The 70,426-nt window shown below is 50.4% G+C and overlaps 1 protein-coding gene across 1 annotated transcript; it reads left to right on the forward strand.

Annotated features, from left to right (window-relative positions):
* Nucleotides 1–18,417: 18,417 nt before the first annotated feature.
* IGFN1 (immunoglobulin like and fibronectin type III domain containing 1) lies at nt 18,418–54,077 on the forward strand. Its single transcript, XM_017499416.2, has 24 exons — nt 18,418–18,504; nt 20,798–20,851; nt 21,580–21,699; nt 23,184–23,323; nt 24,521–24,620; nt 26,567–26,611; nt 26,839–26,884; nt 27,453–27,627; nt 28,730–28,843; nt 30,578–30,746; nt 31,911–32,183; nt 32,890–38,079; nt 38,623–38,747; nt 39,446–39,587; nt 39,951–40,250; nt 40,795–41,094; nt 41,622–41,795; nt 43,154–43,282; nt 46,292–46,594; nt 47,538–47,626; nt 49,778–49,973; nt 50,668–50,967; nt 52,065–52,391; nt 53,551–54,077. The coding sequence occupies exons 2-24, from the start codon at nt 20,845–20,847 to the stop codon at nt 53,562–53,564; spliced, it is 8,778 nt and encodes a 2,925-aa protein (XP_017354905.1). The 5' UTR covers nt 18,418–18,504; nt 20,798–20,844; the 3' UTR covers nt 53,565–54,077.
* The last annotated feature ends 16,349 nt before the right edge of the window (nt 54,078–70,426 follow it).

The raw sequence follows: 70,426 nt of genomic DNA on the forward strand, positions 1-70,426 counted from the left end.
TCTGCTCTGGGATTTCTTTGAGGCTGATGGAAACTACCTTCCATGACCTGGATTTTAATCTCATCTCCCCCAGGCTCCACTCCATGTGAAACCAGGTTTTAGGATTTGGCCTTTCCCCTAAAGAATTCATGGAGTTGTTTCCTGCTTCCAAATCGTTTTGAATTCCTCTGGTAAAGGTAGTTTCTGTCACTATGCCCCTCAAACGAGGGAACGCAGGAGGTTTCAGGGGTTAAGGAGTGAGTACTCACTGGTGTGGAATTTAGCAGAGGTGAGATCTTCATGGGCACTGTGTACATGATCAGTTTACAACGTGCTGTTAATAGAGGCCATTAATCACAGCCAACTGCAGCTGGCTTAGCCTGGGACAGGGACTGTCCGGCCGTGGTTAGGAGGGGCAGGTGCGGGCAGGAGTAACTAGGGAAGGACCTCCTACAGTTACCCTTGAGGCCTGAAAATTAGTTCCAGGAAAAAGACTGTGGAATAAGTGCTCCCAGCATGAAGATGCTGGTACATATCAATGGTGTCTCACTATCTCCGGTGGAGTCCTTCCAAATGACCCAACCTGCGTAAAATGCCTAACACAGTGTCTGGCACACATTAGGTGCTTAATAAATACTCTGAAATTTGAAAGGCCTTACCCCAAACATCAAGATATCATTTTATTCCCACTTTACAATAAGGAAACAGAGAAATAGAAAGGTTAACTTATTTGACCCAAGTTATACACCAAGGAAGTGTGAGAGCTGGGATTCAAACCCAGACCCTCTGGCTCCAGAATCCATCCTCTGAGCCACCCAGGCCCAGCAGGGATGGGGCTGGGAAGAACCTAACAGTATAGTTGTCAGCCTCAGACTCTATCCACCAAAAATATTCTCCCTCCCTTTAGCCAGGTGTGTAGCTCTCGCCAGAGAAGGGATGATCAAGATGACCTCTGGAGGCCCTTTCGGATTTACAATCCTCCAATCCCCCCCTGGAGAATTCCTCCCTCTCAGACTTCACTTGCTTCTCTTTCTGTACTGTCCAACAGGCCAGTCTGGGCCTCTTGAGTGAGTTCAGCTGTCATTGTGGGACAGAAGAGGAGTGTGCAAACCCTGCAGGATTAGGGGTGCGGATGAGGCAGCCATCAGAAAACGTCATTTGACAGGGTCTCTCTATCTCATGAGTCACGAGGGCTGAGCATGGAGCCCTCTTCCTGCTCTTCCAGGAGCCCTGGCCTCCCGGTGACCTAGCCCTTCTTGTTTCCAGCTGACGCTTCGCTCACAGCTGCCATGATTTCATAAACTTTTGTCATAACCATCCACATCATCCCTCCATCATCTGGTCTCAGCTCACACAGAGGGCTAGGAGATGAAGGAAGCCCACTTCCTGCTTCTCTGCGGGACGACCCCTCCTCCATGCCCAACTGAGAGCTCTTCTTACAAATCTCCATAGAAGGGGATTCTTCATGTTTCTTGTCAATGTTTCTCAGTGTTGACAACTTCCGATGCCAGGGCATTTGGTGAAATGAAATTTCTGGGGGCAGGCTTTCAGGGATTTGTTGGGGCATATATAAGGATTTAAAGTATTCAGATAATATAACTCAGGAGTCTGCAAACTTTTCCTATAAAGGCACAGATAGTGAATATTTTATGCGGTTCATACAAGTTCTGTGCTGACGACTCAGTTCTGCTGTTGGAACACAAAAGTGGCCACAGGTGATAAGCAAATAAATGAGTGTGGCTTTTCCCAATGAAACGTTATTTATAAAAATAGGCTGTGGCTGGGCGCAGTGGCTGACGCCTGTAATCCTAGCACTTTGGGAGGCCGAGGTGGGTGGATCACGAGGTTAGGAATTCAAGACCAGGCTGGCCAACATAGTGAAACCCCGTCTCTACTAAAAATACAAAAATTAGCTGAGTGTAGAGGTGGGTGCCTGTAGGCCCAGCTACTTGGGAGGCTGAGGAAGGAGAATCGCTTGAACCCGGGAGGCTGAAGCAGAGGAGGTGAGCCGAGATTGTGCCACGGCACACCAGCCTAGGCGACATAGCGAAACTCTGTCTCAAAAAAAGAAAGGCTGTGGACCATAGTTTGCTGGCCTCTGATAGAAGTGGTTTAAGATTGGGGCATGGGTGGGCACCCCAGGAGGCAGCAGTGGGCAATTTCTCTGTAATGTCATTGGCTGGCTAAGATGTACCCTGGACCTGCAGATGCATGGGGCACCTCCCTCACCCATCCCACCAGAGGCCATGGGTAGATAGAAGCCACTGGGGAACACTAAGCAAGGGTCAAGACTGCTCTTCTGTAATGGAGCTGTGGGGTGCTGTGTCAAGAGGGAGGAGATCCATAGGTCTTTTTTTTTTTTTTTTTGAGACAGTCTCCTTCTGTTGCCCAGGCTGGAGTGCAGTGGTGTTAGCTCACTGCAATCTCCACCTCCTGGGTTCAAGAGATTTTCCTGCCTCAGCCTTCCAAGTAGCTGGGATTACAGGCATATGCCACCAAGCCCGGCTAATTTTTATATTTTTAGTAGAGACGGGGTTTCGCCACGTTGGCCAGGCTGGTCTCGAACCCGTGACCTCAGGTGATCTGCCCACCTCAGCCTCCCAAAGTGCTAGGATTATAGGCGTGAGCCACCACACCAGGTCCCCACAGGTCTTCTGACCACTGTGTTCAATCCTGACCTGCCCAGACAGCCTTATCCCTAAGGAAGGAGCCCCACACGGATCTCACTGACGAATGCCCTTATTTTCTACTGCTGGACCAGCGGCAGCTGACCAGACCTTTCAGACGCACTTAGGAAGAAGTCCTGAAGCAGATCCTCATTAGCTTGTGTGTGGCTGGTGAGGTGGCTTTTGCTCAGGACAGGGTGCCCAACAGCTCTGGGAGGTCTTTGGTGAGGAGGGGCCTCGAGGAATTATCTCAGATGTAATGGACTTAATTTCGTTTCCTCTGGAGCACCCCCTCTTTCTTCCACCTCTAAGCCTCTGCGTATGCTGTTTTCTCTGTGGCTTCTTCCATCTTCTCCACTTAGCTAGATCCTTCTCATCCAGTCATCTACTCCGGGAAGCCTCCTCAGATTGCTCTCTTCCCCCAGTTTTCAGTTGGTGTTCCTGTATGTGCTCCCATTGAGCTCTGATTGATAGTCCCCCACTAAAGCCTTTGTTATGCTTCTCTGTGATTACTGGTTTCACCTGTATCTTATGCTAGAATATAAGTTAGACTGAAAACTTTGTGAGGACAAGGACCCCAGCACCTTGCACAATATCTGTCTACAGAAGTAGCTCAATAAATATTTATTAAATGAACGAATGAATTTCACTCAGGTCAGTGTCCATCACATTCTCTGTAAAGTTCCCAAGAAGTTTGAGAGAGAGCAAAGATCCTTTCCTGTGGTTATGGTACCAACCTTTCCCCTCCAGCTTCTGTTCTTATTCGTATGTGTACCATATGTTCCAAGAGTTGTTTGAACAGAGGCAGGCATCTTGTTTCAGTGGGCCTTCATTTGGAGAGGAAAGTGATGGGGGGAATATTTTCCTGGACTCCTTCCGGAAGGGAAACTTCCAATCCCACTTTGTTCTTGAGCACCATATTATTTCCCATGACTTAGTTCCCCTTCATGAGGGTGAAGGTGTGCCCAGAGCTCTGGGAGGCCAAGGCAGGAGGATCGCTTGAGCCCAGGAGTTCAGTTTGAGGTTGTAGTGAGTGATGACTCACACTCCAGCCTGGGTGATGAAGTGAGACCTTGTCTCTAAAATAAATAAATAAATAAATACAAAGTATGTACAAAGGTACTGTGTGTGTGTGTGTGTGTGTGTGTGTGCATAAGTGTGTGTGCATGTGGTATGTGTGTGAAGGAAGCCTTGGTGGAGTGAATGTTTACCTTGGGAGTAGTTTGAGGGGTTTTCTTTTGAAAGGGGTGTTCCTGCGTTTATTGTGTTCTTCAGAAAATTCTGACTGTAGCTAGGATTAGGATTTTCACACCACTGCAAATTAACTGCAGGCCACCCCCAGCCCTCCTCTGCCACCAGCTGGGAATATGGGCTGGGCTTGCAACCTAAGGGTTCTGATAATACCTTTTGGACTCAGTAACCTCGTCCCAAGGAGCAGAAAGAACCTTCTCTTGGTCATCATAACAACCTTCCCAATTTCCCCGGAAAGGAGAGGCACCCAGATGTGTGTTGCAGAGTCAGGGAAACTGAAACACAAGTTAAAGAACATCAGGTGGAAGGAGCCGTGAGAATGTGAATCCAAATAGCAGCTCACCCTTCCTTTTGCACCCTGCCTTGCCCCAGCCACACTGCTATGATTCTCAGTGCTCATTGGAGGTGGTAGCTCTGCCACTCCAGGCTGGTCAGAAACCAACTTGTGGGTGGACAGGAGGTGAAGAGAGGAGGAAGGAGAGATGTGTTTCCAGCCTGTTCATGCATCCTTCATTCCCATCTCTCCTTATCTCTTTGGAAAACGTGTTTTGACCTATTTTCACCCTTTTCTTTGGGGTCAGCCATGAATGGCCCCAATCACAGCCCTTGGGTAATGCCAGACCTGTGACTCAGGAGTTGCTGACTCTCTTGATTTCAGGATTTTGTGACTTTGATGGGATGACCTTTGAGGAATTCTTGGGGGGCAACTGGAATGAGCCTGCTTGGAAGCTTAGTAGGTCTTGGTTACAAGCAAAGCATGTTTATGGGACATTAAAAATAGATTGTAAGCAAATATATAAATCTCTTTCTATTCCTGGCCCTTTGTCTCTGGCCTCTCACCTCCTGGGGTGGCCCTCAGTACAGGGGATCAATTTGCCCACGTCCCCTTAGACTGCAGAGGCTCCGCAACTCCCTGCCCTGTAAGACTTGCCCTCCTTCCCCGTAGTTCCAGGTTCTTCTCACCTCCTTTCCTCGCCAGAGTGTCCCTGGCAGAAAAGCTAACAATTAACTGAAGGCAATTAACAGCCTGGGCAGCTCATTCATTGCTAGGGCTGGAGAGGTGCTAAATCATCTCCAGCCAGTCAAGGGCAACCTCCTGTAGGTCATTCAGTAGTAGGGGAGAAGCCTCACCCTAGCACCTGTAGTGCTGAGCTGGCCACTCTCTGACTGTCCCCTCCACCCCTCTCCATTTCTCAGACAGTCATTCGGTAAACATGTGATACCCTTAGTCTGCTCGGGTCTCTGCCCTGAAAGATCCCATCTCCTGGCAAAACACCCAGGACTGAGTAACTGCTGGGCAGAACCCAGGCTGAGGTGCTGTGGGGATAACCAGAGGGAGAAGGAGACACCGTCCTCTCCTTAGGGAGCTCATAGGGACTGTGTATTGAGTGTGTGTGTGTGTGTGTGTGTGTGTAGAGTGTGTGTGTGTGTGAGAGAGAGTGTGTGTGTGAGTGTAAGTGTGTGAGTGAGAGTGTGTGTGTGTGTGTGTGTGTGTGTGTGTAGGGGGATGGATAAGACATGCAGGCCTGGTCTCTGGCAGGCTTCTTTACATTCGTGTGATGCTGAAATGGCAGCAGATGGAGGGGGAGATAGGGAGGAGAGGGCAGGAGGAAACTGAGTCAAGAAGAATTAACCAGGGAAGGTTTCTGGCAGAGACAGCTTCAAGCTTTGAAGAATGGTGCTTGACAAAAAGAGATCCAGATTCAGAGCAGATTAAGTGAATTTAAAATAGGCCCAGAGGCAGCAAAGGGGGCCTTTGATTGGAAGGACTACGATAAGGCTCTTGTAGGTATGTTGGGCTAGAAAAAAAATTCCAGTATCACCAGAATTTTCTCTCTCCACATTAGACCTAGGAGAAGAATGATGAGGCAAGAAAGGCTTCACATTTCAGGGCAGGACTTACAATCTTAAGACTAAATTGCCTGTTGCCTAGATGTGTGTGTGTGTGTGTGTGTGTGTGTGTGTGTGTGGTATGTATGCATGTGTTTGCATACTTACACATGTTAGACAACCAAATATGCGAGGTTATTCTGTGGGTGAGGCAGTGGAGAAAGCAAGGAGTGTGTGCACATATATGTCACAGGTAGCAGGGTGAGCTGTGTATGGGGGTGAGCGTGGGCTGTGGCCACAGCTGTGACAGCCTGTGAACATGTGTGAATCCCTGCTGAAGACAGGGATGGTGTGTGATGGCCTGGTGAGGGAGGATCACTAATTTAAAAAGAAGATGACATGGGTCAGAAGAGGGGCATCCCTGTATCTCTGTGTCCACTTCCTTGTGATCCTCTCTCTTATTCTCCTTCAGACCCCAGTCATGGTCTGCTCCCTGATTGTCCCTGAGGCGCATTCACGCTCTACGTGCACCATTCTCCTTCAGCTTTGCTGTCACATACACATGCTGCTCAGTATGGTTTGAATGCTCCCTCCAAAACACATGTTGAAATGTAATTGCCATTGTGCTGGCATTAGGAGGTGGGGTCTTTAAGAGGTGATCAAGTCATGAGGACCCTGCCCTCATGGGAGAATCAATGCCATTATCTTGGGAATGGGTTAGTTACCATGGGAGTGGGATCCTGATAGAAAGGAAAAGTTTATCCCCCTTTCTCTTTCTGTCTCATGCACTCTTCTGCTTTCTGCCTTCCATCATGAGATGACATTTACCAGATGCTGGTGCCATGCTCTTGGACTTCCCAGCCTCCAGAATCATGAGCCAAATAAACTTTTATCCTTCGTAAATTACCCAGCCTGTGGTGTTCTGTTATAGCAGCATAAAGCAGACTTAGACACCTCTTCAACCCCAATATCTCCACCCACCCACATCCATTTCTACTCGTCCCAGAACCACCAGGCTACAAAAGAGGAGGAAGTCAGATAAGTCAGATGTAGATCTTTGACCATTAGTGCCCAGGGCAGAGCACAAGCTAACAACTCCATGGCTCCCAGTATTTCTGATGTAAAGTCCGTCCCTACCATGCCAGTGAATCAATGTCACTGGTGGACTGATCTCAGAGGAGCACCTATACCAACATTAGCCATAGCAAAGCTTAGGCTCCGTTTCTCTCTTCCTTTGGCCCCAGCCTCCATCCTCCATGTGATTCTCCCATCTCCTCCCTCTCTTTAGCCCTGTGATTATTCAGGCTGCTGGCTGAGTATGTCCTTCTCATCTCCATATTTCCTTCCTCTCCACCTCCATCATGACTTTTTCACCACTCTCCCGCTTTGTCCATGGCTGCAATTCCCCTCTGGCCTCAGCTCCAGCCAACCTGTCACTTTGCTGTGGATTCAGAGGATTGCTGGAGAGGAGTGGAGAGAGTGGGTAAGAGATCGTTGGCTTAGGGGGCACAGCAGACAGAGCTTGTCAAGATGTTCAGGTTTCATTCCTTCATCGAATATTGCTGAACTGAGCTCAACACAAGAAACTCACCAGTGCATAGTCAGTTTAGTAGATTGGACAGTCTTAAGAAATAACTACTCAATTATATAATGATAAACTGACAAGTCAGTAAATCCTTAGACCCTACCTGCAAGTACATCTAGAATCTGACCTGCTCACCATCTCCACTGTGACACCATCCTGCAAGGTGTCATCCTCGCTCACTTTGATTATTGCAGGGGCTGCATATCTGGGTTTCTGACTTTCCACGCGTTTTTCCCTTCAGCCTATTTTCAATCCAGCAGCCAGGCCAGTCTCTTAAAAACATGAGTTACATCTTGTGATTCCTCTGCTCAAAACATTGCAACTGCTTCCCATCTTATTCAGAGTCAAAGCCAAAGTCATTACCGTGGCCTTATGGCCCAATGTGATCAGGGGACCCTTCCAGGAATCTCCCAATGTGATCACTGGACCCTCCTCTCTTCCATCCACTCCAGGCTCATGGCATCCAGGTACTAAAAGAGAAATTTAAACCTGGGTCTGTCTGCTTAAAAAGCCCATACTCCTTCCACTAAGAGTATTGTCATCCCTTCTTACAAACGAGGAAACAGACATTCAGTGAGTTTAAGACTAGGCTGTAGTCACACGACTAGGAAATGTCAGTGTAGCTGTAAATCCTGAGATAGTTTCCATACCAATCCAATTCTTCTAGAGGATCATAAATGTCCCCAGTGTGGACCAGGATATAATATTGTTGACAGTTCAGGTTACCTACACTGTGCCAAATTCCTCGTAATTCTCATTTCTACCATAGCTTGTGGTCTTGGTCCTTTTAGCTTATAGTCAGTTTAAACTGATCTCAGAAAGTCAGCCAGGAAATAAATATTTCTCTTCCTTTAAATTCTCATGTTACCAGAATGTAAGAGCAGTTTTTTTCACCCCCATGAGTTTTAAGAATAAAATAGAGGGTACACCTGAAAAGTCTGCTCCCAGCCTCTTGCAGAGAGAGCACTCAGGCCACTCTAGGAGACTCAGGAGATGCCAGTGAAAGACTTCATTGTATCACCAGTGGAGCCATCATGGGGGGACATCGAAAAGCCCTTTAGACAAGAAAGCCCCAGGAGAGAACCAGCAGGCTCAGGACCCCATTTTCCACTCATGCGGGTCAGATCACACCCATGCAATGAGAAGAAATGGGGAAGAGAGTCCCGGAGAATTTTCTCCAGCATGGAGATGAACACCAGCATTACTATCTTCGGGATGGACACACGACTGAACCAAGAATGGATCTCAGGTCTTCAGGTTCTCAGTTCTGTGAAGCCACCATTCTGGCACACTGTCAAGCAGTTCCTGATCGAGTTCCTCCAGGGACACAAATCAGTCACCAGGCAGCAAAGTCCTTTTCCGCCCTGGGCATTAATGAGATCCAGCCTGCTCAGTCTCCCAGGAGCAAACATCTAACAACCTAGACTGACAGGTGGCCCCTGGGATATTGTCTAAGTTAGCTCAGGGACTGCCTGGGGTACTTTCCAGAATTAACTGCAGGGAGAGTGGGAGGAATGAGAGTTTAGGAAAAGGAAAGCTGGGACAGAAGAGGGAGAAGCACGCTCTGGCTGCCCGAAATCACTGGTTGATGCTGGCTGGGCGTTTGGACAGAGCAGCACCAAAGGACATCACTGAGCTAAACAACCGAAGTGTCTGTCTCATGGCTGGTACTAATGGTATTCCTCTGGTGGAATTCTCCTTTCATTTATTTATTTTTAGTTTGTCTTTCTCTTTCTTCCACATGCTGTCTCTCCTTCTTTCCATCCTCCCTTCACTTTCTTTGTCTCTGTCTTTTCTGGTTCTCTAGGAGGACTTCTTTAGGGGGAACAGAACAGGGCTGCATTCACGCACACCTTTGTTTCTTGTTTTATAAATGGAGGAGGCTAAATTTTGAGAGGCCAAGAGACTTGTGTGCCAGTTTCATTTCCAGCTCTGCCACTGCATTCATCAGGACTCACTCTGTCACCTAAATTTACTTCACCTCTCATGTCCCAAGTTTCCTATGTGTAAAGTAGGCATAGGAATCCCACCTTACAGAGGGGTTGTGGGATTAAAGGTGCCCATACATTTAAGAGCCCAGCATGGCACCTGGCACTAAGCCAGGGCATAAAGTTACTGTCATGGCAAAGGGCTCCATGTCCACCCGACCTCTGCCACTCACTGGACTCTGACAGTGCCACAAATCTTCCGGAATATAAGATTTAATTTTTAGAGAAGAAACCCCAAATTTATTTGTGGCTATGTTTGAGAAATTAAATGAATAGGGATTAATTGTTGTAAAAACATTTGGGAAGTAAAAAAAGATGCAAATTTCAAACGACAAGACCTCATGGGGCAAAGTTTTCCACACTGCATAGAGCCAAATGCCTTGCATATCAACAAACACACCCCAACTCCTGGTTCTAACTTTAAAGTAACTGATGTTACTGCAGCACTCAATGTATTTCATTTTGCTGCTCTTTTGTATTTGTGTTTGGAAATATTTAAATATTTGAGGAAATTTTAACACTTTGCATCTCAAATTCTGATTGAATCCTTGAAGCAACAGTTATGCTTTTCAAACCAAAATCAGTAGAGAGGTGGGTTTGCCTTTCTACTGTGGCGCCCTTTGAGTCTTCAGTTGTTAACCAATTCTCTAACGCTGCTCAGGAACCGGGGGGGTGCACAGATTTGGCCAGCCACTTGGTGACTGTAAAACATTGTGGTAACACAGCACTCGGGGCTGAGGCAAGAGAGGGTTTCTCTATTAATCTACATCATAACCCTACTCTCAGCCCCTAGCTTTAAGGCTAGGACCAGCCATGTCTCTTTCCTTCCCTTCCTTCCTTCCTTCCTTCCTTCCTTCCTTCCTTCCTTCCTTCCTTCCTTCCTTCTTTTCTTTCTTTCCTTCTTTCTTTCTTTCTTTCTCTCTTTCTTTCTCTTTCTTCCTTCCTTTCTTTCTCTTCCTTCCTTCCTTCCTTTCCTTTCCCCTTCCTTCCTTCCCTCCTTCCTTCCTTCCTTCCTTCCTTCCTTCCTTCCTTCCTTCCTCTCTTTCTCTCTTTCTCTCTTTCTTTCTTTCTTTCATTTTTGATGGAGTCTCACTCTGTCACCCAGGCTGGAGTGCAGTGTTGTACAATCTCAGTTCACTGCAACCTCCACCTCCCATGTTTAAGCGGTTCTCCTGCCTCGGCCTCCCAAGTAGCTGAAACTACAGGCACCCGCCACCACGCCTGGCTAATTTTGTATTTTTAGTAGAGATGGGTTTCTCCATGTTGGCCAGGCTGGTCTCGAACTCCTGGCCTCAGGTGATCTGCCTGCCTCGGCCTCCCAAAGTGCTGGATTATAGGCGTGAGCCACGGTGCCTGGCCTAGCCAGGTTTCTAACTTGGCTGTTAAAAGTGTGTAATTCCCAGTGGGTTTCATTCCCACTCAGAATCTTATTGTTCTCTTTTATGTGGAAGCTCTCCCTTCCCTGTCTTCCGGTTTTATCATACAAAGCCTTAATAGACATCTCCTCCCCTCTCATAGTCACAGTTACAGAAGAGTCTCCAAATATCTCTAGACTTAAAATCAAGTTGTGGAGGAAACGAATCTATTCTTCCTCGCCCTCCCCTACTCCCCCTTAAAATTAGAGTCAGGTAAACTATTTGCAGATTCTCTCAGGCCCTGTTCATTTAATAAATAAATGCCCAGCGCTATTATCAAAGTCAGTGAACAAGACAGAATCCCTCTCATGGGGTTTGCAATCGAAGTTGCATTTTACATGGGGAGAAAGCCCGTAAACCAAGCCATGCCCTAAAGATGGATGAGATAATTGCAGTGACAATAAGTGCTACTTTGTGTTCGACAATCAAAGGTCACATTAAACCAATCTGAAAACCAGTCAGCTAGGCAGGGGCTACAGCATGTGCAAACACCTCTCTACAATCCACAGTGGAAATAGCAAAATGAAATGAGATGATTAGAGACAATTGCCCAGTGCCAAGTACCTTGCACGGTCACCCAGTATGATGCATAATACCTGTTAGTTTCAATTTCCACTTGTCATAGATGGGACTGGCTGTCGGAGCCGACCATAGCCATGACAGATACCATATAGTGGTGACCTGACAGTGGAGATCGTGTCTCCTCAATCGGAGGACTTAGATTTTGCCTCTGCCATCCTAGGTGGAAGCCTGAGGCTAAGCCTCCTGTGGGCAGGAACTGTCTCCTCACCAACCCTAGGAGGAGGGTCCTGTCCGTATGTTTCTTAGGCAGGGGCGTTCAGCCACCTTTCCTCCCCATGGCTGGGCTTCCCAAGGACTTGAGGTGCCCAGCAAGCCCCAGCCGCTCCCTGCCCAGCCCTCAGCCTGTCCTGCCTGCCGTGTTCTGCTTTGGTTCAGTGCCCCAGAGCCAAGCCATTGGGCAGGGATGGGGTTTCAGCCTGATCTTTACCACCAGCTGTGTGTGGCTGGGCTGCTGGGAATTTGGGAAGTTGGTGCCAGAAGGAGGACAGATGATGCCAGGGAAGGAGCCACGCTGGAGGTAGGGGGACTGTGACACATAGTTGCATCCCCAGGGTCCCTTTCTGGGCTGGCCAGGGGGAGTGAGGGTTCCTGGAGATAAGTTATGTCTCCATCAGCCTCAATTTCCACCTCAGGTAAATCAGTCCACAGGCATTGAGCTTTCCCTGAGTGTGTGCCCAGGATTGAGCATAGGGGTTGGGAGTCCCTGTCCCTGCCCTTAGGAGTCTCCAGTCTGATGTAGGAGCCCCTACACTTGGGAGAGACAGGTCTTGGCTTCAGAATATTTTCTACTCCAATTCAACCAATGCTCACCACCCACGGGCTCTTTCTAAAACATAAATATGTTATTTCTCTGCCTGAGAACCTCCCATGACTCCTCATCTGCTCCAAAATAAGTGCCAAACTCCATAACAAAGTACAGATGATACTTTACAGCTTTCCTGGGTATGGATGGGCCTGTTGGTAATGGGCTCTTTCCTGTCATGTCAAGAAATTTGATCTGCTTGAAGCACGATTTTGGGAATCTGCTAAACACATGTCTAGCCAAGACTCTCTGTTACTTAAAGGGAACTCTTCCTTGCAGGATGGGGATTGGAAAGGGTTGATACAGCTTCTGAGCATCTCCCAGCTTCAGGCCCAGGAAAAACTGCCCTGTCATAAAGCTTCTGTGATCAGAGTCATGTCCTGGGTCGTGGTGGGATATGGAAAGGTGGAATAGAAGGAGAGGCAATTCTGGCTCTTGGGAAATTCCCAGAACTCAGAAGAAGACAGAGCGTGTCTACAAGACAGACCCGATACCCAAAACCGAGGTGAATTAATGCAATCACATGGAAATGTCACTTAATGTGGTCACAGGAGGAGAGGGAAGTCAGCACTCCAGGCAGGAGGGAGGACGCAGTGGGGACGAGAAGCCAGCCTGCCTGAGTTGGAGGGAACACACTGGGAGGTCAGTGGGGAGGGCATTGGTTAGTGAAATGCTCTGGGTGCTGGGAGGAGCTTGGATTTGTCATAAGCCAGGCTCCATGCATGGGCAGGAGTGTGTCCTCTTCAGCATGGAAGAGCGACTCCATTCCAAATCCGGCCCAACAGAGTCTGTTTCTAATATAAGAGTCTGAGTCAGGCTGGCCGGCTTGGGGCTTCCAGGAAACAGTTCCAGGGCTCGGGTCTCCTGGCCCCCCTGCCCCAGTCTGCCTCAGGGTCCCTTTTAAGGTCTCCCAACTCAAGGTGGCTGGCTCCTCCAAACTGCCTCACTGCTACTTACCCAGCATTCTAGCTCCTTCTGGACTCAGTTTCTGCACCTGAGAAAATGACTTTCAGCCCTGGGTTCCTGGTGGTGACTTAGCTGAGAGCTGGGTGAGGATTCCAGGCGACTGCCCAGGTGGGGTCTGCAGTCCTGCCCTGCGCCATCTCCTGCCAGCATAAAGGCTCTTCCTGCAAGGCCCAAGGCCACCAGGAGAAGCGGCCCCTGGGGGTTATCAGAGGCACATGGCATGGCCGCTCTGAGCTGTGGCGGCAACAGCCCCAGCCTCCTCACGGCTCTCTCGAGAGATGAGTAGGCGGGCACCTTTTTCCCAGGGGCCTGCTGCCTCCTTCCTCTCTGCCAGTCACTAGGCCAGCCTTCTAAGGCCATTGTGAGCTGGAGCCGCCGTGCGGAGAAAGCCAGGGCCTGGAGAAGGGGTGAGGCAGAGCCTCCTCTAACCTCGAAGACCTGCCTCCTTGCTGGGCTCCGGCCCTAGACAGAGCCTGTACGGGGATGGGGAGGGGGTGCTCCTTGAAGTGCCCCAATGTTATATCCAAATGAGTTATCCACATGGCCAGAGAAAAACCACTGATGGACATGAAAGAAGAGAATACCCATTGTATGCCTTTAACCACAAATAGTGTTTGTTCCTGGTAAACACTATTGCCTACTGGGAGGTCATCAGGAATGAACTAAGTTTTAAGTGGTTTAATGTAAATATTTAAAATGTACTACCTATTATTTCCAGTCCCATTTTCTTCTTTTAAAAAAATACCAGAAGTCTCAAAAATTGCAAGTGGCCAGGTCCTTCTCAACTTCTGATAGGCCATGTTAGATCTCTTAAGGATAAGATTGATGATGAAAAGAACACAGCCATGAAAAGTGCAAAGTGTGAGACTATGTCTGTTTTTAAAGAATCCGATACCCAGGGCAGGAGGCAGAATCAGATGGCCTGGTTTACATCTTCACTCAATCACTTACTAGCTGTGTAACAGTGGAAATGTTATTTAGTTGCTCTTAGCTTCTCTTCTCTGTAAAGTGGAAATATCCTTCTACGTCGTAGGGCGTTACATGGGCTAAACGAAACGACCCGGGTAGAAAACCTCACACTGTAGGTCGGAGGCCAGTGAGTGCTGTGATCTGCTTGATTATATAAAAATAGGCAAGTGTCCCTGCAAAATGAAAATGCAACGTTACAAAGCTGAGTGGGTTTGCATCTGTTTAGCTGGAGTGCTTTATTTACCTCCTGACCACCTGGGGGAGACTTGAAGGAAGCGTCTTTCTGGAATGCCTCAGGGTTTGGTGTCTCATTCCCACCAGGAGGCGAATCTGGCTGCAAACCACTTCACTGTGTGCCTTCCAGGAGGAAACCACTTCTCTCCAGGCTCCACTGTCCATTTCTGAAAAGAAGGGGATTGGATTGGATCCACTGGATCCACAGAATAGCCATTAAGAGTGTGGACTTTGTGCTGGATGGCCCTGCTCCACACCCAGGCTCTGCCACGCACCAGCTGTGTGACCTTGGGCAAGCTACATAATCTCTCTGTATCTCGGTTTACCCTCTGTAAAATGGGGTTGGTGATCGATTCTGCCTTTTGGATTTGTTGTGAGGGATTAAATGAGTTAATATAGCTAAAGATTCAGAAAACTATCTGGCATGTAGCAAGAATTCGGTCAGGGTTAATACTGTTGTTGGTATTGCTATAATTTTATTGTTGTTGTTAAATGTCCTCAATGATCCTGTCTAGCTCTGATATTCTCTGAGACTGCCTCAGTAGACCGAAGCCTGTTATGGCTCATCCGTTCCTGGAAAGTGGATTAGGAACTCCTCCCCAGCCTCCCCTTCCTGAGGGTCCAAAGGATCCCCTCCTGTAGCCCCTGGGCCAGCTGAGCCTGCTGGATTAGGCCCTCCCAGATTAGGGATTGGCTCCTGGCTCGAGTCGCTCTGCCACTGAAAGCCAGCTTTGCAAGCATGAAATTGCCCTTAGGGTCTCCAAGGTCTTCTTTCCCATGGGGTCACGTGGGATTCATTACACTGCAGGTGGGATGAGAAAGACATGCACTGGATGGGAGATAGGGAGGAATCCTGGCCAGGCAGGCAGCTGCGGGGCAGAGTGGGTGGTTGAAGGGAGCAGGTGGACTGGAGGGCAGCCTTGACGGTGGTCAAGGAGGAAGGTGGGAAGCACAGGAGGGGTGTCATTTGTCCACTGGTCCTCCCAGCTCCATCTTCCTGGGCGGGGACTGTGGTTGAAATAGAATCTTATGACCTAGCTCCAGGTCTAGAGAAGGCCCCTAGTCTCTGAAGCCGTCTCCACAGGGTAGCTCGTAGTCTGCCTTTCACAAAGACCCACTCTACTGGTGTCGTATGGTGTATGTGTCTATTTGTGTGTGAGCATATTTGGATGTCTTTGTTTAGAACCCTCCTCTGCAAACCCATCTACATGGACCCCGTTGGGTGTGAGAGAGGATACCCTCCATGACCCACTCGGCTGGGACAGAGCCAGTTTTACACCAAAACAGAGGCAATGGCCGCCTGTGAATGAATTTAAACTCTCCTGAGTCACATGGACTGCTTTTCAAGTCCACAGGGCCTTCCCCTTTCAGTCACAGGACTGTAGAAGATTCAAGTTGGCCAGGATCTCAGAGATCATCTCATCTGACCCATGCCATCAAGAGTTAGAGGGTCCCAAGAGAGGCCTTTAAGGGCCCTGAGCCTCTTGGAACCTGCATATGAAGTGTTTTGTTCTTGTGGGGACAGGAGAGCATTAATGAATTGTGACCCTATTCCTACCCAAAGTCACTGAGCCCTTTCCATAAGGCACTGAGGAACAATGAATAATGCACACAAATTCACTGCCCAGAGTTCTTTTGACGTGGATACTCCCCTAATCGAGGAAGTGAAGGTCCTGTCTCTGTCTCCCAAAGAAAAAGTCTATCAGGAGGTATAATAAGATTACACCCCGGGAAGTGGTGGTAAATGGCTGGAGATCCAGACATAGCTAAATATTATTGGACATTACGTTTACTAGAGGATAAAGCGGGAGAGTGGTAAAAACTGTGTAACTCATCTCAGCTCCTTGGAGTCCTGAAATTTCCATTTTATTGCAGTAAGAGGGATCCAAGCATGACACAGTGCAGAAAGGAGTGGGCTCCCTCATGTGGGCTGCTGTCAACACATGGAAAATGGGTGGGTGCAGTGATTGACACCTGCCATCCCGCCACTTTGGAAGGCTGACAGGAGAGAATCACTTGAGCCCAGGAGTTCGAGACCAGCCTGGGTAGCATGGCAAGATCTCGTCTCTGTTTAGAAAGCAACAACAACACGAAACGGAGGCCGGGTAGCAGGCCACACCTTGACTCACGTGTCTGCAGTCTATCCCCAGGCCTCGGGGAAGAGCGCACGAGGTATCTAGGGGGCAACAGAGGGACCTGAAGTGCTGAAGGGCTCTGATTTGAGCATGTTCACAGCCTCCTCCTTCCCTGTCCTGGGATAATGCAGCATTGTGGCTCAGGGCCCCACCATGAGAAAGAATACCCTGGGGTGTTCTCCTGGAACTGCCCTCCTGAGAGGTAAACTCCCGCCTTTCACTTCCTCCTTCCTCCAATCCTTTCCATCTCTGCAGCCAGAATGAGGCTTTTAAAATGCAGATTGGATCCTGTCAGCCCTCCAGTTTAAACAAACCTCAGTTGCCCTTACAATAGAGATCAAAACTCTTCAATGGCCCCCAAAGCCTACCTGTCCAAGCTCAACTCTCACCATCCCTCTTTCCCTTGCTTTCCAAGGTCCAGCTCTTTCCCTTGCTCTACATTGTCTCCTTCAGAGCACCCATGGCAGTTTCCAATTAGATATTTATTTACTTACTTATCTATCTGAGACGGAGTCTTGCTCTGTTACCCAGGTTGGAGTGCAGTGGTGTGATCTCGGCTCACTGCAACCTCTGCCTCCCAGGTTCAAGCGATTCTCCTGCCTCAGGCTCCTGAGTAACTGAGAGTATAGGCGCCCGCCACTGAGCCTGGCTAATTTTCATATTTTTAGTAGAGATGGGGTTTCACCATCTTGGTCAGGCTGGTCTTGAACTGCTGACCTTGTGAGCCACCCGCCTCGGCCTCCCAAAGTGCTGTGATTACAGGTGTGAGCCACCGTGCCTGGCCTCTAATTAGATATTTAACATCTGCCTGCCCCATTAGACTGCAAGCTTCATGATGGGAGGGCCCTGTCATTTGCTTACCTTTGTATTCCCAGGGCTAAACACAGTGCCAGAGCCAGGGCTCAACCCCGAGCAGGTGTTCAACACATGTTTGTTGAACAAATGAAAGATCCGCCCTGACACTCAGAAACACACAGGGAGGGCACACAAATGCATGTGTGTGTGCATGTACACACACACATACACACACTTGAACGTAAGAGGTCACACACCTCCCCTCCCAGAGCACATGCCGAGGTAGCTCCTGTAGAAATCCGCAAGGTGCTGATGAATGCATGTAAACATTCACTGTCCTCCCCGGGAAGCAAACATTCACCCCATTTCCTTTCTATTTCACCCGACCCCTCCTCGATCAAGCCTTGCTTATGAGTGGCAACAAAGCAGTTTTCTTTTCTTAAGGAGAGAGAAGGTGGCTCTTTCAAAGCACATCAGGTGGCCTTATCTCCTGGGCCTCACCTGCCCTCCAGTCTCCTTAAGAAAATCAGTTACCAGCTGTTGTATTTCTAATTTCCACTTGCCATCCATCTGCCCAGCCAAAAACCCAACCATCTGTCCTGCCAACTTTGGCCCCCAACCCTGCTGGTCAGGTCACCCCTTCTATTCCTTGAAAAGCTCCTCGGCAAGCTCACCTTCTCCAGCAGGCCTCCTGACTGCACAATTCCCAGGGGCTCCTGCTTCCTGGGCACCTTCCTGGCCCCTCTCAGAGGACTCTGTGCCCGTGACTCCATTAGTGGCTGCCTTCCCTCCCACTCCCAAAGTTTGCTGCCTCTTTGGTGCCACTTTGAGGTGTGATTCCCAAGAGGCTGGTGACTTTATGTATCTGTGTGAGTTATGATGTCAAAGATCACAAGGGACCAGCTTAGCTGAAAAGTTAAGGGTTTGGGTGATGAAAATGTCCTTGCTTAAAAGGGTCAGATAAACGAGGCATCATGGAGCAAATTTACACTAAGCCAGTCTGGTTAAGAGGTTAAAGCTCTGCAAAGCGGGGAGTTGGATGGACTGATGTCACAGGACCCTTCCATCTCTGACCTCCCCTGAGCTAGAGCGTTAGCCCTGAGGGGCCTTGCCCTGCCAAGCCTGGACTGGAGGATGAGGAGGCGGGGTGAGTGGGAGGGGCAGAGGGAGCAGAGGCGCCTGCAGCAACCAACACCTGCTCCAGCCCTCCCTGTCCACCAGCAGTCGATCCAGAGCCTCCAGCAAGCAGCAGCTGCACACAGTGAAGAGGGAGCAGACAGGAAGCAGGAGGCCAGCTGCACGCCCAGGTAAGTGGGCACTCACACCTGGCTGCCTACCCAGGTCAGGGTAGGGCCAGGATGGAGACACTAGCCTGCTGTCCAGCTTTCCTGTGCAGGAAGGGGCAAGGAGTGGGCAGGACATCTGCTTGGGGAGCATTGCCTGGCTGGGCAATCACACGCTGGGGTGCATCTGTATCCCCTCTCGGTGACTCGTTATCTGGAGAAGAGAATTTCAGTGAGTCTGTCTGGGTGGTTCTGTCCTGGCTCTAATTTTCTGGACACAGCTTGACTTTGGGTGTGATAAAATGACCAGATTAAAAGTACCACTAGCAGTGCAGAATAAGGACCTTGGGCTGAGACTTGTTATATTTTGGTTAATAACATGGTCGAAGAAGTGGAGAGAAACCCGTTTGGCTCTTCCTGCCACAGTTTCTACCAGTTGAGAAGTAGGTAGCAGGGGCCACCTGGAGGTAGCAGGGACCACCTGGAGGTAGCAGGGGCCACCTGGAGGTAGCAGGGACCACCTGGAGGTAGCAGGGGCCTGGATCTGCAAGATGGATCTGGGGAGGGTGGGGTGCCATGGGTCCTGGAGAGGGGCCAGGGAGACACTGCCCCGGGGTTCCAGTGCTGAGAGTGTTGTTGGGACAGCTGAAGTGAGGACACAAGCTGCTATTTGCTTCTGGAAAGAACTGGAATTCTTCTTGAATGTGGGAATGGATTACGGAGGAGAGAGTTCATTTCCTTTCTCATCCCTTCCAGCCGAGACCACATCCCTCTAGTCTCCCACCCAATAGCTCTCTTCCCCTATGTCACTGAAAACCAAATCTGGCTTATTCTAGAAGAGAGCGGAGCTCCAGAAGTGGATGGTTTAACGTCGCACCCCTGAGTCCCCCCAAGGGCTCTGCTCCTCTTGCCCTCCTCCGCTGGGAGCTGTTGGCCAAAGGCTGGAGGGAGAAGAGTGGTATTATTGTCATTTCTTCGTGTGTGACCAATAGCTGAGTAATGGACTGATAGCTGCTGGTGGTGATGATGTGCATGGCGATGGGGATGATGACTCAGATAGCTGTGTGGAACTCCTACTACTCCAGTGTGGGGTTACCGACTGTGCCAGTGCACTTGCATCTACTGGGAGGCTGCACTGAGGGGTGGCTGGGACAGAGGCCATGGTCAGCTGGGTCCCCGTCCGTTGGTGGCTGCCCCCCATCCGCTGGTGGCTGCCTTCCCTCCCGCCCTTCCTCGTGACTCCCTTCGGTGCAGTGCCTGCGGCACCTGTGACCGCTCCAGAACGCAGTTGGCGTACCATGGCATTCCAGCACACTAGGGTGCAGCGTCTGGGCTGGTGAGGGGCCGCCAGGGGCCAGAAATGCCAGTGGGTGGGCAGTTGCGAAATGGAACAATCTCCATGGGAGAGAGCAATCTGCTCTGTCATGTGTGATTCTATATTAACTGCAGGACTCTTTGGGCAGAAAATGGAGTCCCCAAAATGGAACCGCTTGGCCATGGGCCAATCGCACAAAGAGTGGGACTGCTGGAGAATTCTTTCAAGTCGTCCCCCCAACCCCCATTTATGGCACTCATCCCATCCCAGAGCCAACCCCCTTCCTCTCCTGTGTGGGACTCCCCATTGGTCACAACAGATGGATGCAATTAAGAGGAAATCGGGAGAGATGGCGGTGGTGAGAGAATGGAAAATACTCCTGTTCACCTGACACTATAATTCACTGGCTTCAGAGAGGGGCCGATGGATTTATGGGGATCCTACTGTCCTGGGCCAAGAAGAGCTTAAGAGCAGCAAAGTTGAGGACTCTCCCCTACAGACCTTATGACCGGAAGGATTCCAGATTGGTGGAGCGTGGGAGGTAGAGGGCTTCAGGGTCCCGCCAGAAAAATCTCAGAGCTGGGGAAGGAGCCAGGAGACCCAAAGAATGTCCTTGGAGAATTCTTATGCCAAAGTCAATGGGGCAAGCTGTTACACAGCTGGAAAGATCCTGAATGAGTCTGATTTCCTCTGGTTTGGGCTGGCTGTGTCTCACCCTCTGAGCAGGACCATCACAGTGTACAGGCTCAGCCCATGGTTCCCTTTACCTGGGAATGTTACCAACTGGGTAGCATCCTACCTCCTCCCTGACCTCTGAGAAATTTGTTTTGCTGGGGACAGGGAATTGCAGGAAACTTCAGTGGCCTCCGTGGGTTAGAAAAGCTCTCGGGGCAGCCGCTTTTCTAAGCTCCCATCCCACACATTGGCTGATGCACTGATGGTGTTGGGGGTGGAGTGAGACCAGCCTGAATCTCTCAAAAGCAATTCCACTTCTGTTCTCAGGAAAATAGAACTTCTGCCCTCAGAGGAGTCAAAGAGGAAGCAGAACTATGGCAGGTGAGAGAAGAACAAACCTCCCCTCCCCAGCCCTTCCTGGAGATCCTTACCAGGACAGAGAAGAGAGAAGTGGTAGGGATCAGAGATTTCTGGGAACTCACCCATCTCGTTTTGCTTGTTTGTTTGCTTGTTTTGAGACAGAGTCTCACTCTTGTTGCCCAGGCTGGAGTGCAGTGGTGCGATCTCAGCTCACTGCAACCTCTGCTTCTTGGGTTCAAGTGATTCTCCTGCCTTAGCCTCCCTAGTAGCTGGGATTACAGGCTCATGCCACCACACCCGGCTAATTTTTGTATTTTTAGTAGAGACCGAGTTTCGCCATGTTGTCCAGGCTGGTCTCGAACTCCTGACCTCAGGTGATCCACCCGCCTCAGCCTCCCAAAGTGTTGGGATTACAGATGTGAGCCACGATGGTAGGTTTTTTTTTTTTTTTTTTTTTTAGAGTCTTGGCTTTGGGTTTTGATTTGTTTTCCTGAATAAGGGGTAAAGAGCCCCCACATGAGCTCCTGCTTCCTGAGAAGGAACCCTTTCCCATTCTCTTTTCCCATCTTTTCCCCAGAGGCACATGCAGGGTCTTCCCCAGGTGCCCTACCCACTCATAGAGGCTCCATTCACACCGCTAGAGGGGGCTTCTTGCTCCTTGGGTGAGTGGGTGAATGCCCATTCTGTGGAAGGGCCACCCAATAGGGAGGAGGCGGAAGGCCCATCTCCCTCTCTCCTGCGTTCTCCAGGAAAGCTCCGGAAGTCCCACATCCCTGGGGTGAGCATCTGGCAGCTGGTGGAGGAGATCCCCGAAGGCTACAGCACGCCGGACTTTGAGCAGAAGCCGGTCACCTTGGCTCTGCCAGAGGGTGAGAGCCCAGAGGGGAGGATAGAGGGGAGATTCCTGCTCCCCTACCTCCCTGGGCACCCAGGCCTTAATCCATCACCAGGCCGTAGCCCGTCTCCCTCCTATCCTTGAGGGGGCATGCGCTTGCCTGGAACCCTAGAAGTGACAAGGGGTCTGGGGAAAAGAGTGGATAAAGAGAACGAAGAGACACGATGCTATTCTGATGTGAGAAATATCTGGGAGGCAAGGATGGAAAATGCTAAACTGGGGAGCAAGGAGAGGCTGTGGGGTTCCCTGGTGCCTCCTTTCTTGCTTCAAAGCCACTGCTGCAGAGAGGCACTGTTAAAACAGGTAATCTGACTCCTCCCAACCCTCGCCTCCCGCAGCAGCTCCCACAGTGGCTCACAGGCTGGGCTCAGGAAGGCCCTTTGAGAAGGCCACATAAGGAAGTGTCTGGGAAAGCGGTGGGAACAAAGGCTTGTTGGGGGAAAAGTGGGAATTGGTGTTCTTTCCCCAACATAAACCTGTGCAATAAATTTTAATTCATAACACTCTGGAAATAAGAAAAAGAATGGTATTTTATTTTTCTAACTCTGGAACAAGGCAATGAGAAATTGGGAAGGGCCCTTGGACCTTTGGTCTATATTGCATGTTCCTGGTGGGAGGCCGAGGGATTCCTTGAGGGTGAGCAGCTCCCAGGCCTCCATGCCGGGCATGGAGCTTGAAGTCTTTTCTGAGGCTGGAACCTGTGTCTCAGGACCAGGTCCTTTGGGCACCAAATAGCCATTCCTCCTTCCCCTAGAGAGCAGGAAGGGAACCCACAAAATATCTCTCTCTCTCTCTCTCTCTTTTTGAGATGGAGTCTCGCTCTGTTGCCCAGGCTGCAGTGCAGTGGCACGATCTCTGCTCACCACAACCTCTGCCTCCTGGGTTCAAGCGATTCTCCTGTCTCAACCTCCTGAGAAACTGGTACTACAGGCACATGCTACCACTCCTGGCTAATTTTTTAATTTTTAGTAGAGACAGGGTTTCACTGTGTTGGCCAGACTGGTCTCGAACTCCTGACCTAAGGTGATCCACCCACCTCAGCCTCCCAAAGTGCTAGCTCCTGGGCTCGGCTGGAACTCACAAAAGTTCATTCCTTTTCCAGTCTTGGCGGAGCCTTCAGATTCCTTGCTCATTCACTCTCAAAGAAAAGTCCCTCTCCCCCAAAGCCCTGCTGGCCTTTCCTTCCACCAGGGCCAGTCCAGCTGCCTCTTTCCCTCAAGCAGCCTGAGCTTCCGCAATGCAGAAAGAGGAAAGATGCCCTCTGGATGCCTGGAATCTGCTGCTTTCCACCTGCGTGTTCTGAGTCCTGAGTCAAGGGGACCAAGGCCTGGCACCCTTTTTGGAAGGGGTAGCTGAAATACCTAGAAGAGGAAGATGATATAAATTAGAATTTAAATAAAGAACACAGTCACCTTCTCCCAACTTGTCAGCCTCCCTGTCCGTCTCCTCCTGCTGCAGGGAAGAATGCTGTCTTTCGGGCTCTGGTCTGCGGGGAGCCAAGGCCCGAGGTGCGCTGGCAGAACTCCAAAGGGGACCTCAGTAACTCCAGCAAGTACAAGATCTCCTCCAGCCCGGGCAGCAACGAGCATGTGCTGCAGGTGAGAACCACAGCTCTTCCCCCCACCAGGGTCTACTCATCTCTTCCCATCCCCTTGGAGGTCTCTTCGGCAGCCTCCAATCCCTGCAGGGGTAAGACACACTCCTCATTGGAGTCGAATCCATTCAACTTCATCTTGTGACTCAAAGTTGCCTGAGCCAAGAATGGATCTGGCAGACTCGCAGATGTCTCTGCTGATCACCTGGGAGGTGGCGTAGACAGGCGCGTAGCAGCTCAAGCTCCGAAGTCAGACTGCCTGGGTTACAGTCCCAGGCCCACCACCTTGGCTTTGGAAAGTCACTTTCCTCTTTCTACCTCTGTCTCCTCATTTGTAAAAATGGGGCAATAATAGTGCCTACTTTAAGGAGCTGTTATAAGCTGTAGTTCAGACAGATCTCGCTCTGTCACCCAGGCTGGAGTGCAGTGGCACAATCTTGGCTCAATGCAACCTCCACCTTCCAGGTTCAAGTGATTCTCCTGCCTTGGCCTGCTGAGTAGCTAGATTTATAGGCATGCACCATCACGCCAGGCTAAGTTTTGTATTTTCAGTAGAGACGGGGTTTCACCATGTTGGGCAGGCTGGTCTTGAACTCCTAACCGCAGGTGATCCATCTGCCTCGGCCTCCTAAAGTGCTGGGATTACCGACGTGAGCCACTGTGCCTGGCCGGGAGTTGTTACGAGGATGAAAGTTTTATGACAAGTGTTCGCCATCAATCTTGGCCAATCTTAGCAATGTTATAAACACTAACCGTGGGATACCTACTGTATGCCAGGCCCGGGGCTAGACATTCGACATAGGTTATATATTTAATTCTAATCATTCACCACTTTTTTGAGGTATGATATTCCCATCTTATAAATGAAGAAACTAAAATTTAGAGAAGTTAGGTAACTTTCCCAAAGTCCCACAGCTAGTCATACAGGACAGAGACTATTTTCTATCCCAGATCCATCTGACCCAGAAAACACACTCTTTCTACTCGCTACACTGCCTCTGATGGCAAAGAGTTGGTACATCCACCCGCTGTCCCGAACCTGGCCTTTGTTCTGGGGTCTCTCTTTCCTGATAAAGATTGTGAGCTCCCTGAGGATAAGGACCATGTCTTACTCACTTTATACCTCAACACATAGCCGTGTCTAGTAAACAGAGGAAGGGTACATGGTAGCCCCGTCCCTCTGCCCTTGGCCTCTCTGCAGATCAACAAGCTGACGGGCGAGGACACAGATCTGTACCGCTGCACAGCAGTGAATGTGTACGGAGAGGCTGCGTGCTCAGCAAGACTCACCGTCATCGAAGGTGGGCTTTTCCCTGGGCTCGTCTCATCAGTGCATGGGGCAGAGGGCCTGCAGAAGAACCAGAGGCCCCGTGGCTGGTGAGGGAGTGGAGGGGAGGGCAGGGGAGGCCCACGGAGGCTGCTGCGGCTGCCGCCGCCCCATTTTGTGCTGGGCTCCCGGCTTTATCCACGTGCACACCGAGTCTGCTTGTGTTTTAAAAGCCGCACCTTGGCTGATTCTCTGAAGGACATTCTCTTGGCCCAGTCAATAGGCAGGACCTGAAAGCTGCTTCTAGTCCAGAGCTTCTGCTGACTCATTCAATGGGCTTTGTTTTCCTCTCGGGGTCTTGGTTTCTCCCCTGTGCAAAGGATCTTTCGGACAGACCATGCCAGAGGTGACAAACAGGTCACACAAAGGCCAAACTCTCTCTCAGGCATGGTTTTTTTTTGGCATGCATCATGTTTGAAATATTTTAAATTGTCAGCCTGCAGTAATTAAAAGATAGGTATCTCTTGAGGAAGCAGGTCTAGTCTCACCGTTGGTTATGCTTACAATTGATCTGCCTACAAGTAGCAGAAAATCCTATTCGGAGTAGCCTAAGAAATAAAGATATTTCATCTCTCACGTAGTAAGAAGTTCTGAGAGTGGCATCCAGGGCTCACAGCACAGCTCAGGGCTGCCATGGGAGAGCTGATTCTTTCCTTAACAGGCTGGCTCATCACCTCATCACCGTAAGAGGGCTGTGGTAGATCCAACTTGATCCATGTTCAAGGTACGACGGTGGCAGAGGTGGCCCAGGTCCACTTGCCTCCCTTAATTTTTTTTTTTTTTTTCGAGATGGAGTCTCACTCCATCACACAGGCAGGAGTGCAGTGGCATGATCTCTGCTCACTGCAACCTGCGCCTCCCAGGTGTAAGGGATTCTCCTCCCTCAGCCTCCTGAGTAGCTGGGATTACAGGTATGCACAACCACGCCTGGCTAATTTTCATATTTTTAGTCGAGACAGGGTTTCACCATGTTGGCCAGGCTGGTCTCGAACTCCTGACCTCAGGTGATCCACCCTCCTAAGCCTCCCAAAGTGCTGGGATTACAGGCGTGAGCCACTGTGCCCAGCCTTTTATTTTTTATTTTTTGAGACCTGTTGCCCAGGCTGGAGTGCAGTGGCGTGATTACAGCTCACTGCAGCCTTGAGGTTCAAGTGATCCTTCCACCTCAGCCTCCCAAGTAGCTGGGACCAAATGCATGCGTCATCACACCCAGCTAATTATTTTTTATTTTTTTTGTAGAGGCCAGGTCTCCCTTTGTTGCCCAGGCTGGTCTGGAACTCCTGGGCTCAAGCTATCCTCCCACCTTGGCCTCCCAAAGCGCTGGGATTACAGGTGTGAGCCACCACGACCAGCCCATCCACCCTTTTTATAGAGGAAGCAAAAGCTGTCTTAGAAATTCCTGGAGTTCATTGGTCAGAACGATGTCACGTGAGCACTGCTAGTTGCGAGGGAAGTTTTTTCCGCCTTTGTAGTGGAAGCAGATGATGACGATTACGAATGGCTGCAGGATCAGCCAAACACCAGTGTCTGACCTATACCCTGAAATGGCAGCTCCCAGGTGGAATGAAAGAGCAGCTGCCCTTTCAGATACTCTTGAGTTTCTTGTGGTTGCCAGTGTCTGCTTCACGCGTTTATGCCACCTCCCTGGCCCCTGTAGACACATGACTGGTCCTCCCCAGCATGAAATGATGCTCAGGTTAGTCCCCTTGGTCATGGTAATGCTCTGGGGTCAAAAAGCTTCTGATGGACAGGCCCTCTACCCTGCTCCATCCCTCTTGCTGGGATCGTTCATGCCTTAGAGGACCATGGGGAGAGCAGGGCTCTGGGATCCGTCAGTTCCTCAGGAAGACCATCAACGTGTCTCTCTTCTCTCCCTGCTTGTCCACATCAACTCCTTCCTCTCCGCCCTGGATGATCCAGTTGGCTTTAGGAAGAATCGGAAGAGGCAAAAGGAACCGCAGGAAGGTAGGTAGACTTGTCAGAAACCTCCTTGGGGCCTGTGGGGGAGGCTACTCCTTTCCTGGTGTTCCCTGCCTGGTCAAGCCACCATGCACACCTTGTGGGTCACTGCCAGTCTTCAGGGGAGCCCCTTCCAAAGGCTCGGGTGGCAGCATGGACCACACAGAAAAGCCCTGAATTGACCCCCAGGCATCACACCTGGGACTGGGGTCTCATTCCTGCTCCTTTTCCAGACCTCAGGAAGGAGCTGATGGACTTCCGGAAGTTGCTGAAAAAGAGGTGGGTTTGGGCCTGTCCATGAGGGACTTTGGAGCCTCCCGTAGCATTCACTCTCTGCTATTCCATAAGCAAGCTGGCTCAGGCCCCACCTCCAGCTGAGACAGCAGGGAGCTGGACTGCCGGTAGCAGATGGGAGGATGGGAAGGATGCTGAACTGGGCATTCTGGCTCCAGCTCTCCCGCTTCAGAGCTCCGCATCCTTGAGTTAATCATCTCTCCTCTGATTCCTCCTTTGCAAAATGTGGTGGTCCGCTGGAACACTGATGTCACTTTTTAAAAAAAGCAATGGAACAATGCAACACCCACTTTCCCGCAGACATCTTACATAGAAATCTACAAGTTGTTAGCAGCAGTTTCTCCTGAAGGCTGAAGCTGTGGGGTGAGGCTCACCCCGCCCATCTCTGAATCCTTCTGGCCCCCACAGTGGTCAGTCCCAGAGATTCCAGGCTCTGTGCTTCCTCAAGTGCAGATAGAGCAGCTTCCCAGGACTGCTTGGGGCGCCAGAGCCAGGTGGCCCACAGGGGAACCGGGGTTCCTCTGACCTCTGACCTGCCGGCCTTGCTCTCCAGGGCCCCACCAGCCCCTGAGAAGAAGATCGACCTTGGGCAGGTGTGGCAGCTGCTGATGACGGCAGACAGGAAGGACTACGAGCAGATCTGCATGAAGTATGGCATCGTCGACTACCGGGGCATGCTGCGCAGGCTGCAAGAGATGAAGAAGGAGCAGGAGGACAAGATGGCACAGGTGCCTTGCCCCATGCCCACCCCTCACTGCATGCCCACCCCACACACCTGGACCACAGTGCCGCACCCACGACCACCCCTCACCACATGCCCAGACCACACACCTGGACCTCAGTGCCTCACCCCACACCCACCTCTCACCACATGCCCACGCAACACAGCTGGACCACAGGTGCCTCACATCTGGAGGTGGGCTTGGAGGCAGACCTTAGAAAACCAGGTATGGTCGAGGGGCCTGTCTCCATCTAGCCGCAGTGGGGTATCTGGCTAAGGCCCTGGGATCCCAGGTTGGTGTCCTGCCTTTGCAACCTGGTTCTGATACTTACGAAACTCTGGAGCTTTGGAAGAGTTAGGGCCTCTGTTTCTTGGTTTCGCCATCTGAAAATGGAAATTATAGTCATGCCTACCTCATAGGGTTATTGGGAGGATAAATGAGAGAATGTACTTAAAGTACTTAGCCTAGTGCCTGATACGTGGTAAGGGGTTGATGTTTGATGTCATTATCATCGTCGCCAGAGCAGGGGGTACCTGGTTTATTTCTAAAGGCTTCTATGGAAGGGAATTTCACAGTTCCCATTAGCACTCTGATCCCAGAATCTTATCAACTGTACCAGGAAGTTCTTCCTGTGTCTAACTTAACTATAGCGTAAGTCTAATTTTTCTTCTGAAAATGGAAAACAACTAGTTTTTATTATCCTGAAAATAGTACCTTATCCCCTTGAAGGGTAAGTTTCCTTAAACCTAACACCCAGAGTCTCAGCTTTCTCTCCTCCAAGGTTTCTCATTGGCTTTAACACACGACCCAGCACAGAGCTTTGTACACAGTAGGTGTTCAACTAATGTTTGTTAGAAGAACAGATGAATAGAAAAGCCCTACTGTGTTCTGGCACCTGGACACCTGGGGTCTTTTCTTGGTTGTCCTCGTGATCTGATCTCTCAACTTCCTTCCTTGAGGGGCTTGCTTCTCCCCACTTGTGAAAGGGGCCAGTGCATGCTCACCTGGGATGCTGTGGGCCTAGGGTGGTACCAGGGCCTATGAGTGTTTGGAGTACCCCAAAGAGAGGACTCCAGGAAATCTCCTGGGGGGTTTGTCTGCTCTGCAGTACATCAATACCATCACCAACTTGAGACACGTCAGGGTCACCAAGGAGGGAATTGCAAAGTTTGACCTGGAGCTGGATCTCAAGGATTCTCAGAGCAAGATTTACCTGTATAAGGTGAGGCTGGAGGGGCTATGGGTGGGGAGATCTGGCAGGGCTGCTGTAGGTCTAGTGAGGCGGGAATGATGGGTACCCTGGATTCCCCCATGGGAACAACGGGAGCACACAAGTGGTGAGCCCCTCAGCTCATGGAGTTCCTGGTTGGAGTTGGGCCAAACCCTGGTGTAGACTGTCCATCCACAGGGACTTCACATCTCACACTGAGCAACCAGGCTCTCCAGCTGGGCCGGTGACTCTGTATATTGTGGCTAACGCCAGAGCACAGGGGCGAAAAGAGGGTTCTGAGAAAGTGCACCCCTTTCCGTCTGAGCTTTCTTTCCGGAGACTTAACACATCCCTACCTGGGCTCTGGGAGTAATTACCTGCCAACCAGATGGGGGCAGAAGCAGGTGGGGAGCAGTTGGTAAAATTTGGCTAGTTCCGTAGCCAAACTCATCCAGCTCCATCACTTACAAGCTGTGTGACTTCGGACAAGATACTTATCTCCCCATGCCTCGGTTTCCTCACTTGTGAACTGGGGGTCATAGAGGACCTGCCTCACGGTGTAGTGCAGTGCTAAATGACATCATGTGTGACTTGTCCCTCCCCCATCTCTCTGCTCATTCCAGCTTCTCTTTCCCTTGTCCCTTTGTTCCTGCCCCACTGGCCTCATCCCTGTTCCTTTGCCCCGCTATTCCCTCTGCTTAGCATGCTCATCCCCAATATCGACAGGACGAATTTCTTCATGGCAGAGAGACTTCCCACAGCCACTCCGTGTGATTCCACTATACCCCTCCAGCCCCATCCTCACACTCCGGAGCCCTGGACCCATATCTACCTTTTGGTTCCCTAGTTCTATTTCTTTCTAACATAACATATTTACTGACTTATGACATTTATTATTTATATTTCCCCCCCTAGGATTTTAGCTAGTGAGAGCAGGAATCTCTGTGGGCTTCTTGTTTGTTGTTTTTGTTTTGAGACAGAGTCTTGCTCTGTCACCAGGCTGGAGTGCAGTGGGGCAATCTCGGCTCACTGCAACCTCCGCTTCCCGGGTTCAAGCGATTCTCTTGCCTCAGCCTCCCGGGTAGCTGGGTACAGGCACACGTCACCACGCCCAGCTAATTTTTGTATTTTTAGTAGAGATGGGGTTTCACTATGTTGGCCAGGATGGTCTCGATCTCTTGACCTTGTGATCTGCCCATCTTTGTTTTATTCATTGATGTGTCCTAAGTACCTAAAACAGTGCCTGGCACACAGTGGGCCCCTCATAAGTATTAGCCATTGTTAATATTCAGCGAGTAGCAAACCTATCTAGGGCTTAGTTGAAGTAGGTATGCATATAGATTACTGGGTTTTGTAGAGCCTTACAGGTATCTGATGTTATTCTCTGAAAGTTCCTGTTGGTGAGTAAGTTGAACTGGGGTACCTGGGCCATTGCTGTTGTGTCCTGCCTCTCTGCTATCCTCGCAGGGCCACTGAGCAGTAACTTCAGGTGCCCCTTTGCACAGCACGTGAAGAGTTTTTACTCCATGGACATTCCTAGAGCATGTATTCCCATCCAGCTCTCAATCCCTGTTCCCATGTCCTCCAGGCCCTGCTGTCTGCCCCACCCCAGCTCCTCTATGACTTCAGGAATCTTTTGTCTGGTGACTGGGCCAGGGGGAGAAAACTGCCAGTTATAACCAGAATGGGACTGGGGCAGGAAGCACTGGGGACCCACTGAGGACCCTCTTCCTTTTCTGGCCTTAGGATGGTGAGATGATCCCCTATGGCTTCAACGACCAGACCAAGCACAGTCTGCGCCGGCTGGGGAAGCGCTACCAATTCCAGATCCAGGACCTGCAGCCCGAGGACTCTGGCATCTACCAGGTGAAGGTGGAGGATGCTGTGGTCTTCTCCACAGAGCTGGAGGCCAGTGGTGAGTGGTCTATACTGCTGAAGTTGGAGTCGGGGAGATCTGTTAGAAGTGGAGCCCATGTTGGTGCAATGTGTGTGCTGGGGGGCAAATGTGACGTGGCACCTACTGCAAAGTGGGATGCATACCCAGATGGCTAAATTATGATGCTGTCTGTTTTCCAAAAGCCTCAGTGGACGTTCTTTCTTCTCCTGGTGCTGAGCTGGGCCCTACTGAATTACCAGCAAAGACATAGAGCATATGTGTCATGCCTCTGCCCAGACCTTCTGCAGCCACCAAGTATTTTCAGATCAGATCCAGACGACTTGCAGAGGCTCTAGAATGCCTTTCTGTTGCGTGTCTCATCTCCACAATGCCCCAGCAAGAATCTCTGCTAAGGCATCCTCGTGCTCCATACAGACCTTTCCTTTCCTGCTTCCTGTATTCCTTCCCCTTCCAGGAACTGCCACCCCTCCCTCATCAAACTCAGTCCCATCCCCACGAGCACCTGTGTCCACATCACTCTCAGAGCACCTACCAGCTCAAGGGAGTTCTTGGAAGGACAAGGAGAGCCCCAGGGAAGCAGGCTTTGGGTAGATATGTTAATAAGAACATGGCTGAATCGAGGTTCGGGGAGAGAGAAAGGGGTGTTGTGTCCCAGCAGCGGGGAGGTGCCCAGAGGGGACTTTGGAAAGCCTGACAACTGTGCAGGTTGGGAAAAGGAGTATACCCTTGGGAGTCAACCAGACCTGGATGTGAATCTTGGTTTCCCTTAGCTGCATGAGACTGGGGCAAGTTATTTAACTTTTTAAGCCTCAGTTTTCTCACCTGTAAAAATAAATTAATAATACTCACCTTGGAGATGGTCACAAGGATTAATAAGATCAAGTACTGGCTCTTAGCTTAGTGGTTTCCTTCATGCACCCACCTTGTCCCCAGATATAACTTTTGGGTTTAGAAGTATAGAATCCCAGAGCTGAAAATAGCCCCATTGCTCATAATGATAACCCCTCACTTTACGTGGGGGGGATTGACACCTGAGGTATGGAGGTGACCTGTCCAAGGTAGCACAGGGAGTTTGTGGCTGAGCTGGTCGAAGCCTGGATTTCCGAACTGCCAGCCTTGCTGCCTCAGGTCACACTGTGTCATAGCATCAAGCTGACACCCCCATTCCTGCTTCCCCGGCAGCAATCCCCCCCAGAGTGGTGGTCCCGCTGACCGAGACCCGCTGTGAGGAACAGGGTGATGCAGTCTTCGAGTGCACCCTCTCCAGCCCCTGCCCTAGTGCAGCCTGGCATTTCCGGCACCGGCTACTCCACCCCAGTGACAAATATGAAGTGCTTGTGTCCCCCGATGGGCTGACCCACCAGCTGGTGGTGAGGGGGGCCCGTTTTTCAGACATGGGCCCCTACTCACTGGGCACTGGGCTCCACACTTCCAGCGCCTGGCTGGTGGTTGAAGGTGAGTGCTTCACATCAGGGAAGACCTTGGAGCTGGGGAGGCATGAGGGAGGCGAGGCAGTGGGATTGCCTTTGGTCAGCTCCCTTGCACAGAGAGAATAAGGAAGCCTCCTTAGATTACTCTCCACCCACTGCAGTGCAGACCGTCATGGCCACATGTGCCTGCTCCACTGGGTCTCTTGGAATTACTCTGGGGCACAGATGGCTGTACGGTCCTAGGCAGCCTGGGGACAGTGGCCTAGGTTCGGTGTGGATGAGAACCCCCTGCACCAGACCAGAGAATACTCTGAAACCTCCCTGGGGATTGAAATTTGGGTTCAAGTTGTTCCCAGAAAAGTGTAAATTGGACATAAGTAAGGCAGGTAGTAGAGCAAGTAGATATTTTAAAAACCATGCACCTGCTGCGGCAGTTTGATTACAAATGACTTCTGGCTTATGCATTTTCTCCAAAATCCTCGTGAACCCTGTAGCAGGTGGTCTGTGGGTATAGGAAGCGGGGAGGTGGTGATGGGATTCACCCATTCATCCCTGGAACAGTCTGGCTGCCTCCCCAGATGGTCGGCTTTCTTCTCTACTGGGGAAGCCAAGGTCAGGTGGGCAGCTGGGCTCAGGCAGGTGCTTTGGCCAGATTTAACTGGAGTTTTGGTATTTTCTCTTGCCTCTCTATGTGGGCACTGACCTTCCACGTGAATAACCCCTCACTGAAGCTGGGAAGAATAAAGACCTTCAGTCCACAAGTGCTGACCACCAACTGCAGAAGCAAGGAGCCCAGGCCTCAGGAGTAGAAGACTCCGGGAGCACCAGCAGCCAGGGAGAGAAATTCAGAGAGCAGGGCCCTAGGGGGAGCTCCCTTGATGGGGCTGGGCTGGCTTCCGGGCACCAGCACATAGCCAGCCCAGACAGGGACGGCCTTGGCAGGCATGGCTACTCCTTGATGGGGGACAAAGGGGCAGCCAACTCATCCTGGGGCCCTGGACAGGAGGGTGAGGGCTTTCTAGAAGCAGAGACAAGCAGAGTCACTCTTCCTAGGGAAAATCAGCCCCGCAGAGAGGGAGGCTGGGCTGGAAACCTTGCAGGGGGGGTCCATCTACAGGTAGAGAGCTCAGAATCAGGGTTGGGCCTCCCAGAAAAACGACAGCAAGATGGTGGCAGAGATAGCAAGGGTGATGGATGCTGGAGGACAGCAGGAGGCTGGGAGGCTGGGTCCCGTCCGCTTCAGGCTGGAGGACTGGGGAGCAGCAGGGAAGGAAAGGAGCACGGAGGGGACAGTGGAGGACAACTGGACAGGCACTGCCAGGAGCAACTGTGGGATGCTCGACTGGGACCTGGGAGAGGAAAGAGGGACCTGCAGGGATGCCAGTCTGATCCTGTAGGGCCCTGGCCAAGAGGAAAGCAGGTGGAGAAGATTTCGCAGTATGATAGCCTGGCTGAGACGGAGGGAGGGGATGCTTCGAGTAGGGAAGCCAGGAGAGGAGTCGTAGTGTGGGGTAGTGGGACTGGCCTGGGGGAAGCTGGAGGCAGCAATGGGGCAGGAGGTCCTGGCACCCTGGAGTTTACTGGAGGGAGAGGTTCTGGCTCCAAGGCAGGCATGGGCCCTGAATCCTGGGGTTCCCGAGGAGGTACACTTACTGACTATGGGGATGCCAGGGGCTACTGGGGATCAGGAGAGTTTCTAGGACAGACACCTGGAGGCAAGGACTTCCAGGAACCATCAGTATCAGGTGGTACAAAATTCCTTCTGGGAGATGGGAGTCCTGAGGCCAAAGCTGAAGACTCTCTGCAGGAGGCAGATGGTCTATACCAGGGGGAGTCCATCGTTGGAGGAAGTGTCTACAAAACTGGCCCTGGAGGCCCAGGAGACCCCAGGGGCTGTGAAAGTGGCCTCCGGGGGCTCAGAGGAAGGGATGGCCAGGAAATAGCTTGGGCCTCAGGCGAGGTAGGAGATGAGCCCAGAAGCTTCCAGTCTTCCCAGGGCTGGACAGCAGGTCACAAAGCAGAAGGTGGTGCTGGCACAATAGACTCTAAGGGCACAAGTCCTTGGGATGACACGCCATCTAGCCTCGGAAAAACTGGGGTCCAAGGGCAAGAGGGTATGGGTGGTGTCTGGGTGGCTGGACTGACAGAGTCTGGTCAGGGGGTGGAGGCCAGAAGCCATGGGCTAAGTCGGTCTCCAGGCCTGGGTGCTCAGGGATCTGGGGGAACACTAGGAGATACAGAAGGATTCAGAGGTCCTGGGTCAATAGGGTCTGAACCAGATTTCTGGAATGGGTCAGGGGGCGCTGGAGTAAAAGGACCCAGAGGTGAGACAGGTTATAAGGATGGCTTGGAAGGTCCTGGGAGGATGGAATCTAGGTATGAGAGTGGCTTAGGATATTCTAGGGGAATAGGTTCTGAAAGCGGGGCTGGTTATAGCTATGGCTCAGGGGTGCCAGGAGAAATGGGATCCAGCCGTGGTGCTGGTTGTAGAGTGTCCCCTGGGGCACCTGTGGGAATGGAGTCTGAGGAAGGGGGTGCTTACAAGCATAGCTCCACAGTGCCCAGGGAAGTGTGGTCTGGAAACAAAGAAGATTCTGGCCCTGCAGGAGGAGGGCCTGGGAGAGTTGCCAGTCTTAAGAATGGCTCAGGTGGCCCTGATGGAGCACCCATGGGTGGAGCCAAGAATTGGGCCTCTGCATGCCAGGGTGGCATGGGCCCTGGGGGAGGGCACCATTCAGATGGCCCCCTAGGGAGTCCTGGGATGGTGGGGTCTGTGGGTAGAGGTGGTTTCAAGGCCCCTGGAGCACTGGAGACTGTTGGGACTCGAAGTGTGGAAGCAGACCCAGGGAGCTCCGGAAGAATAAGGCCTTGGGGTCAGACTGGTAATTATGGGGGCTTCAGGGCCTCAGAGGACCTGGGGGCCTTTGGAGAAGGGGGCTATGAAGATGGCTCTGGGGGTCCAGGAGCCATGGAGCCGGGGTCTCTGAGGGCAGGGAGCAAAGTGGGTGAGAGGGATGGGACAAGATACCCTGGTGCCAGGGCCTCTGGAGCTGGAGCTACTTATAGGGACGATACCAGGGACCGTGAGGCACTCACGCCTCACATCGGGGCTGCTTCTGAGAGCCAGTGGGCTTATGGGGCTGGCAGTGTGCGGGGTGATGAGGATGGATCAGAACATCCAGGGGCTCAGGGAACTGGGGTCAGAGCAGCATATGGAGGAGGGTCAAGGGGCCTGGGGCCTAGAAGTACAGGGCCAGGGGCTGAGGCAGGCTTTAGAGATGGTTCAGGGGGCGTCCAAGGAATGGGATCAGCAGGTGGGCCAGGTTGTAGGAAAGGTATTGGGAGTTCTGGGGAAATGGGGTCAGTGGATAAGGAAGGTTATAGGAAAGATTTGGGGGCTCCTGAGAATATGGGTTCGGGGAGCAAGGCTGCTTATAGGGATGGTGTAGGGGGTTCTGGGGAAATGGGGTCAATGGATGAAGCAGATTATAGGAAATATTTAGGGGCTCCTGAGGGAATGGGTTCAGGGAGCAAGGCAGATTATAGGGGTGGTTTAAAGGGTTCCAGGGAAATGGGATCAGTGGCTGAAGCAGATCATAGGAAAGATTTGGGGGTTCCTGAGGGAATGGGCACAGGTTATAGGGGTGGTTTAAGGGGTTCTGGGGAGATGGGGTCAGGCTATAGGGAGGATCTGGGGGCTCCTGAGGGAATGGGCACAGGGAGCAAGACAGGTTACAGGGGGGGTTTAAGGGGTTCTGGGGAACTGAGGTCAATTGATGAGGCAGGCTATAGGAAGGATTTGGGTTTTTCTGAGGGAGTGGGTTCAGGGAGCAAGGCAGGTTATAGGGGTGGCTTAAGGGGTTCTGGGGAAATGGAGTCAGTGAATGAGGAAGGTTATAGGAAGGATCTGGGGGCTCCTGAGGGAATGGGCTCAGGGAGTAAGGCAGGTTTTAGGGATGGTTTAGGGGGCTCTGGGGAGATGGAGTCAGTGGATGAGGCACGTTATAGGAAGGATTTGGGGGCTCCTGAGGGAATGGGTTCAGGAAGTTACACAGATTATAAGAATGGTGTAAGTGGTTCTGGAAAAATCAGTTCAGGAGGGGAAGCAGGTTATAGGAATGTTTTAGGGGGTTCTGGGAGGATTCCGTCAGGAAGTGAGGCAGGTTCTAGGCGAGGCTTTGGGGGAACTGATGGCATGGCATCAGGGGGTGAGGTCAGTTATAGGGGAGGCTCAGGAGGATCTGGGGAAATGGGGCCAGGGGGTGAGATGGGTTGTGGAGATGGCTCAGGGAGTCTTGGAGTGCCAGGCTCACTGGCAGGAACAGGACGTCAGGCTAGACCCAGAGGTCACGAAGCCATGGGGCACAGGTCAGGATATTGGGTAACATCAGAGGGTGGCACAAGCTCCAAGGATGGTCCAGAGATAGCCAGAGGAACAGGGCTTGTGGATGGGGCAGGACCTGGGGTGGAGTCTATGGCTGGAATGGCGGGCGCGGCAAGTGGCACAGCACACAGAGACAGGGGCCTGGGGGTGCTGGGTTCTCAGGGAGGGCCACAGGCTCTTTCAGATGGGCGAGGCTCCACCAAGGGTCTTGGGGGCTACAGAACCTCAAGGATCCCTGAGGCTGAGAAGGCTGCTGATACCAAGGGAAAATCAGATGTCAAAGAGTGGCAAGATAGTTCTGGGACTCCAGCGTCTTCTAGGGACAAAGGGGCTCCCAAGGCGAAGGATAGATCTCTAGACCACACAGGGATTATAGGGGCTTCTGGGTTTCTTGATGGCAACGGGGCAGTGGAAGGTGAGACTTGGGCAGGAATGGCTGCTCTGGGGTCTGGATATGAACAGGACATCTGGAAAGCAGGCCCAGGAATGACAGACAGGGGTAGAGTTGCTGGCTGGGGGGGATCAGCATCTCAGGGAGATGGGGACTCACTTTTGGGAGGCAGAAGGATGGGAGCAGGCTCACAGAGCTCAGCAGGGACAGGCCAGGATCTGGACAGCAGCTCTATGCCTGGGGAAAGGGGCAAGATGACATCAGGGCCTGCTGACAGCCAACGGATGAGCAATGCCTGGGCTCCCGATTGGGAAGACCAGGCGTTGGGCCGAGGAAGCACAGGTGCTGGGAAGCAGCCAACAGGCTCCAGGGCTTCCAGTTCTCTGCAGGAGAAAGACATTGCTTTTGGTAGGACCCAGGAAGGGCCAGGGGGCTTTAAGGGCAGGGAGGGTGCACCAGGCCAAGAGGTGGCTGGTGGATGCCAAAGCCCATGGTCCCCGGATAGCAAAAGTTCAAGTCCTGGAAGGGGCAGGTCTGGTGGCACAGAGGACTCAGGTATCCTGGGCAAAGGGAATTCTACTGAGTTGGGGAATGTCTTCACCCCAAAACCTGGGGAGTCAGGTCCTCAGGGAGCCTGGCATGGCTTAGATGGTCCCTTTGGCAGAAAAGCCTCTGGAGATGGGTCAGGAGGGACCCAGGGTCTGAGCTCTCAGCTAGACAAGGGACAGAGAGGAGGAAAGAGGGGGCCCTTGGGGTCCCTGAAGGCTGAGAATGGTGAGGCCCAGGGTCCTGGGGCCCTAAAGGAGGATGAGAGGCAGGGAGCAGAAGAGGCTGGGAGGTCAGGCAGGAGGCCTGGCTCACTCAGGGGCAGGTCTCAGGCACAGTCAGGGGCTGAGGTTGGAGGAACAAAGAGAAGGGGAGCAGACAGGGTCGGAAGCAGGGGGCAGCCACCAGTTGGGGAGACCTGGGGCTGCCAAGATGAGATGCTGAATGAAGACCAGAGCTGGGAGTCCCCCGGTCACCTTGGTAGCAAGGGAGGTGGCAAAGACGGCAGGTTGGACGTCTGTGGAGAGAAGAGAGATGCTACCCAGAGTTCCACATCCAGATGCAAGCCTGGCACTGGCAGGCTCTCCAAGGAGGCCCGAAGTAGGTGTTTCTCCACTGAGCCGGCTCCAGTGGGCTAGAGACAGGGGGAGCTCCCTGACCACTAGGATGCTTGGGTCTGTCCCAATTCTGCCTCCGGCCCCAGGAGTCTGTTCCACTCTCAGGAACGTTTTGCAAATTTAGGAAACAACCTTTTCCTCTTTGTGCAGATGGGATCCAGCCTGTGAGAGGCTCAGAGGTCTCCTAGGTTTCTACTCATGATACCTGATGTCCACAGCACCAGGGTTATGGACCCAACTCTCTGTGGGTTACCAGACTTCTCCCCTCTGTGACCTGGTGGACAGTGGGGGGGCTTCATATACCTTACTCCCCAGGTGTCCTGGACCAGCCTAGGTCCTGCTGAGAAAAGCAGCAATGCTTGGTCTCCTGTCTGGGAAGACCAAGGCGTTGGCGCCAAGGCAGCATAGGAACCACCCTGCTGACACCAGCTGATCCCATTGGCAGGACCACGGTGGCCCTGCAGGGCAGAGTGCAGGCCATGGCCTGGGAGGCTCGGCCCTGAGGACTCCCTCTGTGTCCCTCCAGGCCCCATGGGCCACTTCTCCCAGGGCCTGGCTGACATGGAGGTGCAGCAGGGAGAGGCTACCACACTCTCCTGTACCCTCACCAGCGACCTGGGACCCGGCACCTGGTTTAAGGATGGAGTCAAGGTACTGCCTCCCTCACACCTTCTCTTTACAAGCGGGAGGGACAGAGGTAAAGCAGGGAAGAGGAGGCGGGTAGAGGCTTTGAAAGAAAGATTCTTTTCCTTCGTTTTACTAATGTATCCACCCTGAGAGACATTTCAATAGCTACTAACTTGGTGTGTTTAAAATAAAATTGGATTTTTAAATGATGTGTATCCTACGCCCCTCAGCGCACCCCTTGTTCTTCCACCATGCCAAACGCCTCTTCTATGCCTGCAGAGTCCTACCCATCCTTCAAGGCCTTGTGCAAATGCCACCTTCTCATCCCAACCAGAGGGGAGCCCTCATCTCCCTGTACAACCCCTCTGTCCTGCATTACAGCTGACACCCCAAGAGAGACATTGCAGCGACTCAGGGCAGGGGCCTCAGTATCAGCTAGGTCTGGCTTCAGATCCCAGCTTTGCCACTACCAGTTATGGGACCTCAAGCAAGCAGCCAACATTCTGGCTCCCTCATCTATAAAGTGGGGCTAATAATAGTACTTCTTCATCAGGTTGTTATGACAATTAGATGAGGTGCTGAGCACAGAGGGCATTGGCATGCGGTAAACATTCCATTCACACAGCTGTTGTCAGGATCCCAGCATGAGTAAAGGGCTCTGCTCAGCTGGCGGAGCTGCAGTGGGGGTGGGGTGACCTTCTCCTGCTCTGGCCTGTCTCCAGCTCACCACCCAGGATGGAGTCATCTTTGAGCAAGACGGTCTTGTGCGCCGACTCTTCATCGCACATGCACAAGGGACCCAAGCCGGGAGGTACACCTTTGTAGCCGGCGACCAGCAGAGCGAGGCCACCCTGACTGTCCAGGGTAAGGCCCAGCCCTGCCCTGCCCTGCCCCACAGTCTTTGTACCAGGTGCTGTGCCTTGCTTTAAAACACCTGAACACGTGACTAGTCTGCAGCAAGTATCTAATCTCATCCCCAGAGAAGATGATGGGAAAAGCCGACTCATACCCTGCCTGTTCCAGCATCTGAGCTCTTTCCTTGCCAGGAAGTCCTCGGTGAGGTCTCAGCCTGGTCTCTCCTGCTGCAGATGAAGCCCGTTCCCTTGTTAGTCCTCATGTGGCAGGGTACAGGGTTCCTTACTCTTAGTCCAAACTTCCTTCTCTGGGTCCTCCTTTCTGCATTCCCCAGGGCCCTGGTCTTCTTTGACTCTCTTGTTTTATTTCTAGATGCCCCCACTATTGCTCCAGAGGTGACAGAGAAACTGAGAGAGCCACTGGTGGTCAAGGCTGGGAAGCTGGTGACAGTGAAGATCCCCTTCCAGAGCCACCTCCCCATTCAGGCTGCCTGGTGGAAGGACGGGGCCGAGGTGGTGGGCAGTGGTGAGAGGGAGGCCCAGGTGGACCTGGGGGATGGCTACTCACGGCTGTGCCTCCCCAGCGCAGGCAGGAAGGACTGTGGCCAGTACAGTGTGACGCTGAGGAGCAAGGGAGGCTCCGTGCAGGCTGAGTTCACCCTGCAAGTCATAGGTACCAGCCCCGTCTTTCCCCAGCCAAGACCTGAGTCCCCTCCCCGTCAGCAAGCACAGGCCTGGGGTGTGATCTCTGCTGGCTCCGATCCTCACCTGCATCCAGACCTACCCCTAACTCTGCTCACACTGCTTAGGAAAAAGCAGTTGAGATCAACAATGTGCTGGGCTCCTGCTAGGGGCTGGAGCCGGTTGTGCCTCTCTGAGCCCAATACATGGGCCCTCAGGAAGTTGCTGGGTGGGATGATGGTCCCCAGCCCTGAGTGGCGCCAGCAGGGTAGGAATGCTGTGAGCCAAGCAGGTGCCCATACCAGCCACTGGATGGTGGGCCTGGCACATTCCATGGCACATCCCTGGGTGCACGTGTGTGTTCCGGTGGAGACGAATGTCAAGCATGCGTGGCCCTCCGGGTAATGCCCAAGCCTCTCTGGACAGTCTGCCCCATTGCTGGCTTATCCACTGATGGCGTGGGGAGGGAACCAGCGCTGCTCCCCTCCAGCTTCTCTGACCCTCCCTTCTTCCTGCTCCTCTCTGTGGGTCCCCAGATAAGCCTGATCTCCCACAAGGCCCCCTGGAGGTTCAGGATTGCCACAAGGCTGGTGTCTGCCTTCGCTGGCTGCCCCCAAAGGATGATGGGGGCCGGCCTGTAGAGCGCTACGTGGTGGAGAGACAGCAGGCAGGCAGGAGCACTTGGCTGCAGGTGGGCCAGGCCCCCGCTGACAGCACCACCTTCACGGATGCCCACGTGGAGCCGGGCAGGAAGTACACCTTCCGAGTGCGGGCTGTGACCTCGGAGGGCGCTGGCGAGGCCCTGGAGTCCGAGGAGACATTGGTGGCTCCTGAGGGTGAGAGAAAAGGCTGGGGCTGGGGTTGGGGGACACTCCTGGGCTCCCCGCGATGCTGAGGTGGGCAGACTGTCCCAGAGGCTTAGTGACACCAGCCTGTGATGGGGCTTCAGAGGCCCTTCTGGAGCACTCTAGAGACTCCTTCCCTCAGCTGCATTTGGGATCTGGCACTCAGATCAGGAAGTGTTTTACAGTCTCCGGGAGCGAGGGTATGGGCCAGCAAAGCCCACTGTCTCTGGCTCAGGGAGAGAGGAGCATCCGCCTCCAACATCCTATCAGGGGACTGGAGGCTGAGGGGCCTCAGGGCCGGCTCCAGGCTCCGAGGCTACAGTGCCTTCTCTGTCCCTTCATTCCTTCCTCTGAACAGCCAGAACACTGACCCAGGGCAGGCTGGCTCAGCCCCCACACTCCCCAGGACAGAGTGGAGCGTGGCCTGCCCCAGGTGCCCGTGCCTCCTACCCCAGGGGCTCCCCAGCAGCCGGCACCTTTCCCAGCCTCTGGCTGACGGGACCCCTTCCTGCCCCCAGCTCTCCCCAAGGCTCCTTCCGCACCAGCCATCCTGTCAGCCTCCAGCCAGGGCATTACACTAACATGGACGGCACCTCGGGGCCCTGGCAGCGCCCACATCCTGGGCTACCTGATTGAGAGGCGTAAGAAGGGCAGCAATACCTGGACAGCAGTGAACGACCAGCCTGTGCCTGGTGAGCATGGTCCTGGCTTCCAGAGCTTCCTTAGACCCCTCCTGGCTCCAGGATCCCAGGGAGTTGTCAGTTCCGATTGGTTTAATACAGTGGTTCTCGTCTAGGGTAGTTTGGCAATGTCTGGAGACACTTTTCATTGTCACAACTGGGTGGAGAGTAGACGTCACTGGCCTCTAGTGCGAAGAGGTCGGGGACGCTGTTAAACACCCTACAGCGCCCAGGACGGAGCCCACGCCCGCCTCTCAAAACACCCAAAGAAGGATCTGGCAAAAAAAAAAAAAATGTCTATTGTGCTGAGGTCAAGAAGTCCTGATTCAGAAATCCTGGCTGGGAGTCAGAGATGAAGCTGTTAGCCCTGGCCCCTCTACTTCTGGCCTTGACCTTGGACAGTTCACTTCCTCTCTAGATTTTTTTTTGAGACAGAGTCTCACTCTGTCACCCAGGCTGGAGTGCAGTGGTGTGATCTTGGCTCACTGCAGCCTCCACCTCCTGGGTTCAATTGATTCTCCTGCCTCAGCCTCCCGAGTAGCTGGGACTACAGGCCCGTGCCACCACACCCAGCTGATTTTTGTTCTTTGAGTAGAGATGAGGTTTCACCATGTTGGCCAGGCTGGTCTTGAACTCCTGACCTAAAGTGATCTACCCATCTTGGCCTCCCAAAGTGCTGGGATTGTAGGCGTGAGCCACCATGCTGGGCCTAGATCTTAATTTCCACATCCATAAACTGGAGAGAAGGCCCCCTCTCCCCTCCCCACTAAGTAGTTTCCTGAGAAACAAACTGCATTCTGAGATCAGAAAGAACTTGGAAAAGCCAAAGGGCTGGGCAGATGCTGAGGGGTCTTCTGACAACCCTTAGCGAAATTTCTTTGCCCTGCATGCGTGCTGGGGAAGTCCAGGTTTGAGGAGGAAAGAACGGGCTCAGAACAGCTTCCCAGGAGACCTGGGTTCAGGTCATGGCTCTGCTACTTAGAAGCTAAGGCCTGTCAGGACTTCAGTTTCCTTATCTCTGGAAAGAGAGAGATGAACTAAAGGCATCCTTCCAATTTCACTATTTAGTGATTCTGCTTTATTTAAATATGACAGCAACTCTATAAGGCAGAGACAACCAGGGACATTAAGGCACTTGCCCAAGAACGCCCAGCAAGTCAGTGGTGGAACCAGATAGGGCTCCGGGGCCCCTGACACTATGAGCAGTGCCCTTTCCACCTTGGAGAGAACTGAGTCGCAGCAGGTAGCGGGATGCAGGGAGGGATGTGTTAGAACCCAGGCTTGGTCTCCTTCAGAACTCGGAGGCACCCAAGCTTTCTCCCATGTCCAGCCCCATCAGGGTGGGACTCACATGGGTGGGCTGTTCACAGAGAGGAAGTGGACGGTGGTGGACGTGCAGCAGGGCTGTCAGTACGAGTTCCGGGTCACAGCTGTGGCTCCCTCCGGCCCCGGAGAGCCTGGGCCCCCATCAGATGCCGTCTTTGCTCGGGACCCCATGAGTAAGTAGAGCACCAACCCAGGATGGGGGTGGGGGTGAGCACGGGATAGCCCCAAAGCCAGGTGGGACACGACAGGAGGTCACAGGTCAGGGGCAGTCCTGAAGGAGATGGGCAGGAGGGCTGGGTATAAAAATCAAAAGGCTTCTCGGGTGAAGCATGTCTTAGGGGCCCTACATCAAGATCAAATAGGCCCAGGAGCCAGGCAGTGGGATGAGAAGATTCCTTCCCTGCCAGGTGTAATGGTTCACACCAGTAATCCTAGCTGGTTGGGAGGCAGAGGCAGGAGGATTGCTTGAGCCTGGGAGTTTGAGTCTGTAGTGAACTATGATTGCACCACTGCACTCCAGTCTGCACGACAGAGGGACAATCTTTCTCAAAAAAAAGAAAAGAAAAAAAAGGAGAACCCTTTTCAAGATTGCTTCACTCACTCTTTGGCCTCTACGCAGGCCAGCCCCCAAGCTGGCCCACATGCCCCAGTCCAATAAGCATCCACTCACCACAGTGTGCCCCTCATGCAGGGAAGGGGGCAGGTAACAGGGGAAGCTCAGCATCAATTCTCTAGCCAATGAATATTTGCCCATCACCTACTAAATGGCCAGCATTGTGCCAGGAAGTAGGGGAATCAGTCCTGATCTCTGCCCTTGAGAAACATAGAGTCTGAGATAGCATTTCGTTTCTGAGACCTGTGGTCTCAGGAACATCGAGTGTATCAAGAGATGCCAACTCTGAGAATGACAGGAACAGCAAAAATATCTGTGATCAAAGATGTGTATGATGTAAGCCTATGTATTTACAAGTCCTGCCAGGGGAAAAAGCTGTCTAACCTTGATCCAAATCTAGCTTTTTCACAAAATACCTATGAAAAGCGTCACTCCAGGGCACACGGCTTAGAAAATGCTGTTCTGTATTTCTCCTCCCCTAATGAGCTTGCCTGCGTCAAGTCCTCTGGGGAGCAGCACATTTCTGGCACTTGCTGGATGGGGCAGGTGGTAACACCTGGAGAGCACTCTGTGCCCCACAGGGCCTAGCCCATTGCAGGTGTTCAGGCTGTTTGAATGAACCCAACAAGACCGGAACATCCTGTAAGTGTCATTGTTCAAGTGGTATCTGAGTTTCAGTCCTAGGAAGGGCAGGGTGTGGAATGGAGGGATGGGGGAAGAAAGTCGGCCCATGCAACTTACTCCTTGCAAATGGACCAAGCCTGTCATATCTTTTCTTTTCCCTCCCTCCCTTCCTCCCTCCCTCCTTCTCTCTCTCTTTCCTTTCCTTCTTTCTCCCTTCCTTCCTTTCTTTCTGTCTTTCTCCTTCCTTCCTTCTTTTCTTCCTTTCCTTTCCTCTCCCTTTCTTTCTTCTTTCTTTCTTTCTTTCCTTCTTTCTTTCTTTCTTTCTCTCCCTCCTTCTTTCCTTTTTGCCTTTCATTCCTTTCTCTTCTTTCTTTCCTTTCATTCCTTTCTTTTCTTTTCTTTCTTGGCAGGGTCTCACTCTTTCACCCAGGCTGGAGTGCAGTGATGCAATCTTGGTTCACTCCAGCCTCCAACTCCTGGGCTCAAGCAATCCTCCTGCCTCAGCCTCCTGAGCAGCTGGAACTATAAGCTTATGTCACCATGACCTGCTGAGTTGTTTTTGTAGAGACAGGGTCTCACTATATTGCCTAGGCTGGTCTTGAACTCCTGCTTTCAAGCTATCCTCCTGCCTCAGCCTCCTAAAGTGCTGGGATTACAGGCATGAGCCACAGGCCTGCAGCCTGTTAACCTCTCTGATCAGTGGTGGGGAGTGAAGACAATACATAGGATAAGCAGTGTCTCACATATGCCACAGCAGTCACTCCATTTTCTGGATTCTTGCTGCTGAGATTGCTTGTCCACGATCCAGTAACATCACCTTATTAGAACTTATGAGAAATGCTGAATCGCAGGCGTCACCCCAGACCTCCTGAATCAGGGTCTGTATTTTGACCAAAACGCCCAGGTAACTTCTATACTAATTAAAGTTGGAGAAGTACTGCCCTAGCCCAATGGTTTTCAAACTTCACTGCATATTTAGAAACACCTGGAAAGCTCTTAAAAATGTGGATGCCTAGACTGCACCCCAGAGTAATTACGTCAGAATCTCTGGGGTGGCATCTGGGTGCCAGTATGTTTAAGCTCGCCAGGTGATTCCAACGTGCAGCCAGGCTTGAGGGCCGGAACCCTAGACTGCTGGGCAATTTCCATGCCCTTTCACACTCATTGTGCTTTTTGCTTGTTCTAAAACCTCTGTGGGCGGGTGGAGCTCTTATCATTGTGCTCACGCAGCAAGTGGAGAACAGGAAGCCTGCACTGGCATACCCAAAAGGCACAGTCTTGACTCTGAGAGCTTAGAGTCCAGAATCCAAACACATAGAAGTCTAGTCTTGCGGGATAATAGAACCCAAGAGGTCATCTACTAAAATATCGGTTTTCAGGAATTACAGGAGGATATTTAGGACAAGGCATTCGGCAGGTTGGTGAAGGAATGAGGGGAATGGGTCGAGGAAGGCTTCCTGGGGGAGGTGGCCTGGGATCTGTGTGCATAGCAAAGTACTGGTTAGAGTAAGAATTTGGATCAAGGCTCACACCTGTAATCCCAGCACTTTGAGTGGCCGAGGCAGGTAGATCACAAGGTCAGGGTTTCGAGACCAGCCTAGTGAAACCCCATCTCTACTAAAAATACAAAAATTAGCCAGGCGAGGTGGTGTTCACTTGTAATCCAAGCTACTCAGGAGGCTGAGGCGGGAGAATCACTTGAATCCAGAAGGTGGAGGTTGCAGCGAGCTGAGATCAGGCCACTGCACTCTAGCCTGGTAGGCAGAGAGAGACTCCATCTTAAAAAAAGAAAAAAAAAAAAGAATTTGGATCAAGGAAGACTCTAAAGGCAGAATTGCTAAGTGAAAAAAATTCCCAGCCTCCCACAAGAAAAGCTAATCAATATCCGTGCTGAGTGGCCTCCCTCAGGAGATGCCATTCCTGACGCTCCCATTCGGCCCCGCAGGACCTCCTGGGCCAGTACGGAATCTCCAAGTCACAGACACATCAAACACCAGCGTCACCCTGAGCTGGGCCGGGCCAGACACCCAGGACGGGGATGAAGCCCAGGGATACGTGGTGGAGCTGTGCGGCTCAGACAGCCTCCAATGGCTCCCGTGCCATGCGGGCACCGTGCCAGCCACCACCTACACAGCCAAGGGGCTTCGGCCCAGAGAGGGCTACTTCGTGCGGGTGACAGCAGTTAATGAAGGAGGCCAGAGCCAGCCCACTGCCCTGGACACACTGGTGCAAACCATGCCCATTACTGGTGAGTGCTGCCTCCTCCTCCGACCCCTGAGCCCTGCAGGCCCCTCCTGAGAGGGGGACCGCCGTTCACTTGCTGAGCCAGGATCCCCACCCTCAGTTTCAGCAAGCAACATTTATTGAGCACCTACTATGTGCTGGGCGCTGAGCTAGGCAGTTCCTTCTTAGAAATGTTTTCTCATTTCAACTCTGCTACAAGGTTAATGTTTTTATTCCTAAGTTACAGAAAAGAAAGCTGAGGTTCAAGGTACTTTGCCCAAATTGTCACCCATGGTATGTGGTAGAGCCAGGATTTAAACATGGAGACTCCAAAGTTGATGTTGTCCGGGAGAGAGGGCTGCTGCTTCCTGGGCATGGCCTTAGAAGGCCTACGTGCGGCTCGGCTCCCCCGGTTCATGTTCAGAGTGGGGCATGCCCAGCTCCCCGTTATTATTGAAAAGAGGATTGTCTTTGCCTCCACCTACGAGCCCCTGAGCTGTCTCTGACCCAAGCTGACACTGACCCTAGCCGTCACTGTGACAGTAGGGAGACGCATACACAGCACACAGAGTCCAGACTCCCAGAAGTCTGTCCTGGCTCCCTCCCGAACAGGGTGTGACCTCAGGAAGTCACTGCCTGTCTTAGATTGGTGGTTATCTCATCTGCAAAACATAAGCGCCCCGTCACAAATCAGCATCTTCCTCTGTTCCAGCCTAGCCCACCCCTCTCCGTGCAGCGTCCCTTTCTCAGCTCCTGTCCCTCCCCTGCGAGCATCTCCCCACCAGCCCCTGGGGTCCCCCTGAACAGTCTGCCACCAGCTGCACTCCAGTCCCTCGGAGACCCCAGTGTGTTGGGATCCCAGCATCAATCCAGCAGGCCCAGTCGTCCCCTCCAGCCCTGCCTTGCTGGGGACCAGGAGTCCCACTGCGAGGGAGGAGGGAGGTAACCAGTCCCCTTGTGTGTTTCAGTCTGTCCCAAGTTCCTCATGGACGCCAGTACCAAGGACTTGCTGACGGTCAAGGTTGGGGACACTGTCCGTGTGCCTCTCTCCTTTGAAGTGAGTGTACCTACAGGGGTGTGGGGAGGGAAGCCCAGAGAGGCCAAGGGACCAGACTCAGCCCTGTGGCTCTTTTCTTCGCTGTTCCTTTTTGGCCCCTAGTCAGTTCCCCGGGCTTGTGGAAATCAGGCGAGACCTGATGAAGGAAGGATTCAGGTCCTCCTCGAAGGCACCGCCCTCACTTGGCCACTAGGTGGCCATTCTGCTCCAGGCCCGCAAATCCCTCTAGCGGTGGCTCCTGGTACTGCACCTCCAAACTAGGGCTCTTCCTGTTCTCCACCTCTCCTAGTGTGGGAATTCAGGGAGCCTGCCGTGCAAATAATCCGCTTTGACTTCACAATGTGTTTTTGTGCAAGCATACGACCTGCATTTAACTCAGAGTGACCTCAAGCAACACCAGCACCACCTGACTTTATAACAGTAGGGTGGTGGCTAAAAGTACAAACTGCCTGTGTTCAAATTCTGTCATCACTCACAGCTGTTTGACTTTGGACAAATATATATATATGGTTTTTGTTTTTTTTTTTTTTTTTTTGAGATGGAGTCTAGCTCTGTCTCCCAGTCTGGAGTGCAGTGGTGCGATCTTGGCTCACCGCCACCCCCACCTCCTGCGTTCAAGCAATTCTCCTGCCTCAGCCTCCCAAGTAGCTGGGATTACAGGCAGGTGCCACCACACCCGGCTCATTTTTGTATTTTTAGTAGAGACGGGGTCTCACCATGGTGGCTAGGCTGGTCTCAAACTCCGGACCTCAGGTGATCCACCCGCTTCAGTCTCCCAAAGTGCTGGGATTACAGGCGTGAGCCACCTCTCCCCGCCTGCACAAATATCTTAACGTCTCTGTGATTCACCTTCCTCACCTGTCAAAACGGTATAATAACAGTAACCTATCTCCAAGGGTTGTTCTGAGGGTTCAAGGAATTACTATCTTGAAAGTGCATAAGTAGGGCCAGGCGTATGGCAGCTCCCAATATGTTTGAATATTGTTATTGTTCTTATTGGTTAAAATCATCAGCATCTGTGGAGGAAGCTCATAACATGCAGAGCAAGATTCAAACCATCTATCTTACTCAAAGGACTTGTTCTTAACCATAATAAGACAATGATAATGACAAGAATATTTAACACACACTGAGTGTTTACCATGTCCTAGGCCTTGCTCTCTCTGCTTTCCACCTATTATTATTATTATTATTATTGGTATTTTGAGATGGAGTTTCACTCTTGTTGCCCAGGCTGGAGTGCGATGGTGTGAGCTCGGCTCACCACAATCTCTGCCTCCCAGGTTCAAGCGATTCTCCTGACTCAGTCTCCCAAGTAGCTGGGATTGCAGGCATGCACCACCACGCCCAGCTAATTTTGTATTTTGAGTAGAGACAGGGTTTCTCCATGTTGGTCAGGCTGGTCTGGAATTCCCAACCTGAGCTGATCCACCCTCCTTGGCCTCCCAAAGTGCTGGGATTACGGGCGTGAGCCGCGGTGCCCAGCCTCTATGTATTAATGCCTTAAATTCTCAGAACAATCCCATGGGGTTAGTTAGTTACTATCAGCATCTTCATTTGACTCTGATGCCCAACGTGCCCTGTACTGAGGGCCCTGTAGGGAGTTGATGGCATGGTCACCAGGCAGCTGGGGTGGCCTCCCCACCCTGCTCAGGGTCACCACAGTTCAAGGCCAGGACACCACAATTCTCCTCCTGGACTATTGCTGGGATTCCCAAATTATCTCCGACGTCGTCTTGGGTGCCAAGGTGGTTAATGCTCCCCTCCCCACAAGTCCTTTCTCATTCCCATCCCACCCCTGCCATGTGAATCCAGAGCTCATTATGCTTTCCCGCTCAGAATCTGACAAGAGCAGCTCCTGGCTTGCAGGGTAACATCAGACGTCTGTACAGGTGTGACGTGGAAGGCACGTTGGATTTTTGCTGAACCTCCCGTCCAACTTCCTTTCCTGCTCCACCAACCCACTACCATCCCCACCTGCCAACCTCACACTTTATCACCACCCTTCTTTCCCCCCTGTGTTTTCTTGTCGACTTTCTCCCTGTAGAAGGCTCTTCTCACCGCTTCTGCCTTCGGCCTAGATTAAATGCCATCACTTCCGTGAAACTGCCAGCTGCCCCTTCGCAACTTTTCCTTCCTCTCCTTTCTCAGGCTGTGCCCATGCCTGAGGTGACCTGGCTGAAGGATGGCTTGCCCTTGCCCAAAAGAAGTGTGACCATCACCAAGGATGGCCTCACCCAGCTTCTGATCCCTGTAGCAAGCCTCTCGGACAGCGGTCTCTACACTGTGGTGCTGAGGACCCCACAGGGGAAGGAGGTTGCCCACAGCTTCCGCATCAGGGTGGCAGGTGAGGCAGGCCTGGCTCTGGGCTCGGGATGCTGGCTCGGCCACTCACCAGGGCAAGGAGGTATCCACTGCTCTGGTCATAGGTCTCAGCCACTCTACCAGGGCTGGGTATGCAGGGATGCAAGGTGACTCCATTCTCCACCTCTCCTCCCTGCTTGGTGATAGAAAGTAGAAAAGACCCAGGAAGATTTCCTGGGGACTTCCATTGTTCTGCCTCAGGAGCCTAGAGACGGTCATGTCGTGTCTCCTCTCCAGACTGTTACCGCCCTTACTTCACTCCCAAGACCCAGGGGGCAGAATTGCCGGCAACCCTTGCGTAGGATAAAGGCTTTCCTCCCTAGCCATGGCTCCACACAGCCCCTGCCCTGGAGGTATCCAGAAACGAGCAGACAGAGTAACAGTGGGGCTCTGTAATGCAGCCTCAGGAGAGCCCTGCCTCTGTCCAAAAACGCACGCCTTGTCCTGGATCATTTTACTCAAAAACTGAAGTGAATTAAAATTACTCTTTTGGGGAAATATTCTACCCTCTAGAGATAGCTTTGGACCTCTGGCTAAGCTCACTCTGGCTCCAGTTACCTGCGTGGTGACAAGACTGCGTTCCCCAGGAATCTCAGAAGACCTGGGACCTGGAGGGGGCTGGCAGCAGCCCTGCTGGGTCCCCTCCATGTGACCTCCCTCTGCCGTCTCTCTTGAAGCATGCCCGCAGGCGCCTGGGCCCATCCACCTGCAGGAGAACGTGCTTGGGACGGTCACTGCCGAGTGGGAGCCCTCTCCAGACGAGGCCCAGGGTGTCCCTCTGTACTACGCGGTACTCACGCGCTCCTCTGCGCACGGCCCCTGGCGCGAGGTGGCCGACCGTGTCCACACAAACCGCTTCACCCTCCTGGGCGTCGTCCCCGGCCATGAGTACTACTTCAGGGTGGTGGCCAAGAATGAGCTGGGGACCAGCAAACCCTCGGAGACCAGCCAGCCCTGGTGCATCCCCCGGCAGCGCAGTAAGCAGCCCCTGGGAGCGGGGAGCAGGCAGGGTGGGGGCTGCGCTCAGCTTTGCAGCGGGGTGCACCCAAGTACGGCAGGCTTGCAGGATAGGCGCTGTGGCGGAGCTGGCCCGGAGTACGCCAAATCACAGCCAGCAGCCCTGAGCTGCTGCTCCTCCCACTCCTGCCTCACACACATACCTGTACTGACATCCTCTGCACCCCTGACCTCTGTGGGGAGAACGAGATGGGTGTGGGTGTTTGGGTGTCTGAGATGCCTTTGGGAGAACTTCAAAAGTAGCCTTAGAAAATAAGGTGAATAGAGGTTAATGTTTCTCTGAAAAACAAAATGGGGTGTGTGTGTGTGTGTGTGTGTGTGTGTGTATGTGTGTGTGTGTGTTTTGAGACGGAGTCTCGCTCTGTCTCCCAGGCTGGCGTGAAGTGGTGTGATCTAAGTTCACTGCAACTCTGCCTCCCTGGTTCAAGTGATTCTGCTGCCTCAGCCTCCTGAGTAGCTGGGACTACAGGTGCACGCCACCACACCCAGCTAATTTTTTAGTAGAGACGGGGTTTCACCGTGATAGCCAGGATGGTCCCAATCTCCTGACCTCATGATCTGCCTGCCTCAGCCTCCCAAAATGCTGGGATTACAGGCATGAGCCACCGCGCCCATCCAACAAAATGTATTTTGCAACCAAGTAGATGTGGACCTTAAGATCAGTTACTGGAAAAGTAGGCTATAAAATCAGATGATGGTTTCATTTTCATAAAATACAAACAGATCAGGAAAGCTCTCCACCAAAACGTCAGCTGTGGTCATCTACAGGTAGTGAGTTATGGCTGGTTTTTATTCTTTCTCCTTTGATTCTCTGTGTATTCTAAGTTGTCCACAGTGCATGTGTGTTAGCATGTAGTAAAAGAAAAATCCATAAAGAATTTCAGGAAAAGGGTAGAATGTGTCAAGCCTTGGGGTCCAAATCTGCAGGCCAGATGAGGCAGGCAGCCCCAGGTAAGGCCCACATGGCAGCATCACGAGCTCTTGACCAGACTTGGGCCTCAGCCAGGCCTCCCTCACTTTCCCACCCTCCTCCCTCTGACCCCGGTTTTCACCACAGACAGGTTCACAGTGAAGGCTCCGAGCTACCAGGAGCCCGATCTGAGCCAGAAGCCCCGGTTCCTGGTGGGTCTGCGGTCCCACCTGCTGCCCCAGGGCTGTGAGTGCTGCATGAGCTGCGCGGTGCAGGGCTCGCCCCGGCCCCATGTCACCTGGTTCAAGAACGACCGAAGCCTGGAAGGAAGCCCCGGGGTGTACAGCACCGACCTGCTCGGCGTGTGCTCCCTCACCATCCCCAGCGTGTCCCCGAAGGACAGCGGCGAGTACAAGGCTGTGGCCGAGAACACGCTGGGCCAGGCGGTCAGCACGGCCACCCTCATTGTCATAGGTAATGGTGGCTGCCCTGGCAGTGGGACAGGAAGGAGAGCCAGGAGAGCAGCCACCTGCCTGCCTTCAGAGAACCTCCGGGGGTGGGGGCTAGAAGGATTCAGCCTGGGGTCAGGAGACGGGGACTCTCTGCCTGACTCTGAACTGTCACTTATTTAACCGACCAGCACTGGCCCACCTGGGGTCTTGATTTGCCCACTTTTTAATTAATTAATTTACTTATTGAGATGGAGTATTGCTCTTGTTGCCCAGGCTGGAGTGCAATGGTGCCATCTCGGCTCACTGCAACCTCCACCTCTTGGGTTCAAGCAATTCTCCTGCCTCAACCTCCTGAGTACCTGGGATTACAGATGCCTGCCAGCACACCCAGCTAATTTTTTGTATTTTTAGGAGAAGCAGCGTTTCACCGTGTTGGCCAGGCTGGTCTCAAACTCCTGACCTCAGGTGATCCACCCGCCTCGGCCCACCAAAGTGCTGGGATTACAGGTATGAGCCACCATGCCTGGCTGATTTGTCCACTGTTAAAATGAGGTATTTGAACTTGGTGAACAACCATTGATTGCAGGGCTGTGTACTGTCCACGTAAGCTTCCCAGTGGGGCACGTGACACATGGCAGGCTGAGAGATGAACAGGTGTCTGTTTTGCTCTTTCTTAAATATGTCCAGATATGGACACTTAGTGCCCAGAAAGCCGTGCTGGTTCGCTCATTGGTAGTCTCCTTTTCGGTAGCACAAATAACATATGCAAATAAAATTTTTTCCTTCAATAGTACTTAAAACACCTTATATTTTGAATAGCAATAGAAGGCAACCCTCAATTGACCTTTGTGCAGAAACGGCTCCTCTGCACCGGAGCAGAGCATTTCTCCTCCCTGCAGCGCCTGTGATTAGGCATTTGGGAAGCCACTCGCGAAGCACCCCAGCTTGTGTGTACCACATAGTCCTGGAAAGAAGCTGCTATTGGGGGTGGTTATAGTTCCCCATGGGGCCAGCAAAGGGCTTTACCCAAGCTCGGAGAGCACTGGTGGCTCTGGATTTGAACCCACACCCCCTGACAGCAGAGCCCGTAGCCTGAACCCCATGCTGTTTTCTTCACCGCTAAGCAGGTGTGGGGTGGGGTGGGTGCCCCACCGGACCAGTGGGAATACCCTGTCTTGCAGAATCCAGCTCCTAGCTCCACCTCACCCTGGGATGGTCCTGGACCCTCCGAGCTTCACTTCTGCCACCTGCCCTGGCCCAGGAAGCCAGTCCCAAAGTTTGGAGGCCATGTCCAGAGCCCCAGGAAGACGGAAGTGAGAAGACTCCTGGTGAGGTTTTGGCCAGGAGGACATGAAGTCCTTGGGGAAGAAAAACAAGGCGGGAGGGCATTCCGCCTCCTGGCTCCAAGCTGTCACTCAACAATGACAGCAGACCTCCTGGACCCTCACCATATGGGTTTCTTTCTTCTTCGCTTCAGGAGATCCAGAGGGCACCTCCCTGCAGGATGGGCCAGCTCCTTATTTTCTGGGCTGAGCACCTTGGAGGGAGGGTGGGCACAGATGGGCCTGCTGTGACCCCAAGGAAGAAAGAGGAGAGGAGGTTAGAGGACCTGGGTGAGGACTAGGGCACCGAGGGCATGTGTGTGGGTGGGCACAGGGGTGTGGCATGTTCTCTCTGTACTTTTCGTCATTAAAACATTAGGCTAATATGAGCAGATCATTTGCAGATTTACTGGGGTGGGTGTGTTGGTGGAAAGATTCCCAAAGCAGAGCCTTTATTCCGGGCTCCAGTTGGGAGGATGCGTGGGTTCTGGATGGAGGGAAGAATGGGCTCAGAACTGGATTCTCCTGCAGCCCTGACCTGCACAGCTGTGGCAAGCGGGGGAAAGCCAAGAAGGGTTAGTGGGTGATGGAGACGCCTCTGTTCCTCCTGGCCTGCCTCCTGCACTTCTGGCTGGCAGGAATCCTGTGAGCAGCAGGGCTGGAGGCCTCCCCAAGTGTTACGTGTGAGGACCACAGGGCTGGGGTTGCCCGGGGCTGTTGTGTGTCTGTCACTCTCCAAGATGAGAAAGAGCCTGAGCTGGGGAGAATCCTGCTCCAGGATCTGAGCCCTGTCAGAAGGGATGAAAGAGACCAACCATTGCCTGAGGGTGTGACTCTCGCTCAGGCTCCACGAGGCCTCCTGAGCTTCTCCACAGCCCCCACTGCCCCATGTCACAGGCGGGTCACCCCCCACTGCCCCCAGAACCCCTGCACCCCCTCACACTCCCTTATTCTCAAGCCACGGCCCCGGAACTCTCAGGCTGCCAGGAAATACTCCAGTTTCCAGGAGACAAAAGGAAGGCGGGAGCCCTGAGGAAGGCGGAGCCCCACTCTCTCCCAGGGCATCAGGTGTGAGGCCAGCAGGTGACCCGATGTGCTAGAACACTGCCTGCCTTTCACTCGCTCTGCTCAGACCCTGGCTTCTGCTCCCCACAGCCCCGCCTTTGCCACTAACTGCCGGTCAGCTGCAGGAAGGAAGGAGCGTGAATCACAGGAGGAGGGATTGATGTCAAAACCTGTTTCTGAAGAGTGAGAATATGTGACCAAGGGAGGGCTCCTTGAATCGGAGAGAGAACTGTTCACCCAAAATAGACCAAGAGTGTCCCCCAGAGGCAGGGGCATGGACCAGATGACCTTTTATAGTGCGTTCCTGCCCCCACCAAAGAAACCTGCATGAGCTGTTTTCCTTGGAATTTCTCTCTTATCTCTACTTGCTATCATAGCAGGGCCATAGGGAAAAAGGGAGTTCTCAGAAACTGAGAGGCAGTTGCTTGACACCTCAGCCTCTGTGGGGCTGTTCTCATGAGTGCTTTCCCTGCTGTGTGGTCCTGGAGTTGAAGGAGGGCAAAGCCTCAGGCCAATAGTCTGTGATTTCAGAAATGCAGAGAAGAGGTCATTTGCACAGAGTGGGTGACCTAGTGCCCGTGGCATGCCTAGCTCTGAGCAGACACTCATATTAAGGATGAGAAGAGAGACCTTAAGGGTGGGGTACTGGGGACTGATCTTTTGAGTCAATATAAGGACAAAAGACTGTAACCCAGGATGGCTTTCATGAGATATCTTCATTTCTTTGATGAGCCTGGATCAGGCGCTGTGGAGGCAGAGATGAAGATGACTCAGACCTGAGTCCTATCGCCAAGGGACCCATGGCAGGGAGGCAAGACTTGTATACCAAATCCACAATCCAAGGTAGCCTGTGATGCATACTCTAAGAAAGGCAGCAATAAAGTCCAGAGGAGTGCAGAGGGGGAGAGACGCTGCCGGCTGAGAACCTCGAGGACGGCTTCCTGAAGTGGAAACATCCTTGAGGGAGAAGTAGCAACTAGACGGGCAAAAACGGGCAAGGGCGCATCGGGGCGGAGAACACCATGAGCAAAGTCAAGGAGGGAGGGAAGCACAGGCTGGGTTCAAGCGCTGGCAGGGATTCAGTGTGGACAACTCAAGGTGACCTACATAGCTACCCCAGCCCTTTGGTCTAATGCAAAGGGAAACATCTCTGGACCAAATTTACGGGCGGATGTGTGCTCTGCGTGCCAACCACGATGGAAGCAGAGCTCCTGCCCTCAGAGGCCTGGGACAGTGGAAAGCGGTGGTCTCTTTTGGCAGTGGACAGCAGAGTGCCAGTATCCCAGGGCAGGCCAGGTTAGGTGTCCCTGGGAGGAGCTAGCATACTTCTGTAACTGGGGTGGGATATGAAGACAAAAAAGACAAAAGGAACAGGCATGGCATTTTCATTCATTTCCACGCAAAGCCAAAAAAAAGTCCTTGCCAGCCAAGTGTAGAATCTGAGCATAAGATTAAGGGTTTAAAGACTAGTTCTGCTACTAACTAGTTGTGCAAGATCTTTAACCTATCTGTGCCTCGTTCTTCATTTGTAAATTAAGAATAAGAGTTGCCGAATCCAAGGCCACAAAGATTTTTCTCCTGTTTTCTTCTAGAGGTGTTATGGTTTTACTTCTTACATATCATTCTGTGCATTTTGTGTTAATTTTGGTATGTAGTGTAAGAGTCAGGGTGGGGGCCAGGCACAGTGGCCCACGCCTCTAATCCCAGCACTTAGGGAGGCCGAGGCAGGTGGATCACCTGAGGTCAGGAATTTGAGACCAACCTGGTCAACATGGTGAAACCCTGTCTCTACTAAAAATATATTTCAAAATCTTAGCCGGATATGGTGGCATGAGCCTGTAATCCCAGTTACTCAGGAGGCTGAGGCAGAAGAATTGCTTGAATCCAGGAGGCAGGGGTTGCAGTGAGCTGAGGTCGTGCCATCATACTCCAGCCTGGGCGACAAGAGTGAGACTGTCAAAAAAATAAATAAATAAATAAAAAGGTAATGGTAGGGTTTTTCTTGGATTTTCTTTTTCTCCATTGAATTACCTTGGAATGCTTGTTAAAAGTCAATTGACCATATATGTGTGGGTCCACTTTTAGACTTTTTATTACTCATTCCTTAAATGTTTGGTAGAATTTACCAATGAAACTAGTGGACCTGGAGTTTTGTTTGTGAAAAGGATTAGATCTCAAACTCAATTTTTTCAGTAAATATATAGGGCTATCCAAGCTACCAGTATCTTGCTGAATGAGCTTTGATAAGTTGCGACACTTAAAGAATTTGTCAGTTTCATCTACGTTGTTGAATTTGTTGGTACAAAGTTGTTTATAATATTCCCTTAGAATCATTTCATCTGTAGGCTCCCTGGTGATATCCTCTTTCATTCATCATAGCAGAAACATGTGCTGTCTCCCTTTTATTCTTAATCTGTTACCTCATCATCTTTTCTCAGTTCATTATCTTTTGACTTGCAATTTTTGTTGAAAAGTCTACTATCATTCTTATCTCTATTCTTAGGTAAAAGAACATTTTTCTCTGCTTTTAATATTTTCTCCTTATCAGCAATTTATTTAAAATATGCCTTGCTGGAATTTTCTTTATGATTATTTACCTTGGGGGGTTGTTGAAAGTCAATTGACCACATATCTGAGGGTCAACTTACAGACTCTCTATTACTTACTCCTCTTCTATTTTCTGGAAAAGTTTGTATAGAGTTGATGTTATATTATCCTTAAATGTTTGGTAGAATTTACCGATAAAACCACTGAGCTGGGAGTTTTCTCTGTGTGAAGGATTTGTAGGTTGTCATTTTCATCAAATTTAGAGATGTTGGCTATTATTTATTCAAATATTTTTCTGTACCTTCACTTTTGTGGTTCCAATTTCACTTATGTTAGATTGATTGACATTTGAACACAGCTCATTAGGGCTCTGGGTATTTTTGGTGTTTTTTTTTTTTTCCATTCTTTTTTTTCTCTGTGCTTCAATAGCTATGTATTGAAGTTCATTAAATTTTTTTCTTCTGCAGTCTCTAAACTGCTGGTGACCTCATTCGGTATATTTCTCATTTCAGATATGGCATTTTTTAAATCTCTAGAAGTTCCATGGAAGGACGTATGGATCTTTTGTTTCTCTTGTCTACTCGTGTTTTCTACCTTCTTGAGGTTATGGAGCACATCGGTAATAGTGGTTTTAACATCCTTGCCTACTAATTCCACCATCGCTGTCATTTCTGGACATGTTTATCTTGATGGATTTTCTCCTGGTAATGGGACATGTATTTATCATTGACATACCTGGTAATGTTTCATGTGACACCAGGCATTGTAAATTTACACTGTTGTATCTTTGATTTTGTTGCATTCCTTTAAATAGTGTTGGTCTTTGTTCTGGCACGCAGCTAAGTTTCTTGGAATCAGTTTGATCCTTGTAAGACTTATTTCACCAAAGGTCCTGTTTCCTGCCCCTCTACCGCCTTCATTAAAATCGATAAACTCGAAAGGTGTTGATGATGGCACAACACTCACTTACACTCAGGATTTGTGCTCCAGCTTATTTTTGGCCTCTAAGGATTTTCCTTTCTTTCTTGCAGTCTCAGCTATGCATTTAAAATTATGTTTAAAACAATTTTATCGGCATTTTTTAGGTGTTTCGCAGCACTGGGCTTTCAGGATATTTTCCCCATTACATTGCTAGAAATGGAAGGCTCCCTAACCTATCATGTTTGTTGACTTAACCTATGGTGCTTTTTAGTAAACAAAAATCACGAATTCGCATGTAGCAAAATCCATTATTCTTTTCTTTATTGTGTGTGTGTGTGTGTGTGTGTGTGTGTGTGTGTGTGTGTGTGTGTTTCAGGGGAGTTTTGTTTAAGAAATCGTTCCAGACCCAAAGTCACAAAGATATCCTACTACATTTCCTTTGGTTAGCTGTATCACTTTCACATTTAGGTCCGTAAATCCTTGGTAGTTCACCTTCATAAATGGATGGAAGTAGAAGCTGTCTTTATTTCTCTCCATTTCATGATCAAGTTTTCTAATGCTATTCAATAATCTCTTCTACCACCTGGGAAAGTTCTCGTATGCAATTTGGTATGTTTCTGGTCTCTGTATTCTGTTACTTGGTCCATTTCCTATTTCCACACCTGTAGTATAGTGGTGTAATTTTAAGTATGACTTCATAGGTGGTGGGTTAAGCCCCTCTTTTGGATTTTCTTTTACAAAGTTGACATGGCTATTTGTAGAACTTTACTTTTCAATATAGAGTTTGGTATAAGTTTGGGTTTTAAAAAATACTGCTAGAATTTTAATTGAGATTACATTGATTTAATGTAATCAGAGGAGATAATGGACAAATTTACAATATTTAGTTATTCTACTGATGAGAAAGATTTAACTTCTTCACTTATTCAAATCTTTAAATGTCTTGACTTTATTCAATGTCTTTTATTAAATGCCCTTTCTTAAATTTTATATTTTCTCTAAGAATGTGATGTACATCCTTTGTTAGAGTAATTCCTAGCTACTTTGTAGCCTTTATAACTATGAATGGCATTCTATTGTCTACTCTATTTTTTAGTTGGTTACCGATGGTGTAAAACACTGATACTGATTTTTTAAAAGTTAATATTGTATTCAGCCTTTCAGTGTCTAAGTATTTTATCCTGTCATCTGCAAACAATGATTTCACTTCTTCTCTTCCTCTTCCTGTTTTTTGCACCCTAATTTTCCTCACCCACTGCATTGACTACTGCTTCCAACACTGTAACTGTAGCATAAATAACAGGCATCCCTGCATCATTTGCTATGTTAAAGGAATGCATCTACCAATTCATCATTTGTCTTTCTGCATCTTTGTCTGTCTCTCCAGCTAGAACATTAGCTGCAGGAGGGTAGGTGCTGGATTTTATTTGTCATTGGCTTCTCAACTTTTTGCTCAGTCCCTGATATATAGTGACCTCAGATACTTTTTATTTCTTCTCAAGATGTGAGTATCCCTCCTAATCTCTCAAAGGCCCACATGCAGAGACAGCACTGCTCACATATCTTAGCTCTAATTTATAAAAAGGAGAGAAGGTTTAAAGAGAGACTATGAGACAAATGTACAGAAAGTGAAATAAATGTTTGATGTAAGTACAATTTTTAGTCATATTTGGCTGAGGAAATCTTCCAAATGCCATATGGATGGAAAGAAAGACTCTATTCAAACAAATAAAAAATAAAATACTTGGTGTAAAGGTAAAATAAAGATGGCTTTTTGAGTAAGGAGAGAAATGGTACTTAGATAATTGATCAACTATTTGGGAAGCACTTAATTGGATGCTTACTTCATACCATACTTCGTAATACATTTCAGCTGGATTGAAGAGACAGTTATAAAACATGCATGTATGAAAGTAAAAGAAAAAATGTAAGTTAATATATATTTTATCTTGGGGTTGGAAAAGGGCTTTCTGAGTCCTTTCCATCAAAGACAAAAACTTTTTAAAGAGCTGACTACATAACAAAATAAACTTTGAATTTTAAAATGACCATAAACAAAATTAAAAGGCAAATGGAAAATTGGTTTAAATTTTTTACAACATATATGGCAGTCAAATTTTGATAATAAAGAGTTTTTATAAGTCAATAAAAAAAGAAAATTGTCTATTACAACACTGTAATAGACATTTGTACAAAAAGGAATCATGTAGTTTATAAAAATTATGAAGCAATATATTGCAATTATGTGCCACTTGTCACCCCTCAGTTTAGCAAGAGTTAAAGAATTATAATAACTAGGCTTTCAGTGTATCAAAAATACAAATTTTACATACTACTGTTCTATAATTTGATAGAATATCTCTGCAAGAAAGTTAGTTAATATATGCCAAAAGCCTTAACATGTATAGATCTCTTGGTGATAGAATAATTTAACTTCTCTGAATATATTGTCATGAGGGCAAAACAGAGACTTTTTCAGAAAAACAGAGCTGAGAGAATTTACCAATAAACTGAATAATTTTCACTCATTAACTTCAGGTAGAAGAAAAATGATTCTAGAGATAAGTTCTGAGAAGCAAGAAAGAATGGCAGTATAGATATTTTAAAACAAACAGGATATATAAAAAGTCCATACATTTGGAGACTCAAAAGCATACCATTGAACAATTAATTACATAAAGAAAAACCATAATAAAAAGAAGAAAATATATAGAACTAAGTAATTTTTAGAACTATCATCAAAACTTGTAGAATCCAGTGAAAAGAAAATGTGGAAGAAAATTTGTAGCTTATATGCTTACTCTGAAGAAGAATAGAAAGGTTCAATATTAATAAGATAAGGATCCATGTCAGAGACAATTTCCCAGCCTCCCGCAGTCAGATATGCTCATGTGACCAAGCTCTGGTCAAGGGAATAAGGGCGGAAGCAATGTGAATAATGTTACTTCCTGTACAAGCGTCCATTCTTTCTCTCTTCCTTCATCTACCAGCTGAATGCAAAGCTTCTTTTGTAGGACTCTGTAATCCAGAGCATAGTGGAGCCAACTGATGAAAGTGTCTCCAGTTCCTGAATGATTTTGGATGGAGCAAGTTCCTCCAGGGCAACCTACATTGGACTGAGATATGAGAAACATACTTTAACTGTGTTAGGGCTACTGAGATTTGGAGGTTGTTACAGCGGTTAGCCTATCTTGACTAATATAGAAAATAACTTTTTAAAAATGAAAAAAGGCAAAATAAATCTAAAAGAACTGAGAAGAAACAATAAAGGGCAGCAATTAATGATTTTAAAACACATTATAGAGTGGATAATCAAATTCAAATATTGTCTTTTTGAAGTGGCTATTAATATTAACAAATCTGTCACGATTAATCAAAGAAAGAAAGAGATGTCAAATATTATTAAGTATGAAAAAGAGGACCCATTACAGATTCAGAAGAGATAAAAGATACTATTTGAAACAATAGGTTAATGCAATTGAAAAGGTCAATGGCATGTGTAAATTTCTAGAAAAAAAAATTTACTAAAACAGACTTGAGAAGAGATAGAAAACTTAAATAGTCATATTATTAATTAAATCCCATTGGTAGTTATGCATTTTCCCACAAAGAAAACGCAGCCCAAAAATCTGGTAGGTGAAAAGTTCTTCCAAATGTTTGAGGAAGATTTATAATCTTTACAAGCTTTGCCAGTTCAATCAGTTCCTGTTAGGGAAGGTTTATGTCCTCCCAAAGTACACGTGTTGAAGCCCTAACTCTCAATGCGATGGTAGTTGGAGATGAGGCCTTTGGAAGGTAATTAGGGTTAGGTGAAGTCATGAAGGTGGGGTCTTCATGGTGGGATTAATGTCCTTATAAGAAGAGACACTAGAGAGCTTCCTCTCCTTCTCCGTATGCACACACCAAGGAAAAGCCAGGTGAGTGCACAGGAGGAAAGGCGCCATCTGCAGGCCAGGAGGAGAGCCTTCACTGGGAGTGGAATTAGCTGGCACCTTGATCTTGGACTTCCTGGCCAAAACCAGGAGAAACAAATTTCTGTTGTTGAAGCCACCCAATCTATAAGATTTTGTTGTGGCAGCCTGAGCTGACTAATATACTCCTCAATTTATTCAATGAAATTAGCCTAATGTTGACACCAGAATCACAAGAAGAGCACAAAAGAGGAAATTTACAAGCTAATCTAATTTAGTAATATAGATGCAAAGTCTTCAACGAAATTCTTAACAAAGGTCAGTGAATTGAATTCAGCAAGAAGGAAACATGTTTACCATTATGACCAAGATAAATTTATACCAGACTTGCAAAATGGGATTAATATTAGAAAAATGATTAATATAATTCACCACACTGATAAATGGGAAAACCATACAATCGCCTCAATAGATGTAGATAAAAAATTCAGTAAAATTCATCCTCCAGTGAGAGGTAGCAGAGCGTTATAAGAGGGACTCCAGCCAGATAGCCTGGTTTTGAATGCTGATTATACAATTAAGAAACTTTATAATCTTCAGCAAAGTATTTAATCTCCCGGAGCTTCAGTTTCCTATCTATACAGATAAAAATAATAATATCTTCTTCATAGGTATTAGTACCTATGAAGTTGTGAGGATTAAAAGAATTTACATATGTAAAGCATTTAGAACAATCTTTTCACGTGGTAATACATGTTTGCTCTTATATTTGTGATTTTAAAAAACTGTTAGTTGGCCCACAGGATGGCTCATGCCTGTAATCCTAGCACTTTGGGAGGCCAAGGTGGGTGGATCACCTGAGGTCAAGAGTTTGGGACCAGCCTTTCCAACATGGTGAAACTCTGTCTCTACTAAAAATACAAAAATTAGCCAGGCATTGTGGCATGTACCTGTAATCCCAGCTACTCAGACGGCTGAGGCAGGAGAATCGCTTGAACCCAGGAGGCGGAGGTTGCAGTGAGCCGAGATTGTGCCACTGCACTCCAGCCTGGGCAAAAGAGCGAAACTGTGTCTAGAAAACAAACAAACAAACAGTTAACTAGAAAAACAAGGAAACATTCATAACCCTAGAAAGGGCGTCTAGAAAGACCTGCAGGAAACATTATAATTAACGTTGAAATGTTGAAAACATTCTCTTTAAAATCAGAAGCAAGACAAATTGTTACTGTCATCACTTATAGAAACTATCATTGTACTGGGGCTACTAGTCAGTGGAATGAATACTTAAGAATTGGAAAGAGAGAAGCAAAGCCAGCATTACTGCAGATGGTATAATTACCAACATAAACCAAATAATCTATAAATTATGCTAATTAACAAAACAATTTAACAGAAGTTCTGAATAAAATAATCCACATCAAAAAATTATTTGTATTTCCATGAACAGCTATAGTCAATTAGAAAATTTTGTTACTTTAAACAGGTATCATTTTGGATAGCCACAACATATGAAACACCCAGAAATAGACCTAAGAAAAAGTGTGCAAAACCCACATGAAACTTCATTGAAAAAATGCTTTAAAGACGCAAATAAATTAACATGCTATATTCTAGGATAGGAAGATACTATTGCAAAGATGTTAATTGAATCTATAGATTCAATGCATTTCAATAAAAATCCCAACAGGGCTTTTCACGCAAATTGACAAAGTGATTCTAAAATTGATGTGAATAAGCCAAGAATCAAAAATAGTGAAGACACTGCTGAAGAAGAAAAAGGAAGTGAGAAAATGTGCCCTATCAGATATCAAGACTTATTATCTCTATAGCAATTAAAACAGTCTGATATTGGCATGTCAATAGCCATACAGAATAGTAAACAAGAATAGTTTCCTATTTGGAAACTTAATTTGTGACACAGTAGTTATTACAGGTCAATAGGTTAAGGATAAACTGTTTAATAACTTGTTCTGGGACAATTGATTATCCAAGTAAAATTGATCCCTACCTTATACCATATACAAAAATGAATTCTAGATGTATTAAACATTTATATGTAGGTGGCAAAACTATAAATCTTAGAAGATGGTATAGGACAATATCTCTGTTCCTTTGAAGTAGGGAAGGAGTTCTTGAACAAGAGTCTAAAGGCAAAGCCATAAAGGAAAACATTATAAATTTGACTATATTAAAATTAGACATATGTCAAAGGATAGCCCACAGGGTAGGAGAAATATTTACCACAGAAAAATCTGTCAAATTATTATACATAATTAATATTCATGAGAAACTTTTCAAATCAGTGAGAAAAAAACTCAACAAATATTGGCCCATAAACATGTGAAAAGATAGCATCATTTGTAACTCTAGAAGTGCATAGTTAAGCCACAATTGCATAATATTTCACCTCTATTAGGTTGTCAAACTTTAATAATCTGTTACAAGTTTTGGTGAAACTGTGAAGAAATTGGAACTCTCACCCACTGCTCATAGGAGTGTGGATTGGGGAAAGTCTGCCATTACCTGGTCAGGCTGACCATGGGAATCATGTATTTTAACCCAGCAATTCCAATTTACGTCTAGTACATAAGCTAGATGATAAACTTTTGCACATGTGTCCTGTGTAAAAGAATGTTCATAACAGCACTGTGGCTATTCAAGAGTCACAAACTGGAGATAACCCAATACCCTCCATGGTAGAATCAACAAAAACATATAATAAGGATTTGAAAAAGAATGAAAAGCTGCTTCATTCAACAATATGAATGTGTTGCAAAAACAACTTGATTGAAAGAAACAAATGCCATAAACTACACACAGTCCAAGTCCATTATGTAAAGGTCAAAACTAAGTCAAACTAAACACATTGCTTAAGGATGGATGCATGCATAGGCGGTGCAGCTATAAGGAAAAGCAAGGGGGTAAATTAAGGTAGGGAGTGATTGCTCCTGAGGGGGAGAGAATAAGATAGGGGAGGAGGTAAGGGGAGGCCTTTAAGGAACTGGTAATAGTCTATTTCTTAATTTCTGTATATGGGTAGTGTAACATGGAGTTTACTTTATTATCATTCTTTAAGCCAAAAAATATCTGTTCATAAATTCTCATATGGATGATATATTTAACAATGAAATAGTAAAAGTAATAAACAATTGCACAAAACATTTCTCTCCCTCCGTCTTCTTTACTCCTCCCGACTCCCCTTAACTGAATTAGATATATAATATATAGTAATTGAAAGAGTGCTGTTGAGTGTATTAATTTAGATTCCAAACCTAAATGTATTAGATTGGATTACAGATGTATTCGAGTCTTGTGTTTTCTGTTCCTAATTTTAGGCCTTGCACAGATAAAAGTTCTTATACCTGCACTGACATATAAAAGATAATAGCATTGCTGTGAACTGTCTGCGGTGGTGAACGATGATGACACTACGTCATCTTACGTGCATCCGTCCACTGTGTCCACCTGACACTGGACCGCCTGGCCCTGCCCACTCCATCTCTACCCAGAGGGCACAAGCCCAGCCTTCCTTTTCTTTCCTCTCATTGGCCAAGGGAGCCTGGCAGCAGCCAGTCAGAAGCCGGTTGCTCTGACGACCTCAGCACCTCCTTCCAGTGCTTTCCAGGTTGGGCTCACCTGGGCCAGGTGCGGGTCGCCAGACCTGCGCCTTAGGTTCCTGGAGCTCGGCGTTGTGGGAGCACTGACTGGGGAGGATGTAGTTTCTGGCTCCAGACTAGTGTATTACTCTGCCCCTGTGCAAACAAGAAAGATGATCACTCTCATCTCTGACCTCTGTCACCCCCACCCTCCAAACCCTAAAGAGACAAAGAACAGAAATTCCTTGTGGGGAAGTCACTGTTTTCTGTGGCTAAGGACCCTCTCCCAGCCTCAGTTTTCTCCTCCTGTAAGACTGGGCCATCCCTCCCTTATCTGCCACTTGCCACAGTTGGGTTGATGAAGTAAGTAACTTGGTGGATGTGGCGTGAACGAGAAACCTGGTGCCAGCCCACCCACAGCTGGCTAAAGTAAACTTCTGGGGATTTCAAAGAATTGACATCTTTCATTATGCTTGGGTGCCGTATTGTTTTAGGGAGGCTGTCCCGGCCCACCTGTACCTCTCTGAGCCCAGCGACTGATCTTGGCCACCTTTGTTCCAGCCCCACTGGTCTCCTTGTCCCCTTCTCTGGAACATTCTTTCTCCAGATATCTGCACGGCTCACCCCCACGCCTCCTTCGGGTCTGTGTTCCGTCAATACCTTCCTCATGAGGCCTTTTCTGACCACCTTATCTAAGATGGCAACCTTCCTCTCTGCCACCAATCCCTGTCCATTTTCCTTGGCTTATCTTTCTAACATCACTACGTGACGCATTGATTCTATTGACTTGCCTTGTGTCTGCGGCACCCCTGTGAGAATGTAAGAGTCCTTACCCGCCACTTGCTTTTCCACAAGCTTATTTTTTCTCTTATGTTCACTGCTCTATTTCCAGGCCTAAAATAGTACCTGGCACAAAACAGACACTCAAAGATTTGATCAATAATGAATAGGGTAGCGTCTTAGTCTGTTTTCTGTTGCTTACAACAGAATGCCTGAAACTGGGTAATATACAAGGAAAGAAAACTTGTTTCTTGCAATTATAGAGGCTGAGAAGTCCACGGTGGAAGGCCGCATCTGGAGAGGGCCTTCTTGCTGGTGGGGACTCTGCAGCATCCTGAGGGGGCCCAGGGCATCCCATGGCAAGGCGGCTGAGCAGGCTAGCTCGGGCCTCTCCTCCTTTTCTTATAAAGCCACCAGTCCTGCTCCTGTGATCGCCCATTCACCCACCAACCTATGAATGGGTTAACCCATTCATGAGGGCAGAGTCCTCATGACCTCTTATCGGTCTCACCTCTCCATACTGCCACACTGGGGATTAAGTTTCAACATAAATCTCGGAAGGGACGAACATTCAAACCATAGTGGGCCGTCATTTAGTTACGGGCTTTGGAGTCAGACTAATGTCTCAACTCAATAAACTGACCAGCTACGTGATATTGAGCAAGTTCCTTAACCGCTCTGAACCTCGGCTTCCTTATCAGCAAAATGAGCACGAAATAGCACTCCTTTCAGAGAGAAAGAAGGGTGCATAAAATGCCTCCCACAGGGGCTGGCAGGAGAACGTGAAGTGAGTCTGTTGTGGCTATAAGTGATTAGGAATGCAGCAAGGGTGCGGGACGTCTCTTAAGCAGGAAAGTGGCCCCCTGCTTTGTTGGGTTCAGGACCCTGGCCTGGGGGTCCTGGTTCAGGAGCTGGGTGAGCTTCGGATGGTGCAGGCCCAGCTCTGAGCAGCAGGGGTACCCAAGCAGGCCCTGGTCAGAGCCCCCTAGGAGAGACTGGCCCAGGCACTCCGGGCCAGGATGGAGCTGCAGGGCCCCGGGCCATGCTGCAGGAGAGGCAGGCGTGCCCCGAGCAGGGGCCCTGAGGCTGCTTAGGCAACGGCTGGACTGCGTCCATGCATCAGGCTCCTGTCTGCAGTGCCGTGTCTAGCCCCTGGCCACCAGCCTCCGGGAGACCCAGGAGATGCTCCAAGCCCTGGAGAGAGGAGTATTGGAGGGTTGTTGGATTACAGGCCCCAAGTGGCTTCTGGTGGGCCCAGCTCACGAAGCCCCCTGCCCTCCAGCCCCCCAGGCTCCTGCTACAGTAGCGGCTGGCTGGAGGCTGGGGCTGTGGGGTGCAGCCCGGAGCACCTCGGAGGTGGAGAGGGTGCTGGGCCGGGTGGGCCGCTCTCCTAGGCTCTGCAGCTGCAGCTGGATGGGAGCCAGTGGGAGCTGAGGGAGGTGAAGGAGACTATGGCAGGGCTGACGAGCGGAGGCTCTGGGGCGCAGCGGCTGGAGATCATCTGGTGAGAATGGGGGTGGTCACACTGCACGGGGAGACAGAAGGTAGCCCTGCCTTGTGAGGGGACCCTGGCTCCTCACTCAGCCATCCTGGGCCTTGGGCTTTCCTCAAATGAGATGAGATTCTCTCCTGCCTGCTCTACAAGGTCGTGAGAATGAACGTGCTTCAAGCACTCCGGACACTGGTGATGTACAACTGGCTCCCACCGCGTCTCCTTCATAGTCCTGCTGACGCTGGCGAGTGACAGCAGGGCCCTGGGTTTTGTGGGGAGGAGTACTGATGGGCAGAGAAGACCCTGCCGTCTCACTTCTTCCCTTGTGGATGTTTTCCCAGCCCCAAAGCCTCGGGGTTTCCCAAGCGTTATTCTCATGACTATATCGATTCCCTCATCCAGTAGTTACAGAGTGCTCACTATGTGCCAGGTACAACCTGGGTACTGAGAGAACACATTATGGCCTAGAGTAGTCCCCAGTTTAGGGGGTGTTGGCCAGTGGCCAGGCAGCTGCATTATTGGCAGGTCAGTCTTAGCTTAGATAAGCACAGGGCGCCATGGAAGAGCTTCAGTGGGATACCCGACTCAGCCTAGAGGAATCAAGGAAGGCTTCGTGTAGGAGGTGGCACCTGAGCAGAGTCCCAGAGGACGAATCAGAAATTGGAGCATCACATAGGCAAGGAGGAAGTTCAAGATAGAGGAGCCACCAAGAAGTGGGTGTTCTGGGAGGGAAGGAGGTGAAGTTCATGGCGCTTCATGATTGGCTGCAGCCGAGAGGGGCAGTGGGGCCACCTCCTGAGAGACGGGAGGGGGGGTAGAGATGAGGTCATTTGAAACACAGCATGTTGACTGGCAGGAGATCTGGTGGGGGCTGGGGTTGGCGGTGTGCATTTGGGAGACGTCACCACCCCTTTAGTTAGAAGCGTGTGGGAGGGGTTGAGGTCGCCCCAAGATAGGGTGCCGACTGAGAAGAAGGGTGAACTGACGGTAGGCTCCAAGGTGGACAGAGGGCTCAGAAGCAGCCAGGGTCAAGCAGCAAGGCAGGTGAGGGGCACCCAGGGTGTGCCAAGTTGGGAGGATCTGCAGGCCTGAGTGAGACATTCTGGGCAGAGAAGGAGGTGCGTGAGCCGAAGCATAGGGGAAATGGTGCAGCCTCCTCGGGCCACTGGACACTGCCACAGGGGCGGACCTTGAGAGGAAGTGGCTGCTAGCGGCCCGGCTCACAGAGCCCCATGCCCTCCAGCCCCCAGGTCCCCACTACAGAGGCTGCAGGCCAAGAAGCTGGCCGGGGAGCAGCAGACACGGCTTGCCCCACGGGGCCTCTGGGAGCGGAGTGCAGAGCCAGGCAGCAGGGCCACCGTCCTCGAGACCCCTCCAACTGCCCCATGTGGTGCCTGAGCTGGGCGGGCAGTGCCGTGCAGGGATGGTGAGGAAGCCAGGCAGGGAGAAGAGTGTGAAGGGGCTGCAGGGAGAGGCACAGTGGCAGCAGCGTGTCTCTGGCCACTTCATCGCCCCACACCTCGTCCTCATCTGTCCAATGAGGTAGTAATACCTGTATTTTGGAGTTGCTGGGATTAAATGAGGAAATATGTGTGGGAAGTGCTTAGCACCTAGCAGGCGGTCAGCTGCCGTCAGGATACTAACAGGCTCCAATGCCAGGTTGCTGAGAATTGAAACTCCCCAGGGAGCGAGACGCTGGTCTTGGAGAACAGGACTCCAGAGGGAGGAAGGCTCTGCTCCTGTCTCCTGCCTGGAGAAATCCGGTCCCATAGTCCTGCTCTACCACATTGGGGAGCGGGTCAGGGACTCTCCTGCCTCCATGGGGACCCAGCCTGGAGCACCCAGGACCACGGAGAGTGCCAGAGCCCGGGCCAGGACCCCTGGCCTCCGACCTCAGCTCTGAGAGGTCGGCAAGTCCCCACCTCGTCTGTGCCTCTGTTCTCTCTGTGTATGAGCAGGTTGGACTAGGTGGCCCCGGGCTTCCTTCCTGCCCGTCCTGTGCTTCTGACACTCTCTGGCGGCAGTGGGGCTGGGCCCCCTCCCTCCTCCTGGCGTTCTACATGTGTCCACTCCCCAGGTTTGCACTCTGCTGCCCAGGGGAGGAGAGCACGGCCTGGGCTGGGCGGTGGTGATGTGTCAGTCACCTTCCCAGGACACCTGCGCTGTGGATGACAGCGAGTTGGAGCCAGGGCTGAAGGAGCCCCCAGCAGCAGCCCCTCCCCTCCTCTATGGAGGCAGGAGAGGCAGAGCTCCTGTCTTTAGGTGGACAGGGGTGCAGGGGGTAGGAAACGGGTGAAAGCAAGTGTGGGGCCAGATGCCACGGGCAGGTGGCGATGGACAGTCGCAGCAGGCCGTGCCCTGAAGCGCCTAGGCGTTTGGAGCATCTGCATGTCGTGGGCAGCAGTGGACTCAGGGTGCTGCAG

The sequence above is a fragment of the Cebus imitator genome, unplaced genomic scaffold, assembly GCF_001604975.1.
Source record: "Cebus imitator isolate Cc_AM_T3 unplaced genomic scaffold, Cebus_imitator-1.0 Scaffold257, whole genome shotgun sequence".
In the NCBI taxonomy this organism is placed as follows: domain Eukaryota; kingdom Metazoa; phylum Chordata; class Mammalia; order Primates; family Cebidae; genus Cebus; species Cebus imitator.

What these genes read in the sequence shown, in the direction of transcription:
- IGFN1 (XM_017499416.2), top strand. An exon ending in GCAACGAGCATGTGCTGCAG is followed by an intron (nt 23,324 to 24,520) that starts GTGAGAACCACA and finishes GCCTCTCTGCAG; the next exon opens with ATCAACAAGCTGACGGGCGA. An exon ending in AAGACTCACCGTCATCGAAG is followed by an intron (nt 24,621 to 26,566) that starts GTGGGCTTTTCC and finishes TGGATGATCCAG; the next exon opens with TTGGCTTTAGGAAGAATCGG.